Source organism: Cololabis saira, chromosome 15 (genome assembly GCF_033807715.1).
Source record: "Cololabis saira isolate AMF1-May2022 chromosome 15, fColSai1.1, whole genome shotgun sequence".
Taxonomy (NCBI): domain Eukaryota; kingdom Metazoa; phylum Chordata; class Actinopteri; order Beloniformes; family Belonidae; genus Cololabis; species Cololabis saira.
In genome coordinates, this window is record NC_084601.1 from 44803182 (window position 1) to 44864129 (window position 60948).

Here is a 60948-nt window from a genome sequence, read left to right on the forward strand (position 1 = left end):
TCATGTAAAACAACAAAGTTCATTTTTAATTGTTAACATCACAGATTTAAATATGTTACATTTACATGCGCTTAGATTTATTTTTTAAGTGAATGAGCAGCTCCGTTTCCCAGGATGCATCAGTGGAACCAGCCTGACCTCATGTGGACGAAGACGGAACTGCAGCTTCACACACCGATGGAAAGGAATGATGGATTCTGATGGAAGACTTGGTTAGAAAAATATCAAATAAATTGTACTCAGAGGGAATATAATAAGATTTGTAAAACAATTCCTGTGGATTTAACGCAGAACCAGAATCCAGCCTTTAGCAGTAGATAGTGACTGTTAGAAAAAATAAATAAATAAATAATACATAAAAAAACAAAGAAAATTAAAGCTGCAAGCAGCGATGAACGGGCCCTCGCAGTCACGGCCACCGCCCCCCATAAGTATCAGAAATGACACCACCCACGACTTCCTATGTCAAACCATTCAAAAGTTATAGCAGAAAAAAGGGACAACCAATCAGAAGAAGGGGCGGGGCTAATTTTCACCAATTATGGTCAAGGACTCAATACCGAGTCCGATGACACCACCCACGACTCTTTATGTCAAACCTTTCAAAAGTTATGGCAGAGAAAAGTTTTCTAGGGGGCGCTGTTGAGCCGTTAGGCCACGCCCATTAATGCAAACCATGAAATATCAAATTTATCGCCAGGCCTGGCTTGCATGCAAAATTTGGTGACTTTTGGAGAACTATCAAATATGGACCAATCAGATGAAGGGGACGCGCTTTTTGGCGTCTAGCGTCGCCACGGTAACACTTTTGAAAGAGAAAAGTAATGCGTGTAGTCGCAGGATGGAGACGCACATTTTGATGTATAACACATCTGGGTTCATGATACGGTTCGGGCTGAATTAACTCTCGAAGGAATGGCATAAATTGCTCCAAAATTACGCGATTAATTCAGAATCTTCAAAATGGCCGACATTCTGTTCGGTTTGGGCCATGGCGCCAAGAGACTTTTCTTTTAGTTGCGACATGATACAGGTGTGTAGCGATTTTCGTTCATGTACGTCAAACCGTATTGTGGGGCTTGAGTCACAAACTTTTCCGGGGGGCGCTGTTGAGCCGTTAGGCCACGCCCATTAATGTAAACCATTAAATATCACATTTATCGCCAGGCCTGACTTGCATGCAAAATTTGGTGACTTTTTGGGCACGTTTAGGGGGGCAAAAAGGCCCTCCTTTTGTCAGAACAATAAGAAGAAGAAGAAAAAGAATAATTCCTGCAAATACAATAGGGCCTTCGCACTGCAAGTGCTCGGGCCCTAAAAATCAATTAAAAAAAAGGAAAAACAAAGCAAAAAAAATACAAAAAAGAAAAAAAATGTGACAGTTACCAGTAGTTAGCAGGCTGCTAACTACTGGTAACAGTCAAGTTTTTTTGACTGCTAATAGCAGCAGTTAGTGACTGTTATAAAAACATAATAAAAAAATAAAATAAAAAACAAAATAAATTAATTAATTTAAAAAAACAACTAATAACTGTCTATGTTGATAAGAGCTCATTCTAAATATATTAATTAGATGGCCCATTTCCCCAAAGATTAAGAAAACTCACTTTAACATATTGTATAAAGTTTACCCGGTTGCAGAAATCCTTAAAAAAAGATTCAAGTTCAAAGTTGATCAATGTGTTTTCTGTAAAGTAGCAGATGAAACTTTAGAACATGTTTTTCCAGAAACTTCTGGTTAGAATAAAGGACATTCCAGTCTTATATCTCTCATATTTGTTTCTATATAGATAACTTGAAGTTGAAGTATCTGACATAATAATATAGTTATTCTCATGGGTAAATATCATATTAAAGTAGTAAGTGGAGGAATAGCAAACCCTCCTTTGACTGGTTTTTAAATGATTTTAAATTATTCTTCTTATCCTCTAAGAAAAATAGACTCCAACAAAACGGCTAAACAGATTAGTGACGATAAATCTGGTTTTCTTGCTCCTCTTTCTGGATCTTTAGTTTGCCTGATTTTAAATACTGTGATACTTTTATAGTTTGTACTTTATAAAAACCCCTGTTTTGTCTTTTATTTCGATATATAGTAATAGTTTTTCTATCTAGCTCTATATTTGACAGCATGTCTACTAAGTTTACTATCATTATTTCGAGAAGATGTTTAATTACTGTTCTGTTGTTTTATTGTGTTCAATAAAGAAGAAAAAGAAGAAAAGGTTCAGATCAGTTCTCTAACAGTCACTTTTTTCTTTTTTTAATTCTTTAATTATTTTATTTTGTTTTTTATTTTATTTTTTCAGTCACTAACAACTGCTAATAGTCACTTTATTTCTTTTTTTTATTTTGTTTTATTTATTTTTTGATTATTATTCTATGTTAGTTTTTTTTTTCTTTTTCTTTTTTTATTTCTAAAAGTTGCTAACTACTGCCAAAAGTCACTTTTTTCTTCTTTTTTATAATAAATACATTTATTTATTCATTTTGTTTTTTATTCTATTTTTTTTTTGCAGTTTACTGTTTAGTTTACTAAAATATTACATTAAAGTTTACGTTAATTTACAATAATATACAGTTAAGTTTTATTTTTTTAACAGTTTACTGTTTAGTTTACTAAAATATTACTTTCAAGTTTACGTTAATTTACAATAATATACAGTTAAGTTTTATTGTATTAAACTTTACTTTACTAGAGCTTTAAGTTGTTTCCATTCTGCCCCGGTGCACGCCGGGAGCACTGACGTCACGCTCCGTCTCCTCTGCCGGAGGGGGCGGGGCCTGTTGCCATGGAGATGACGTCAGCGTCGGTGTCGAGTTACCAAAGGTCAGAATGAAGCGGAAGGAATAAAGTTTCCTGAGGCGGAGAGAGACAAACATGAGATAAACTGAGATAAACCGGGATAAACCTGACCCGGGAGGACGGGAGGTCCGACCGGGACCCGGTCAGGGGGGAAACCCGGGAACTGGGCCCGGGCAGGCCGGGTTTGGGGAGTTTATTCCGCGGTGAGTCCATTAGCAGCAGGTTTGGGGTCAGACAGGAGCTAACGGAGCTAGCCACGTCCTGCTAACAGCTGCTAACTGCTCCTAACTACTGCTAACAGTCATTAAGAGTCACTAACTGCTGCTAACTACTGCCAACAGTTGCTAACAACTGCTAACAGTCACTAACTGCTGCAAAAAGCTGCTAACAGTCACTTTTTTTCTTTATTTTTATTATTTTTTTCTTTTTTGTTGTTTTGTTTTTATTAAATTTCCAACAGTCACTTTTTTTGTTTGTTTTGGTTTTATTTTTTATTTATTTATTTTTTATATTTTCTTTTAGTTTTTTTAATTTTTTATATTTTCTTTTTTTATTTATTCTTATTTTTTTATTTTTTTCTAACTCAATAACTGCTGCCAACAGTCCCTTTATTTGTTTGTTTAGTTTTTTTATTTCTTTTTTCTTATTTCTTTTTTCTTTTATATTTTTTTCTTTTCTTTCTTTTTGTCTTATTTCTTTCTAACAGTCACGAACAACTGCTAACAGTCACTTTTTTCTTGTTTTTTTTTTAATTTTTAATTTTAATTCTTAGTTTTTTCTTTTACTGTTTTTATGTTTTTTTTCTTATTTTTTTCTTTTATTTCTTTTTTCTTATTTATTTTCTTTTTCTTTATTTTTCTTTTTTCTTTTTATTTATTATTGTTTCTAACAGTCACTTTTTTATTTTATTTTTTTAGCAGCAGGTTTGGGGTCAGACAGGAGCTAACGGAGCTAGCCACGTCCTGCTAACAGCTGCTAACTAACTACTGCTAAACAGTTACCAACAGCTGCTAATTACTGCTATCTACTGCTAAGAGTCAATAACTACTGCTATAAGCTGCTAACAGTCACTTTTTTTTGTTTGTTTTTTTATTTAATTTTTTCTTTTTTTTTCTTTTTCTATTTTTATTTAATTTTTTATATTTTTTTTTTTATTTTTTTTTTCTAACAGTCATTAACTGCTGCTATAAGCTGCTAACAGTCACTTTTTTTCTTTTTTTCTTTTTTGATTATTATTAGTTAGTTTTTTTCGTTTTTTTCTTTATATTTTTTCTTTTCTTTTTTCTAACAGTCACTTTTTTCTTTTTTTAATTCTTTAATTAATTTATTTCGTTTTTTATTTTATTTTTTTATTTTTTTCTAACAGTCACTAACAACTGCTAACAGTCACTTTATTTCTTTTATTTATTTTGTTTTATTAATTTTTGATTATTATTCTATGTTAGTTTTTTTTCTTTTTTTTATTTCTAAAAGTTGCTAACTACTGCCAAAAGTCCCTTTTTTTATTAATTTATTCATTTTGTTTTTTATTTAATTTTTTTATTATTTTTTTTATTTTTTTCTAACAGTCACTAACTGCTGCTACAGTATCTACTGCTAAGAGTCACTAACTACTGCTAACAGCTGCTAACAGTCACTTTTTTTTGTTTTTTTTCTTTAATTTTTTCTTTTTATTTTGCTTTCTTTTTTTGTATTTTTATTTAATTTTTTTTGTTTTGTTTTGTTTTTTTGAAATTTGTTTTATTTTTATTTTTTCTAACAATCATTAACTGCTGCTACAAGCTGCTAACAGTCACTTTTTTGTGATTATTATTTTTTTTCTTTATCTTTTTTCTTTTCTTTTTTCTAACAGTCACTAACAACTGCTGACAGTCACGTTTTTTCTTTTTTTTAATTCTTTAATTAATTTTTGTTTTTTTATTTAATTTTTAATTTTTTTCCTAACAGTCACTTTATTTTGTTTTATTTATTTTGTTTTATTTATTTATTTATTTTTGATTATTATTCTATGTTAGTTTTTTTTTACTTTTTTATTTCTAAAAGTTGCTAACTACTGCCAAAAGTCACTTTTTTTCTTTTTTTAAATTCTTTAATTAATTTATTTTTGTTTTTTTATTTAATTTTAATTTTTTTTTCTAACAGTCACTTTATTTTGTTTTATTTATTTATTTATTTTTGATTATTATTCTATGTTAATTTTTTTTCTTTTTTATTTCTAAAAGTTGCTAACTACTGCCAAAAGTCACTTTTTTTCTTTTTTTAATTAATTAATTTATTCATTTTGTTTTTTATTTTATTTTTTTTTATTATTTTTTAATTGTCAGTCACTAACTGCTGCTAACAGTCACTAACTGCTGCTAACAGTCACTTTATTTTCTTTTTTTGTATTTTTTTGGTTTTATTTTTCCTTTTTTTAATTGATTTTTTCTTAGTTTTTTTTCTTCTCTTTTTTATTTATTTATTTATTTATTTTTTCTAACAGTCACTAACTACCTCTAACGCCTGGATTCTGGTTCTGCGTTAAATCCACGCCAAGCCTGCGCCGCAGGTTGCACCGCGATGAGCTCCCCACGGCGCAGCTACGAAGGTTAGCGGCTACGCTAGGCTCTCCGTAGCTACGCCGTAGCCTGACGCACCTCCCACTAAATGTAACGCAGACCGAGAGGCTGTGATTGGTTTGTTTGGTAGCAACGCATTTCCTGTTCCGGTTCGTGAAGCAGTCGTGAACTTTCAGCCTCTTTTCTTCGTGTGTGTGGGATTTTTTTGTTTAGTTTTTTTGCACAATAGTTGTCCTTATCTCTTTGATTCACTGTGACCGGAAAAAGTCGGATAAACCATTCAGGAAAATATCGCCCCCTAGCGGTCGCGGGGGGAACTGCACTGCGGAAAAATTGAGTGACGTCCGAAGGTTCATGACGGCGTCAGGGCGACGGCGTCAGGGCGATGGCGATGGAGTGACGCCACGACGGCGTCAGGGCCACTGCGTCAGGGCCACTGCGTCAGGGCGACTGCGTCAGGGCGACGGCGTCAGGGCGACGGCGTCAGGGCGACGGCGTCAGGGCGACGGCGTCAGGGCGACGGCGTCAGGGCGACGGCGTCCGTTCTGCGTTTGGTTTAACGCAGAACTATAAACAAGGCTTAACAGTCACTAACTACTGGTAACAGTCGCTAACGGCTGCTAACCATTAATCAGAACTGTCTCTATGAATTGTGGGTAATGTGTTAAGGTGCTAATGAATGTTGCTCTTGTGTCTTGTTGCAGTGGGCGTGTCTGTACCTGTTGGCGTGTCCAGATCAAGGGGCGTGTCCAGGGCGTGTCCGGAGGAGTTTCCAGCCTCCTGATTGGTTGCCTGCAGCTGTAAACATCCCCGACTGGAAGCTGTTTCTCTGCTGAGCTTCCAGTCTGGTGTTTATGCTGCAGATTTCCCCACACTACGAATATGGAAATAAACATCCTTTAGTCCTGAAACTGTAGAAATATAAATGTTTCCTCTGGTCTGGTAATAGATTATATAGAGTTAATTTCTGACCAGATGAAGCTGAAATGATGTCCAGCAGCGTCTCCACCGTCCTTATTGTCCACTCGTCCATGTAAACATCCTACACTCAGCTGGAAGAAGATGATTGGCTGAGAGGAGGCTGTTTACCTGGACAGGTAGAGACATGTTTACCTGGACATGTTTACCTGGACATGTTTACCTGGACATGTTTACCTGGACAGGTAGAGACATGTTTACCTGGTAGAGACATGTTTACCTGGTAGAGACATGTTTACCTGGACATGTTTACCTGGTAGAGACATGTTTACCTGGACATGTTTACCTGGACATGTTTACCTGGACATGTTTACCTGGACAGGTAGAGACATGTTTACCTGGTAGAGACATGTTTACCTGGACATGTTTACCTGGACATGTTTACCTGGTAGAGACATGTAAGGAAAAAAAAAGTTGAAATTTGGATGAAAAAAGTGAAAATGTCGAAAACGCACGAAAGAACGAACGCACACAAAACGCACGCACGCAAAAATGAACGCACGCAAAATGAACGCACGCAAAATGAACGCACGCAAAATGAACGCACGCACGCAAAAACGCACTAAAAAACGTACGCAAAACGCAAGCACGCAAAAATGAACGCCCGCCCGCACGAAAAAACGCACGAAAAAACAAACGCACGCAAAACGCACGCACGCAAAAACGCACGAAAGATTGCATGAAAAAACGCACGCAAAACGCAAGCACGCAAAAATGAACGCCCGCCCGCACGAAAAAACGCACGCGAAACGCACGCACGTAAAAAAACACGAAAAAACAAACGCACGCAAAACGCACGCACGCAAAAATAAACGCCCGCCCGCACGCACGCCCCCTCGAAAAAACGCACGCACGCAAAAACGCTCCGATTCTAACCACCTGTTTCAACTGGTCCATTTCAATAAAAACAACCCGTTTAGAAAACAGCTTTTTTCCCCCACTGCCATCAGGCTACTGAACTCCACTCATCTCCATACTCCATTTGTGTTAGATGTATAGTCTATGTAAATGTCTGCTTTAATGTCGACGTCTGCTCACGTATGTTACATGTATAACTGATGTCTGTTGCCACACAGGACTATGTGCTGGCACTATGCTGTGCCGACTTGTTGTGCAGTCCTTAATAAATGAATGAATGAATGAAGGTCTGGAGAAGTTTTTCGTCCACTAACGTTCCAAACTAACGTACCAAACTAACGTACCAAACTAACGTTCCAAACTAACGTTCCAAACTAACGTTCCAAACTAAGGTTCCAAACTAAGGTTCCAAACTAAGGTTCCAAACTAACGTTCCAAACTAACGTTCCAAACTAACGTACCAAACTAACGTTCCAAACTAACGTTCCAAACTAACGTTCCAAACTAACGTTCCAAACTAACGTTCCAAACTAACGTACCAAACTAACGTTCCAAACTAACGTTCCAAACTAACGTTCCAAACTAAGGTTCCAAACTAAGGTTCCAAACTAAGGTTCCAAACTAAGGTTCCAAACTAAGGTACCAAACTAAGGTACCAAACTAACGTACCAAACTAACGTTCCAAACTAACGTTCCAAACTAAGGTTCCAAACTAAGGTTCCAAACTAACGTACCAAACTAAGGTTCCAAACTAAGGTTCCAAACTAAGGTTCCAAACTAACGTTCCAAACTAACGTTCCAAACTAAGGTTCCAAACTAAGGTTCCAAACTAACGTACCAAACTAACGTTCCAAACTAACGTTCCAAACTAAGGTTCCAAACTAAGGTTCCAAACTAAGGTTCCAAACTAACGTACCAAACTAACGTTCCAAACTAACGTTCCAAACTAACGTTCCAAACTAACGTACCAAACCAGAGACGTTCTATAACCGAGACAGCCCACTAAGGTTCGAGTTTCTGTATCTGTGTCACGTGACTGCCACGCCCCTTTAGGAGACCGGAAGTAGGTCCTGAGTCTATTGAGTCCTATGGGAAAAGTGAACGTGAGCACAGATTATTACCAATTCCTTCGCCCCATAGTAACCTAAGTAAATATGGGACGCATTTTTCAAAAGCCACAAACCTTCTGAACATTCTGACACCAAAATGGCAATTTTCAGACCGACAGATTAGGAGAAAATGAACTTTGTTTGAGACCTGTCTCTGTCTGAGCAACACACTCGCCAGATTTGGCTCTCATCGTTTTCCCATCGGATAAAATGAAGTTTAAAACTAAAATAAAACTTGCTTCTTTGCTTAATAATACTGTTATTTTTATTATTTAAGTCTTTTTGGAAGAAAGTTGTACTGTATCTAGTGTTTTATGTTCCAAAACGATGTGGGGAGAGGGGCGGCCACGCCCACTTAGGAGACAGGAAGTGAGGTCAGAGGGGCGACCACGCCCACTTAGGAGACAGGAAGTGTATTCCATTTCAAACCATTGCCAGTAACGGCAATGCGCTATCTTGTGTATAGAAGATCTTTGACCAAACTAACGTTCCAAACTAACGTTCCAAACTAACGTACCAAACTAACGTTCCAAACTAACGTTCCAAACTAACGTACCAAACTAACGTACCAAACTAACGTTCCAAACTAACGTACCAAACTAACGTACCAAACTAACGTACCAAACTAACGTACCAAACTAACGTTCCAAACTAACGTTCCAAACTAACGTACCAAACTAACGTTCCAAACTAACGTTCCAAACTAACGTACCAAACTAACGTTCCAAACTAACGTACCAAACTAACGTTCCAAACTAACGTACCAAACTAACGTTCCAAACTAACGTTCCAAACTAACGTTCCAAACTAACGTTCCAAACTAACGTACCAAACTAACGTACCAAACTAACGTTCCAAACTAACGTACCAAACTAACGTTCCAAACTAACGTACCAAACTAACGTTCCAAACTAACGTACCAAACTAACGTTCCAAACTAACGTACCAAACTAACGTTCCAAACTAACGTACCAAACTAACGTTCCAAACTAACGTTCCAAACTAACGTACCAAACTAACGTACCAAACTAACGTTCCAAACTAACGTTCCAAACTAACGTACCAAACTAACGTTCCAAACTAACGTTCCAAACTAACGTTCCAAACTAACGTTCCAAACTAACGTTCCAAACTAACGTACCAAACTAACGTACCAAACTAACGTTCCAAACTAACGTACCAAACTAACGTTCCAAACTAACGTACCAAACTAACGTTCCAAACTAACGTACCAAACTAACGTACCAAACTAACGTTCCAAACTAACGTTCCAAACTAACGTACCAAACTAACGTACCAAACTAACGTACCAAACTAACGTACCAAACTAACGTACCAAACTAACGTACCAAACTAACGTACCAAACTAACGTACCAAACTAACGTTCCAAACTAACGTACCAAACTAACGTTCCAAACTAACGTTCCAAACTAACGTTCCAAACTAACGTACCAAACTAACGTTCCAAACTAACGTTCCAAACTAACGTTCCAAACTAACGTTCCAAACTAACGTTCCAAACTAACGTTCCAAACTAACGTTCCAAACTAACGTTCCAAACTAACGTTCCAAACTAACGTTCCAAACTAACGTACCAAACTAACGTACCAAACTAACGTTCCAAACTAACGTTCCAAACTAACGTTCCAAACTAACGTACCAAACTAACGTACCAAACTAACGTTCCAAACTAACGTACCAAACTAACGTTCCAAACTAACGTACCAAACTAACGTTCCAAACTAACGTACCAAACTAACGTTCCAAACTAACGTACCAAACTAACGTTCCAAACTAACGTACCAAACTAACGTACCAAACTAACGTACCAAACTAACGTACCAAACTAACGTTCCAAACTAACGTTCCAAACTAACGTTCCAAACTAACGTTCCAAACTAAGGTTCCAAACTAACGTTCCAAACTAACGTTCCAAACTAACGTTCCAAACTAACGTTCCAAACTAACGTTCCAAACTAACGTTCCAAACTAACGTTCCAAACTAACGTACCAAACTAACGTTCCAAACTAACGTTCCAAACTAACGTTCCAAACTAAGGTTCCAAACTAAGGTTCCAAACTAAGGTTCCAAACTAAGGTTCCAAACTAAGGTTCCAAACTAAGGTTCCAAACTAAGGTACCAAACTAACGTACCAAACTAACGTTCCAAACTAAGGTTCCAAACTAAGGTTCCAAACTAAGGTTCCAAACTAAGGTTCCAAACTAACGTACCAAACTAAGGTTCCAAACTAAGGTTCCAAACTAAGGTTCCAAACTAACGTTCCAAACTAACGTTCCAAACTAAGGTTCCAAACTAAGGTTCCAAACTAAGGTTCCAAACTAAGGTTCCAAACTAAGGTTCCAAACTAAGGTTCCAAACTAAGGTTCCAAACTAACGTACCAAACTAACGTACCAAACTAACGTTCCAAACTAACGTTCCAAACTAACGTACCAAACCAGAGACGTTCTATAACCGAGACAGCCCACTAAGGTTCGAGTTTCTGTATCTGTGTCACGTGACTGCCACGCCCCTTTAGGAGACCGGAAGTAGGTCCTGAGTCTATTGAGTCCTATGGGAAAAGTGAACGTGAGCACAGATTATTACCAATTCCTTCGCCCCATAGTAACCTAAGTAAATATGGGACGCATTTTTCAAAAGCCACAAACCTTCTGAACATTCTGACACCAAAATGGCAATTTTCAGACCGACAGATTAGGAGAAAATGAACTTTGTTTGAGACCTGTCTCTGTCTGAGCAACACACTCGCCAGATTTGGCTCTCATCGTTTTCCCATCGGATAAAATGAAGTTTAAAACTAAAATAAAACTTGCTTCTTTGCTTAATAATACTGTTATTTTTATTATTTAAGTCTTTTTGGAAGAAAGTTGTACTGTATCTAGTGTTTTATGTTCCAAAACGATGTGGGGAGAGGGGCGGCCACGCCCACTTAGGAGACAGGAAGTGAGGTCAGAGGGGCGACCACGCCCACTTAGGAGACAGGAAGTGTATTCCATTTCAAACCATTGCCAGTAACGGCAATGCGCTATCTTGTGTATAGAAGATCTTTGACCAAACTAACGTACCAAACTAACGTTCCAAACTAACGTTCCAAACTAACGTACCAAACTAACGTACCAAACTAACGTTCCAAACTAACGTACCAAACTAACGTACCAAACTAACGTACCAAACTAACGTTCCAAACTAACGTACCAAACTAACGTACCAAACTAACGTTCCAAACTAACGTACCAAACTAACGTACCAAACTAACGTTCCAAACTAACGTACCAAACTAACGTTCCAAACTAACGTTCCAAACTAACGTACCAAACTAACGTACCAAACTAACGTTCCAAACTAACGTACCAAACTAACGTTCCAAACTAACGTTCCAAACTAACGTACCAAACTAACGTTCCAAACTAACGTTCCAAACTAACGTACCAAACTAACGTTCCAAACTAACGTTCCAAACTAACGTACCAAACTAACGTACCAAACTAACGTTCCAAACTAACGTACCAAACTAACGTACCAAACTAACGTTCCAAACTAACGTACCAAACTAACGTACCAAACTAACGTTCCAAACTAACGTTCCAAACTAACGTACCAAACTAACGTACCAAACTAACGTTCCAAACTAACGTTCCAAACTAACGTACCAAACTAACGTTCCAAACTAACGTTCCAAACTAACGTACCAAACTAACGTTCCAAACTAACGTTCCAAACTAACGTACCAAACTAACGTTCCAAACTAACGTTCCAAACTAACGTTCCAAACTAACGTACCAAACTAACGTACCAAACTAACGTTCCAAACTAACGTTCCAAACTAACGTACCAAACTAACGTTCCAAACTAACGTTCCAAACTAACGTACCAAACTAACGTTCCAAACTAACGTACCAAACTAACGTACCAAACTAACGTTCCAAACTAACGTACCAAACTAACGTACCAAACTAACGTACCAAACTAACGTTCCAAACTAACGTACCAAACTAACGTACCAAACTAACGTTCCAAACTAACGTACCAAACTAACGTACCAAACTAACGTACCAAACTAACGTTCCAAACTAACGTACCAAACTAACGTTCCAAACTAACGTTCCAAACTAACGTACCAAACTAACGTTCCAAACTAACGTTCCAAACTAACGTTCCAAACTAACGTACCAAACTAACGTTCCAAACTAACGTTCCAAACTAACGTTCCAAACTAACGTACCAAACTAACGTTCCAAACTAACGTTCCAAACTAACGTACCAAACTAACGTTCCAAACTAACGTTCCAAACTAACGTTCCAAACTAACGTTCCAAACTAACGTTCCAAACTAACGTACCAAACTAACGTACCAAACTAACGTACCAAACTAACGTTCCAAACTAACGTACCAAACTAACGTTCCAAACTAACGTTCCAAACTAACGTACCAAACTAACGTTCCAAACTAACGTACCAAACTAACGTTCCAAACTAACGTACCAAACTAACGTTCCAAACTAACGTTCCAAACTAACGTACCAAACTAACGTTCCAAACTAACGTTCCAAACTAACGTTCCAAACTAACGTTCCAAACTAACGTACCAAACTAACGTACCAAACTAACGTTCCAAACTAACGTACCAAACTAACGTTCCAAACTAACGTACCAAACTAACGTTCCAAACTAACGTACCAAACTAACGTTCCAAACTAACGTACCAAACTAACGTACCAAACTAACGTACCAAACTAACGTTCCAAACTAACGTACCAAACTAACGTACCAAACTAACGTTCCAAACTAACGTACCAAACTAACGTACCAAACTAACGTACCAAACTAACGTTCCAAACTAACGTACCAAACTAACGTTCCAAACTAACGTTCCAAACTAACGTACCAAACTAACGTTCCAAACTAACGTTCCAAACTAACGTTCCAAACTAACGTACCAAACTAACGTTCCAAACTAACGTTCCAAACTAACGTACCAAACTAACGTTCCAAACTAACGTTCCAAACTAACGTACCAAACTAACGTTCCAAACTAACGTTCCAAACTAACGTTCCAAACTAACGTTCCAAACTAACGTACCAAACTAACGTACCAAACTAACGTTCCAAACTAACGTACCAAACTAACGTTCCAAACTAACGTACCAAACTAACGTTCCAAACTAACGTACCAAACTAACGTTCCAAACTAACGTACCAAACTAACGTACCAAACTAACGTACCAAACTAACGTACCAAACTAACGTTCCAAACTAACGTTCCAAACTAACGTTCCAAACTAACGTTCCAAACTAACGTTCCAAACTAACGTACCAAACTAACGTTCCAAACTAACGTTCCAAACTAACGTTCCAAACTAACGCTCCAAACTAACGCTCCAAACTAACGCTCCAAACTAACGCTCCAAACTAACGTTCCAAACTAACGTTCCAAACTAACGTACCAAACTAACGTACCAAACTAACGTTCCAAACTAACGTACCAAACTAACGTACCAAACTAACGTACCAAACTAACGTACCAAACTAACGTACCAAACTAACGTACCAAACTAACGTACCAAACTAACGTACCAAACTAACGTACCAAACTAACGTACCAAACTAACGTTCCAAACTAACGTTCCAAACTAACGTTCCAAACTAACGTACCAAACTAACGTACCAAACTAACGTACCAAACTAACGTTCCAAACTAACGTTCCAAACTAACGTTCCAAACTAACGCTCCAAACTAACGCTCCAAACTAACGTTCCAAACTAACGTACCAAACTAACGTACCAAACTAACGTACCAAACTAACGTTCCAAACTAACGTTCCAAACTAACGTTCCAAACTAACGCTCCAAACTAACGCACCAAACTAACGCACCAAACTAACGTACCAAACTAACGTACCAAACTAACGTACCAAACTAACGTACCAAACTAACGTACCAAACTAACGTACCAAACTAACGTACCAAACTAACGTTCCAAACTAACGTTCCAAACTAACGCTCCAAACTAACGCTCCAAACTAACGCTCCAAACTAACGCTCCAAACTAACGCACCAAACTAACGCACCAAACTAACGCACCAAACTAACGTACCAAACTAACGTTCCAAACTAAAGTTTTTCTCCCCCAGTAATGAGGCGTGTTGGCCACTAGAGGGCAGGATTTAGCAGCAGAGGTTTTTCTCCCCCAGTAATGAGGCGTGTTGGCCACTAGAGGGCAGGATTTAGCAGCAGAGGTTTTTCTCCCCCAGTAATGAGGCTTGTTGGCCACTAGAGGGCAGGATTTAGCAGCTTACACTGCAGAGTCTGGTCTGGTGAAACTGAAGCAGCTCAAGCTGAGAACTTTAAAAAGAAAAACAACAATACAAAGATACAAAAAGTATCTAAAAGTAAGTAAAAGGTCCTTCATCCCCACAGCCGTCAGACTGTATAATAAGCAACTGTAGCCGCCCGTGTGCAATAAACCTGTCTCTTTAAAAGTGCAATAACCACTAATACCTCACGTATTTTTGGAAATATTATCCGTTTACTTGGTGTTTACTACCTTTTTTCTCTCTTGTACATAGTCTTTTTCTACTTTTTATATTGCTCTTTTTTATTATTTAACTATTTATGGTTATTTCTATTTTACATTTTCTGTATAAAGCGTGTGTGTTTGTTTTTGCTGCTGCACGACTGAATTTCTCCTGTGGGAGATCAATAAAGTCTACTATTCTATTCTAAAAGGTACATTCAAGTCACTTGATTGGAAACCTGATGACTTCTGCGTTTAGTTCCTGCGTTTAGTTCCTGCGTTTAGTTCCTGCGTTTAGTTCCTGCGTTTAGTTCCTGCGTTTAGTTCCTGCGTTTATGAGCAGAAATGAATCCTGAACTGGACGATTCTGTTGATGAAAATGTTCTGGTTGGTTTTATCTTTATGTCTGCTATGTTTGTGTGTTTTCTTAGTTTTTTTCTATTTTTGAACAGATTTAACTGTATGGTTGTAATAATTGAAAACATTTTAATAAATATAGTGTAAAAAAAAAAATATATATACTGTATATATATCTAAAATAAATAAAGAAGCTAAGTAGCTTCCAACATGGCGGCTCCGCCAACGACGACGTCACGACGACCAAGTCCAATAATCAATAATCCAATAATCAGGTCCATGTTTGTTTAAAAGGTTTTAATTGATCACATTCATTCATGTGTTTGTTTAAAAGGTTTTAATTGATCACATTCATTCATTTATTTGTTTAAAAGGTTTTAATTGATCACATTCGTCAGAAATGAGACGGACGAGCTCGTAGCTCAACATGAAGGTTTGAAACAATAAAATTAGTCCAGAAACGTCCACGTCCTCGTCAGCGCTGGCAGGTGATCAGGTGATTATTGATCAGGTGATCAGGTGATTATTGATCAGGTGATTATTGATCAGGGGATCATTGATCAGGTGATTATTGATCAGGTGACCAGGTGCACTGCAAAAACTCAAAATCTTAACAAGAATATTCGTCTTATTTCTAGTTAAAATGTCTCATTTTAGTAAATAAATCTCATTCCACTTAAAACAAGACTCATCACTGGAAAAAACAACAATTTTCACCTGTTTCAAGTAGATTTTCACTTAAAATAAGTAGAAAAATCTGCCAGTGGAACAAGATTGTTTTGCTTGTAATGAGAAGATAAATCTTGTTCCACTGGCAGATTTTTCTACTTATTTCAAGTGAAAATTCAAATAAGTTATTTTTCTGGTAATGAGTTGTTTTAAGTGGAATGAGATTTTTTAAAAAGAAGAAAACTCAAAGGCACTCTTCTTCAAATATAAAAAGTCTTTATTTGAAATGGTTATTTCATGTGGAAGATGTTCCAGCTACAGATTACAGTTACAGATTACAGATTACAGTTACAGATTACAGTTACATATTACAGATTACAGTTTCAGCCACAGCTTCCTCAGGTGAAACACTCACCTGGGCAGGTGGAGGACACATGGAAACTAGAGAAATAACAGATCATGACCAATAAAAGGCTCCACCAATTGTTGAACAATTAAATACTGGAAATAGGAGAAGAAAGAACACGATCTGTAATGAAAAACAGTTACAAAAAAGGACTGAAATCAATATCCTCATTTAAACCTGGATGGACAGACAGACAGGGGCTTTCATTGGTAAATGTTAAAGGTTTCTCTCTGCAGAAGTAATTAGCTTTTCTAAAAGCTTAGAGCGGCCGATGGAAAAAATTAGATTTTTTTTACAAAAAATTAGACATTTTAAAGGAGCATGAGGCTCCTCTTAAGAAATGAGACTCTCTAAATCAGCGGTCGGCAACCCAAAATGTTTTAGATCCGTATTGGACCAAAAACACAAAAAACTAATATGTCTGGAGCCGCAAAAAATGAAAAGTCTTGTATCAGAATTAGAATGAAGGCAAATGGCGAAATGTTGAGAAAAAAGTCAAAATGTTGAGATTAAAAAGGAAAGGAAAAAAGAAGAAAAAAGAAGAAAAAAAAAAAGAAAAAAGAAGAAAGAAGAAAAAAGGAAACAAAGAGGAAAAAAAGAGAAAATAAAGAGGAAAAAAAAGAAAAAAAAAAAGGTCAAACATTTTCTAAAAAGCTCCAGGAGCCACTAGGGCGGCGCTAAAGAGCCGCATGCGGCTCCAGAGCCGCGGGTTGCCGACCCCTGGTCTAGCGCCACCCTTCACCACGACGGCCGTCGGGGGTACTGCAGCCAACAGTGAAGCCGGAACGGGAGAACGGGGAGAACGCACAAGATACGCTAGAGGGCTCGTTCTTTTTGGTTTGGAACGCTTCACCTGACATCATTACTAGAAAACTTAAAACATATACGCATTTTTTTCATAAACCCTGCCTCAATCCGGACTCAAGCTCCTTTAACTAGAAATAAGACAAATATTCCTGGTAAGATTTTGAGCTTTTGCAGTGCAGAGGTGAACCCTCTGGCAGGTGATCAGGTGATCATTGATCAGGTGATCATCGATGATTGATCAGGTGATCATTGATTGATCAGCGGTGCACCCTCTGGCAGGTGATCAGGTGATCATTGATTGATCAGCGGTGCACCCGTTGGCAGGTGATCAGGTATTCTGGAAAGGCCTGCGTGTCGTTGAAGATGACGAACATGGAGGGTTTGGTGATGTCGTCGGTCACGCTGTCGTAGCGCAGCGGCACGGCGCCCGTCTCCTTCAGCGGCGCAGTCTTCATGCCGTGGTCGCCCCGCGTGAAGTCGCCCGTCAGAACCTTCGACACCAGCACGAACTTGTACCCGTCCGCGTTCGGGGGCGAGTATTGATCCTGGACCGACAGGGCCGAGTTCACGGCAAAGTACACGCCCCGGCCGTAGACGGTGGCTGAAACAAGAGGTCAGAGGTTAAAGGTCACGCCCCGGCCGTAGACGGTGGCTGGAACGAGAGGTCAGAGGTTAAAGGTCACGCCCTAACGTTCCAAACTAACGTTCCAAACTAACGTACCAAACTAACGTTCCAAACTAACGTTCCAAACTAACGTTCCAAACTAACGTTCCAAACTAACGTACCAAACTAACGTACCAAACTAACGTACCAAACTAACGTTCCAAACTAACGTTCCAAACTAACGTACCAAACTAACGTTCCAAACTAACGTACCAAACTAACGTACCAAACTAACGTACCAAACTAACGTTCCAAACTAACGTTCCAAACTAACGTTCCAAACTAACGTTCCAAACTAACGTACCAAACTAACGTTCCAAACTAACGTTCCAAACTAACGTACCAAACTAACGTACCAAACTAACGGTCCAAACTAACGTACCAAACTAACGTACCAAACTAACGTTCCAAACTAACGTTCCAAACTAACGTACCAAACTAACGTTCCAAACTAACGTTCCAAACTAACGTACCAAACTAACGTACCAAACTAACGTTCCAAACTAACGTTCCAAACTAACGTTCCAAACTAACGTTCCAAACTAACGTTCCAAACTAACGTACCAAACTAACGTACCAAACTAACGTACCAAACTAACGTACCAAACTAACGTTCCAAACTAACGTTCCAAACTAACGTACCAAACTAACGTTCCCAACTAACGTTCCAAACTAACGTTCCAAACTAACGTACCAGACTAACGTACCAAACGTACCAAACTAACGTACCGAACTAACGTACCAAACTAACGTTCCAAACTAACGTTCCAAACTAACGTTCCAAACTAACGTTCCAAACTAACGTTCCAAACTAACGTACCAAACTAACGTACCAAACTAACGTTCCAAACTAACGTACCAAACGTACCAAACTAACGTTCCAAACTAACGTTCCAAACTAACGTACCAAACTAACGTACCAAACTAACGTTCCAAACTAACGTTCCAAACTAACGTAATAAACTAACGTTCCAAACTAACGTAATAAACTAACGTTCCAAACTAACGTAATAAACTAACGTTCCAAACTAACGTTCCAAACTAACGTTCCAAACTAACGTACCAAACTAACGTACCAAACTAACGTACCAAACTAACGTTCCAAACTAACGTTCCAAACTAACGTACCAAACTAACGTTCCAAACTAACGTTCCAAACTAACGTACCAAACTAACGTACCAAACTAACGGTCCAAACTAACGTACCAAACTAACGTACCAAACTAACGTTCCAAACTAACGTTCCAAACTAACGTACCAAACTAACGTTCCAAACTAACGTTCCAAACTAACGTACCAAACTAACGTACCAAACTAACGTTCCAAACTAACGTTCCAAACTAACGTTCCAAACTAACGTTCCAAACTAACGTTCCAAACTAACGTACCAAACTAACGTACCAAACTAACGTACCAAACTAACGTACCAAACTAACGTACCAAACTAACGTTCCAAACTAACGTTCCAAACTAACGTACCAAACTAACGTTCCCAACTAACGTTCCAAACTAACGTTCCAAACTAACGTACCAGACTAACGTACCAAACGTACCAAACTAACGTACCGAACTAACGTACCAAACTAACGTTCCAAACTAACGTTCCAAACTAACGTTCCAAACTAACGTTCCAAACTAACGTTCCAAACTAACGTACCAAACTAACGTACCAAACTAACGTTCCAAACTAACGTACCAAACGTACCAAACTAACGTTCCAAACTAACGTTCCAAACTAACGTACCAAACTAACGTACCAAACTAACGTTCCAAACTAACGTTCCAAACTAACGTAATAAACTAACGTTCCAAACTAACGTAATAAACTAACGTTCCAAACTAACGTAATAAACTAACGTTCCAAACTAACGTTCCAAACTAACGTTCCAAACTAACGTACCAAACTAACGTACCAAACTAACGTTCCAAACTCACGTTCCAAACTCACGTTCCAAACTAACGTACCAAACTAACGTACCAAACTAACGTTCCAAACTAACGTACCAAACGTACCAAACTAACGTACCCAACTAACGTACCAAACTAACGTTCCAAACTAACGTTCCAAACTAACGTTCCAAACTAACGTTCCAAACTAACGTTCCAAACTAACGTACCAAACTAACGTACCAAACTAACGTTCCAAACTAACGTACCAAACGTACCAAACTAACGTTCCAAACTAACGTTCCAAACTAACGTACCAAACTAACGTACCAAACTAACGTTCCAAACTAACGTTCCAAACTAACGTAATAAACTAACGTTCCAAACTAACGTAATAAACTAACGTTCCAAACTAACGTAATAAACTAACGTTCCAAACTAACGTTCCAAACTAACGTTCCAAACTAACGTACCAAACTAACGTACCAAACTAACGTTCCAAACTCACGTTCCAAACTAACGTACCAAACTAACGTACCAAACTAACGTTCCAAACTAACGTTCCAAACTAACGTTCCAAACTAACGTTCCAAACTAACGTTCCAAACTAACGTACCAAACTAACGTACCAAACTAACGTACCAAACTAACGTTTCAAACTAACGCTCCAAACTAACGTTCCAAACTAACATTCCAAACTAACGTACCAAACTAACGTACCAAACTAACGTACCAAACTAACGTTCCAAACTAACGTTCCAAACTAACGTTCCAAACTAACGTTCCAAACTAACGTACCAAACTAACGTTCCAAACTAACGTTCCAAACTAACGTACCAAACTAACGTACCAAACTAACGTTCCAAACTAACGTTCCAAACTAACGTTGCAAACTAACGTACCAAACTAAAGTATCAAACTAACGTACCAAACTAACGTACGACTGAACGTACCAAACTAACGTTCCAAACTAGCGTTCCAAACTAACGTACCAAACTAACGTACCAAACTAACGTTCCAAACTAACGTACCAAACTAACGTACCAAACTAACGTACCAAACTAAAGTATCAAACTAACGTTCCAAACTAACGTACGACTGAACGTACCAAACTAACGTACCAAACTAACGTACGACTGAACGTACCAAACTAACGTACCAAACTAACGTACCAAACTAACGTACGACTGAACGTACCAAACTAACGTACCAAACTAACGTACCAAACTAACGTTCCAAACTAACGTTCCAAACTAACGTACCAAACTAACGTACCAAACTAACGTACGACTGAACGTACCAAACTAAAGTATCAAACTAACGTTCCAAACTAACGTTCCAAACTAACGTTCCAAACTAACGTTCCAAACTAACGTACCAAACTAACGTTCCAAACTAACGTTCCAAACTAACGTTCCAAACTAACGTTCCAAACTAACGTTCCAAACTAACGTTCCAAACTCACGTTCCAAACTAACGTACCAAACTAACGTACCAAACTAACGTACCAAACTAACGTACCAAACTAACGTACCAAACTAACGTACCAAACTAACGTACCAAACTAACGTTCCAAACTAACGTACCAAACTAACGTACCAAACTAACGTACCAAACTAACGTACCAAACTAACGTACCAAACTAACGTACCAAACTAACGTTCCAAACTAACGTTCCAAACTAACGTTCTAAACTAACGTTTCAAACTAACGTTTCAAACTAACGCTCCAAACTAACGTTCCAAACTAACGTTCCAAACTAACGTACCAAACTAACGTTCCAAACTAACGTTCCAAACTAACGTTGCAAACTAACGTTCCAAACTAACATACCAAACTAACGTACCAAACTAACGTTCCAAACTAACGTACGACTGAACGTACCAAACTAACGTTCCAAACTAACGTTGCAAACTAACGTTCCAAACTAACGTTCCAAACTAACGTTGCAAACTAACGTACCAAACTAACGTACCAAACTAACGTACCAAACTAACGTTCCAAACTAACGTTCCAAACTAACGTTCCAAACTAACGTTCCAAACTAACGTACCAAACTAACGTACCAAACTAACGTACCAAACTAACGTTCCAAACTAACGTTCCAAACTAACGTTGCAAACTAACGTTCCAAACTAACATACCAAACTAACGTACCAAACTAACGTTCCAAACTAACGTACGACTGAACGTACCAAACTAACGTTCCAAACTAACGTTCCAAACTAACGTTGCAAACTAACGTTCCAAACTAACGTTCCAAACTAACGTTGCAAACTAACGTACCAAACTAACGTTGCAAACTAACGTACCAAACTAACGTACCAAACTAACGTACCAAACTAACGTTCCAAACTAACGTTCCAAACTAACGTTCCAAACTAACGTTCCAAACTAACGTTGCAAACTAACGTACCAAACTAACGTACGACTGAACGTACCAAACTAACGTTCCAAACTAACGTACCAAACTAACGTACGACTGAACGTACCAAACTAACGTACCAAAGTAACGTTCCAAACTAACGTACCAAACTAACGTTCCAAACTAACGTTCCAAACTAACGTACCAAACTAACGTTCCAAACTAACGTTCCAAACTAACGCTCCAAACTAACGTACCAAACTAACGTACCAAACTAACGTACCAAACTAACGTTCCAAACTAACGTACCAAACTAACGTACCAAACTAACGTTCCAAACTAACGTTCCAAACTAACGTACCAAACTAAAGTATCAAACTAACGTTCCAAACTAACGTACGACTGAACGTACCAAACTAACGTGCCAAACTAACGTACGACTGAACGTACCAAACTAACGTACGACTGAACGTACCAAACTAACGTACCAAACTAACGTACCAAACTAACGTACCAAACTAACGTTCCAAACTAACGTTGCAAACTAACGTTCCAAACTAACGTTCCAAACTAACGTACCAAACTAACGTTCCAAACTAACGTACCAAACTAACGTTCCAAACTAACGTTGCAAACTAACGTTCCAAACTAACGTACCAAACTAACGTACCAAACTAACGTACGACTGAATGTACCAAACTAACGTTCCAAACTAACGTACCAAACTAACGTACCAAACTAACGTTCCAAACTAACGTACCAAACTAACGTTCCAAACTAACGTTCCAAACTAACGTACCAAACTAACGTACCGAACTAACGTTCCGAACTAACGTACCGAACTAATGTTCCAAACTAACGTACCAAACTATCGTACCAAACTAACGTACTGTGGCAGGATGAGGCTCGACTCCAGAGGTTGGTAAAACACGTCTTTATTCCGTGACAGCGGAATCCAACTGACCAAAAGAACTGTCAGTTGACAACTGTAAACTAACACACGTTGCTGAGCAACCAAATAAATGCTTGTGACCACGCCCCCTTCCATACAGTCCTGATGGGTGCGAGGTCCGTTATTGTGTCCGCCACAGTACCAAACTAACGTACCAAACTAACGTACCAAACTAACGTTCCAAACTAACGTTCCAAACTAACGTTCCAAACTAACGTTTCAAACTAACGTTTCAAACTAACGTTCCAAACTAACGTTCCAAACTAACGTTCCAAACTAACGTTTCAAACTAACGTTCCAAACTAACGTTCCAAACTAACGTACCAAACTAACGTTCCAAACTAACGTTCCAAACTAACGTTCCAAACTAACGTTTCAAACTAACGTTTCAAACTAACGTACCAAACTAACGTTCCAAACTAACGTACCAAACTAACGTACCAAACTAACGTTCCAAACTAACGTTCCAAACTAACGTTGCAAACTAACGTACCAAACTAAAGTATCAAACTAACGTTCCAAACTAACGTACGACTGAACGTACCAAACTAACGTACCAAACTAACGTACGACTGAACGTACCAAACTAACGTACCAAACTAACGTACCAAACTAACGTACGACTGAACGTACCAAACTAACGCACCAAACTAACGTTCCAAACTAACGTACCAAACTAACGTACCAAACTAACGTACCAAACTAACGTTCCAAAGTAACGTACCAAACTAACGTTACAAACTAACGTTCCAAACTAACGTTCCAAACTAACGTACCAAACTAACGTTCCAAACTAACGTACCAAACTAACGTACCAAACTAACGTACGACTGAACGTACCAAACTAACGTACCAAACTAACGTACCAAATTAACGTTCCAAACTAACGTACCAAACTAACGTACGACTGAACGTACCAAACTAACGTACCAAACTAACGTTCCAAACTAACGTTCCAAACTAACGTTCCAAACTAACGTACCAAACTAACGTACCAAACTAACGTACCAAACTAACGTTCCAAACTAACGTTCCAAACTAACGTACCAAACTAACGTTCCAAACTAACGCTCCAAACTAACGTAATAAACTAACGTTCCAAACTAACCTTCCAAACTAACGTACCAAACTAACGTTCCAAACTAACGTTCCAAACTAACGTTCCAAACTAACGTACCAAACTAACGTACCAAACTAACGTACCAAACTAACGTTCCAAAATCACGTACCAAACTAACGTACCAAACTAACGTTCCAAACTAACGTACCAAACTAACGTACCAAACTAACGTACCAAACTAACGTACCAAACTAACGTTCCAAACTAACGTTCCAAACTAACGTTCCAAACTAACGTATCAAACTAACGTTCCAAACTAACGTACGACTGAACGTACCAAACTAACGTACGACTGAACGTACCAAACTAACATTCCAAACTAACGTTCCAAACTAACGTTCCAAACTAACGTTCCAAACTAACGTTTCAAACTAACGTTTCAAACTAACGTTTCAAACTAACGTTCCAAACTAACGTTCCAAACTAACGTACCAAACTAACGTTCCAAACTAACGTTCCAAACTAACGTTCCAAACTAACGTTTCAAACTAACGTTTCAAACTAACGTACCAAACTAACGTTCCAAACTAACGTACCAAACTAACGTACCAAACTAACGTTCCAAACTAACGTTCCAAACTAACGTTGCAAACTAACGTACCAAACTAAAGTATCAAACTAACGTACCAAACTAACGTACGACTGAACGTACCAAACTAACGTTCCAAACTAACGTACCAAACTAACGTTCCAAACTAACGTACCAAACTAACGTACCAAACTAACGTACCAAACTAACGTACCAAACTAACGTTCCAAAGTAACGTACCAAACTAACGTTACAAACTAACGTTACAAACTAACGTACCAAACTAACGTACCAAACTAACGTACGACTGAACGTACCAAACTAACGTACCAAACTAACGTACCAAATTAACGTTCCAAACTAACGTACCAAACTAACGTACGACTGAAAGTACCAAACTAACGTACCAAACTAACGTACCAAACTAACGTTCCAAACTAACGTTCCAAACTAACGCTCCAAACTAACGTAATAAACTAACGTTCCAAACTAACGTACCAAACTAACGTACCAAACTAACGTTCCAAACTAACGTTCCAAACTAACGTTCCAAACTAACGTTCCAAACTAACGTACCAAACTAACGTTCCAAACTAAGGTACCAAACTAACGTTCCAAACTAACGTTCCAAAATAACGTTCCAAACTAACGTTCCAAACTAACGTTCCAAACTAACGTATCAAACTAACGTTCCAAACTAACGTACGACTGAACGTACCAAACTAACGTACCAAACTAACGTTCCAAACTAACGTTCCAAACTAACGTTCCAAACTAACGTACCAAACTAACGTTCCAAACTCACGTACCAAACTAACGTACCAAACTAACGTACCAAACTAACGTTCCAAACTAACGTTCCAAACTAACGTTCCAAACTAACGTTCCAAACTAACGTACCAAACTAACGTTCCAAACTCACGTACCAAACTAACGTACCAAACTAACGTTCCAAACTAACGTTCCAAACTAACGTTCCAAACTAACGTTCCAAACTAACGTTGCAAACTAACGTTCCAAACTAACGTTCCAAACTAACGTTCCAAACTAAAGTATCAAACTAACGTTCCAAACTAACGTACCAAACTAACGTTCCAAACTAACGTTCCAAACTAACGTTCCAAACTAACGTTTCAAACTAACGTTTCAAACTAACGTACCAAACTAACGTTCCAAACTAACGTACCAAACTAACGTACCAAACTAACGTTCCAAACTAACGTTCCAAACTAACGTTGCAAACTAACGTACCAAACTAAAGTATCAAACTAACGTACCAAACTAACGTACGACTGAACGTACCAAACTAACGTTCCAAACTAACGTACCAAACTAACGTTCCAAACTAACGTACCAAACTAACGTACCAAACTAACGTACCAAACTAACGTACCAAACTAACGTACCAAACTAACGTTCCAAAGTAACGTACCAAACTAACGTTACAAACTAACGTTACAAACTAACGTACCAAACTAACGTACCAAACTAACGTACGACTGAACGTACCAAACTAACGTACCAAACTAACGTACCAAATTAACGTTCCAAACTAACGTACCAAACTAACGTACGACTGAAAGTACCAAACTAACGTACCAAACTAACGTACCAAACTAACGTTCCAAACTAACGTTCCAAACTAACGCTCCAAACTAACGTAATAAACTAACGTTCCAAACTAACGTACCAAACTAACGTACCAAACTAACGTTCCAAACTAACGTTCCAAACTAACGTTCCAAACTAACGTTCCAAACTAACGTACCAAACTAACGTTCCAAACTAAGGTACCAAACTAACGTTCCAAACTAACGTTCCAAAATAACGTTCCAAACTAACGTTCCAAACTAACGTATCAAACTAACGTTCCAAACTAACGTACGACTGAACGTACCAAACTAACGTACCAAACTAACGTTCCAAACTAACGTTCCAAACTAACGTTCCAAACTAACGTTCCAAACTAACGTACCAAACTAACGTTCCAAACTCACGTACCAAACTAACGTACCAAACTAACGTACCAAACTAACGTTCCAAACTAACGTTCCAAACTAACGTTCCAAACTAACGTTCCAAACTAACGTTCCAAACTAACGTACCAAACTAACGTTCCAAACTCACGTACCAAACTAACGTACCAAACTAACGTTCCAAACTAACGTTCCAAACTAACGTTCCAAACTAACGTTCCAAACTAACGTTGCAAACTAACGTTCCAAACTAACGTTCCAAACTAACGTTCCAAACTAAAGTATCAAACTAACGTTCCAAACTAACGTTCCAAACTAACGTACCAAACTAATGTACCAAACTAACGTTCCAAACTAACGTACCAAACTAATGTATCAAACTAACGTTCCAAACTAACGTTCCAAACTAACGTACCAAACTAACGTACCAAACTAACGTACGACTGAACGTACCAAACTAACGTTCCAAACTAACGTACCAAACTAATGTATCAAACTAACGTTCCAAACTAACGTTCCAAACTAACGTTCCAAACTTACGTACCAAACTAACGTTCCAAACTAACGTTCCAAACTAACGTACCAAACTAACGTTCCAAACTAACGTTCCAAACTAACGTTCCAAACTAACGTATCAAACTCACGTACCAAACTAACGTTCCAAACTAACGTACCAAACTAATGTATCAAACTAACGTTCCAAACTAACGTTCCAAACTAACGTTCCAAACTAACGTACCAAACTAACGTTCCAAACTAACGTTCCAAACTAACGTTCCAAACTAACGTATCAAACTCACGTACCAAACTAACGTTCCAAACTAACGTTCCAAACTAACGTACAAGGTTAGAGGTCAGAGGTCGGGGTTAAAGGTCAGAGGTCAGGGTTAGAGGTCAGGGGTCAGACCTACCGTTTTTCCCACAGAAGCTGCGGTTGAACCCGTGGACACAGATCTCCCTGACGGAGTCCTGGCCCGTCCCGTGGTACAGCGTCCTCTCCACCTGCGGGTGCGACGACTGTTGCAGAACGCTGGCCTTTTTCAGCTTGTACTGGTTGTAGAGAAGACGGTTCATCAGCTTCTCCACCTGAGGACAGGTGAGGACAGGTACAGGTGAGGACAGGTACAGGTGAGAGACAGGTACAGGTGAGGACAGGTACTGGTACAGGTGAGGACAGGTACAGGTGAGGACAGGTACAGGTGAGAGACAAGTACAGGTGAGGGACAAGTACAGGTGAGGGACAAGTACAGGTGAGGGACAAGTACAGGTGAGGGACAAGTACAGGTGAGGACGTACGTTTTTGCGTGCGAGCGTGCGTTTTGCGTGCGTTTTTTCGGGCATTCGTTCTTTTGTGCGTTTTCGACATTTCAACTTTTTTCCCAAAATTTCTACTTTTTTCTCAAAATTTCTACTTTTTTCCGACTTTTTTCATCGAAATTTTAACTTTTTCATAAAAAATTCAACCTTTTTCTCAAAATTTCAACTTTTTTCTCTGAATTCAAATTTTTCATAAAAAATTTGACCAAACCAAACCTGGAGACTCGTGTTCTAAACCATACGGGTACCGGTCCAGAAATTTTGAGAAAAAAGTCGAGAAAAGTGTCGGAATTTTGAGAAAAAAGTCGGAATTTTTGAGAAAAAAGTCGGAATTTTTGAGAAAAAATTTGAAATTTTTATGAAAAAGTTGAAATGTCGAAAACGCAATCTCACCTGTACTGGTTAATCTGTACTGGTTAATCTCACCTGTATTGGTTAATCTCATCTGTACTGGTTAATCTCACCTGTACTGGTTAATCTCACCTGTACTGGTTAATCTCACCTGTACTGGTTAATCTCACCTGTACTGGTTAATCTCACCTGTACTGGTTAATCTCACCTGTACTGGTTAATCTCACCTGTTAATCTCACCTGTACTGGTTAATCTCACCTGTACTGGTTATTCTCACCTGTACTGGTTAATCTCACCTGTACTGGTTAATCTGTACTGGTTAATCTGTACTGGTTAATCTCACCTGTACTGGTTAATCTCACCTGTACTGGTTAATCTCACCTGTACTGGTTAATCTCACCTGTACTGGTTAATCTCACCTGTTAATCTCACCTGTACTGGTTAATCTGTACTGGTTAATCTCACCTTTACTGGTTATTCTCACCTGTCCTGGTTAATCTCACCTGTTAATCTCACCTGTACTGGTTAATCTCACCTGTACTGGTTAATCTCACCTGTACTGGTTAATCTCACCTGTCCTGGTTAATCTCACCTGTTAATCTCACCTGTACTGGTTAATCTCACCTGTACTGGTTAATCTCACCTGTACTGGTTAATCTCACCTGTACTGGTTAATCTCACCTGTTAATCTCGCCTGTACTGGTTAATCTCACCTGTACTGGTTAATCTCACCTGTACTGGTTAATCTGTACTGGTTAATCTCACCTGTACTGGTTAATCTCACCTGTACTGGTTAATCTCACCTGTACTGGTTAATCTCACCTGTACTGGTTAATCTCACCTGGATGATCCGGATCTTGCTGTGATACTCGTTGATCGTCTCGTAGAAAGTCTTGACGACTTCCTGGAACTCGTCAGACTCCTCCCCCACCCTGGTGGCCTCCGGCAGGTGAGACAGCAGAGAGTATTCTTCTTCTGTGGTGAATAAAGAGTTACAGGTGAGACAGCAGGGAGTATTCTTCTTCTGTGGTGAATAAAGAGTTACAGGTGAGACAGCAGGGAGTATTCTTCTTCTGTGGTGAGACGCTAGTTACAATCTGTACATGTGTACGTTAGTTTGGAACGTTAGTTTGGAACGTTAGTTTGGTACGTTAGTTTGGAACGTTAGTTTGGTACGTTAGTTTGGTACGTTAGTTTGGTACGTTAGTTTGGTACGTTAGTTTGGTACGTTAGTTTGGTACGTTAGTTTGGAACGTTAGTTTGGAACGTTAGTTTGGTACGTTGGTTTGGAACGTTAGTTTGGTACGTTAGTTTGGAACGTTAGTTTGGTACGTTAGTTTGGTACGTTAGTTTGGTACGTTAGTTTGGTACGTTAGTTTGGTACGTTCAGTCGTACGTTAGTTTGGTACGTTAGTTTGGAACGTTAGTTTGGTACGTTAGTTTGGAACGTTAGTTTGGAACGTTAGTTTGGTACGTTAGTTTGGTACGTTAGTTTGGTACGTTAGTTTGGAACGTTAGTTTGGTACGTTAGTTTGGTACGTTAGTTTGGTACGTTCAGTCGTACGTTAGTTTGGTATGTTAGTTTGGTACGTTAGTTTGGTACGTTAGTTTGGAACGTTAGTTTGGAACGTTAGTTTGGTACGTTAGTTTGGTACGTTAGTTTGGTACGTTAGTTTGGAACGTTAGTTTGGTACGTTAGTTTGGTACGTTAGTTTGGTACGTTAGTTTGGTACGTTAGTTTGGTACGTTCAGTCGTACGTTAGTTTGGTACGTTAGTTTGGAACGTTAGTTTGGTACGTTAGTTTGGAACGTTAGTTTGGAACGTTAGTTTGGTACGTTAGTTTGGAACGTTAGTTTGGTACGTTAGTTTGGTACGTTAGTTTGGTACGTTAGTTTGGTACGTTAGTTTGGTACGTTCAGTCGTACGTTAGTTTGGTACGTTAGTTTGGAACGTTAGTTTGGTACGTTAGTTTGGAACGTTAGTTTGGAACGTTAGTTTGGTACGTTAGTTTGGTACGTTAGTTTGGTACGTTAGTTTGGAACGTTAGTTTGGTACGTTAGTTTGGTACGTTAGTTTGGTACGTTCAGTCGTACGTTAGTTTGGTATGTTAGTTTGGTACGTTAGTTTGGTACGTTAGTTTGGAACGTTAGTTTGGTACGTTAGTTTGGAACGTTAGTTTGGTACGTTAGTTTGGTACGTTAGTTTGGTACGTTAGTTTGGAACGTTAGTTTGGTACGTTAGTTTGGTACGTTAGTTTGGTACGTTAGTTTGGAACGTTAGTTTGGAACGTTAGTTTGGTACGTTCAGTCGTACGTTAGTTTGGTACGTTAGTTTGGTACGTTAGTTTGGTACGTTAGTTTGGTACGTTAGTTTGGAACGTTAGTTTGGAACGTTAGTTTGGTACGTTAGTTTATTACGTTAGTTTGGAACGTTAGTTTGGTACGTTAGTTTGGTACGTTAGTTTGGTACGTTAGTTTGGAACGTTAGTTTATTACGTTAGTTTGGAACGTTAGTTTGGTACGTTAGTTTGGTACGTTAGTTTGGAACGTTAGTTTGGTACGTTAGTTCGGTACGTTAGTTCGGTACGTTAGTTTGGAACTTTAGTTTGGAACGTTAGTTTGGTACGTTAGTTTGGTACGTTAGTTTGGAACGTGAGTTTGGAACGTTAGTTTGGTACGTTAGTTTGGTACGTTAGTTCGGTACGTTAGTTCGGTACGTTAGTTTGGAACGTTAGTTTGGTACGTTAGTTTGGTACGTTAGTTTGGAACGTTAGTTCGGTACGTTAGTTTGGAACGTTAGTTCGGTACGTTAGTTCGGTACGTTAGTTCGGAACGTTAGTTCGGAACGTTAGTTCGGTACGTTAGTTTGGAACGTTAGTTTGGTACGTTAGTTTGGTACGTTAGTTTGGTACGTTGGTTTGGAACGTTAGTTTGGAACGTTAGTTTGGTACGTTAGTTTGGAACGTTAGTTTGGTACGTTAGTTTGGAACGTTAGTTTGGTAGGTTAGTTTGGAACGTTAGTTTGGTACGTTAGTTTGGAACGTTAGTTTGGAACGTTAGTTTGGAACGTTAGTTTGGAACGTTAGTTTGGTACGTTAGTTTGGAACGTTAGTTTGGAACGTTAGTTCGGTACGTTAGTTTGGAACGTTAGTTTGGAACGTTAGTTTGGAACGTTAGTTTGGTACGTTAGTTCGGTACGTTAGTTCGGAACGTTAGTTCGGAACGTTAGTTTGGAACGTTAGTTTGGTACGTTAGTTTGGTACATTAGTTTGGAACGTTAGTTTGGAACGTTAGTTTGGTACGTTCAGTCGAACATTAGTTTGATACGTTAGCTTGGAACGTTAGTTTGGAACGTTAGTTTCGTACGTTCAGTCGAACGTTAGTTTCATACGTTCAGTCGAACGTTAGTTTGGAACGTTAGTTTGGTACGTTAGTTTGGTACGTTAGTTTGGAACGTTAGTTCGGAACGTTAGTTTGGTACGTTAGTTTGGTACGTTAGTTTGGTACGTTAGTTTGGAACGTTAGTTTGGTACGTTAGTTTGGTACATTAGTTTGGAACGTTAGTTGGTACGTTAGTTTGGAACGTTATTTTGGAACGTTAGTTTGGTACGTTCAGTCGAACATTAGTTTGATACGTTAGCTTGGAACGTTAGTTTGGAACGTTAGTTTCGTACGTTCAGTCGAACGTTAGTTTCATACGTTCAGTCGAACGTTAGTTTGGAACGTTAGTTTGGAACGTTAGTTTCGTACGTTCAGTCGAACGTTAGTTTCATACGTTCAGTCGAACGTTAGTTTGGAACGTTAGTTTGGAACGTTAGTTTGGAACGTTAGTTTGGAACGTTAGTTCGGAACGTTAGTTTGGAACGTTAGTTTGGTACGTTAGTTTGGTACATTAGTTTGGAACGTTAGTTTGGTACGTTAGTTTGGTACATTAGTTTGGAACGTTAGTTGGTACGTTAGTTTGGAACGTTAGTTTGGTACGTTCAGTCGAACATTAGTTTGATACGTTAGCTTGGAACGTTAGTTTGGAACGTTAGTTTCGTACGTTCAGTCGAACGTTAGTTTCATACGTTCAGTCGAACGTTAGTTTGGAACGTTAGTTTGGTACGTTAGTTCGGTACGTTAGTTCGGTACGTTAGTTTGGAACTTTAGTTTGGAACGTTAGTTTGGTACGTTAGTTTGGTACGTTAGTTTGGAACGTGAGTTTGGAACGTTAGTTTGGTACGTTAGTTTGGTACGTTAGTTTGGTACGTTAGTTTGGTACGTTAGTTTGGAACGTTAGTTTGGTACGTTAGTTTGGTACGTTAGTTTGGAACGTTAGTTCGGTACGTTAGTTTGGAACGTTAGTTCGGTACGTTAGTTCGGTACGTTAGTTCGGAACGTTAGTTCGGAACGTTAGTTCGGTACGTTAGTTTGGAACGTTAGTTTGGTACGTTAGTTTGGTACGTTAGTTTGGTACGTTGGTTTGGAACGTTAGTTTGGAACGTTAGTTTGGTACGTTAGTTTGGAACGTTAGTTTGGTACGTTAGTTTGGAACGTTAGTTTGGTAGGTTAGTTTGGAACGTTAGTTTGGTACGTTAGTTTGGAACGTTAGTTTGGAACGTTAGTTTGGAACGTTAGTTTGGAACGTTAGTTTGGTACGTTAGTTTGGAACGTTAGTTTGGAACGTTAGTTCGGTACGTTAGTTTGGAACGTTAGTTTGGTACGTTAGTTTGGTACATTAGTTTGGAACGTTAGTTGGTACGTTAGTTTGGAACGTTATTTTGGAACGTTAGTTTGGTACGTTCAGTCGAACATTAGTTTGATACGTTAGCTTGGAACGTTAGTTTGGAACGTTAGTTTCGTACGTTCAGTCGAACGTTAGTTTCATACGTTCAGTCGAACGTTAGTTTGGAACGTTAGTTTGGAACGTTAGTTTCGTACGTTCAGTCGAACGTTAGTTTCATACGTTCAGTCGAACGTTAGTTTGGAACGTTAGTTTGGAACGTTAGTTTGGAACGTTAGTTTGGAACGTTAGTTCGGAACGTTAGTTTGGAACGTTAGTTTGGTACGTTAGTTTGGTACATTAGTTTGGAACGTTAGTTTGGTACGTTAGTTTGGTACATTAGTTTGGAACGTTAGTTGGTACGTTAGTTTGGAACGTTAGTTTGGTACGTTCAGTCGAACATTAGTTTGATACGTTAGCTTGGAACGTTAGTTTGGAACGTTAGTTTCGTACGTTCAGTCGAACGTTAGTTTCATACGTTCAGTCGAACGTTAGTTTGGAACGTTAGTTTGGTACGTTAGTTCGGTACGTTAGTTCGGTACGTTAGTTTGGAACTTTAGTTTGGAACGTTAGTTTGGTACGTTAGTTTGGTACGTTAGTTTGGAACGTGAGTTTGGAACGTTAGTTTGGTACGTTAGTTTGGTACGTTAGTTCGGTACGTTAGTTCGGTACGTTAGTTTGGAACGTTAGTTTGGTACGTTAGTTTGGTACGTTAGTTTGGAACGTTAGTTCGGTACGTTAGTTTGGAACGTTAGTTCGGTACGTTAGTTCGGTACGTTAGTTCGGAACGTTAGTTCGGAACGTTAGTTCGGAACGTTAGTTTGGAACGTTAGTTTGGTACGTTAGTTTGGTACGTTAGTTTGGTACGTTGGTTTGGAACGTTAGTTTGGAACGTTAGTTTGGTACGTTAGTTTGGAACGTTAGTTTGGTACGTTAGTTTGGAACGTTAGTTTGGTAGGTTAGTTTGGAACGTTAGTTTCGTACGTTCAGTCGAACGTTAGTTTGGAACGTTAGTTTGGAACGTTAGTTTGGAACGTTAGTTTGGAACGTTAGTTTAGTACGTTAGTTTGGAACGTTAGTTTGGAACGTTAGTTTGGAACGTTAGTTTGGAACGTTAGTTTGGTACGTTAGTTTGGAACGTTAGTTTGGAACGTTAGTTCGGTACGTTAGTTTGGAACGTTAGTTTGGAACGTTAGTTTGGAACGTTAGTTTGGTACGTTAGTTCGGTACGTTAGTTCGGAACGTTAGTTCGGAACGTTAGTTTGGAACGTTAGTTTGGTACGTTAGTTTGGTACATTAGTTTGGAACGTTAGTTTGGAACGTTAGTTTGGTACGTTCAGTCGAACATTAGTTTGATACGTTAGCTTGGAACGTTAGTTTGGAACGTTAGTTTCGTACGTTCAGTCGAACGTTAGTTTCATACGTTCAGTCGAACGTTAGTTTGGAACGTTAGTTTGGTACGTTAGTTTGGTACGTTAGTTTGGAACGTTAGTTCGGAACGTTAGTTTGGTACGTTAGTTTGGTACGTTAGTTTGGTACGTTAGTTTGGAACGTTAGTTTGGTACGTTAGTTTGGTACATTAGTTTGGAACGTTAGTTGGTACGTTAGTTTGGAACGTTATTTTGGAACGTTAGTTTGGTACGTTCAGTCGAACATTAGTTTGATACGTTAGCTTGGAACGTTAGTTTGGAACGTTAGTTTCGTACGTTCAGTCGAACGTTAGTTTCATACGTTCAGTCGAACGTTAGTTTGGAACGTTAGTTTGGAACGTTAGTTTCGTACGTTCAGTCGAACGTTAGTTTCATACGTTCAGTCGAACGTTAGTTTGGAACGTTAGTTTGGAACGTTAGTTTGGAACGTTAGTTTGGAACGTTAGTTCGGAACGTTAGTTTGGAACGTTAGTTTGGTACGTTAGTTTGGTACATTAGTTTGGAACGTTAGTTTGGTACGTTAGTTTGGTACATTAGTTTGGAACGTTAGTTGGTACGTTAGTTTGGAACGTTAGTTTGGTACGTTCAGTCGAACATTAGTTTGATACGTTAGCTTGGAACGTTAGTTTGGAACGTTAGTTTCGTACGTTCAGTCGAACGTTAGTTTCATACGTTCAGTCGAACGTTAGTTTGGTACGTTAGTTTGGTACGTTAGTTTGGTACGTTAGTTTGGTACGTTAGTTTGGAACGTTAGTTCGGTACGTTAGTTTGGTACGTTAGTTGGTACGTTACTTTGGAACGTTAGTTTGGAACGTTAGTTCGGAACGTTAGTTTGGAACGTTAGTTGGTACCTTACTTTGGAACGTTAGTTTGGAACGTTAGTTCAGAACGTTAGTTTGGAACGTTAGTTTGGTACGTTAGTTTGGAACGTTAGTTTGGTACGTTAGTTTGGAACGTTAGTTTGGAACGTTAGTTTGGAACGTTAGTTTCGTACGTTCAGTCGAACGTTAGTTTCGTACGTTCAGTCGAACGTTAGTTTGGAACGTTAGTTTGGAACGTTAGTTTGGAACGTTCAATCGTACGTTAGTTTGGGTTAGTGTTAGTGTTCGTTCCTCCTCACCTGGAATATCCTGCGTTAGTGTTTGTTCCTCCTCACCTGGGATATCCTGCGTGACGTCCCCCAGCTCCGGTAGCCTCCTGGAGATCTTCACCGTCTTCCCCGTGGTGATGTTGTGTTCCTCCATCTTCTCAAAGCTGACGGTGTGAGGTTGGTGGTCGAAGGTGACGTCCATCCTGGCCAGCTTGGTCCTCCAGGCGTTCTCCAGAAGCAGCGTGGCCTCGGGCGGGTAGGGAACCCCTGCGGTGGCCCCGGGGGCCCCAGCGGTGGCCCCGGGAACCCCCGCGGTGGTCCCGGGGCCCCCCCCGGAGGACGGGGGGTCGTGGTGCAGCCACTGCACCGACTTCAGCACCTCCCGGTCCGGGACCGCCCCGGAGATTCTCTCCAGCAGCAGCTTCACGTCGCTAACCGCTCCGCTAACGTAGTCCTTGAAGCCGGAGACGGCGATGATGGTTCCCTGGATCTCCAGCTCCACGCCGTGCTTCCTCCGGATCGCCTCCAGAACCTTGTGGTGGTAGCGGCTCATGTGTCTGACGCCGCGCTGCTCCAGCTTCTCCTCCACCTGCCGCTGCTTCACCTTCTTGGTGAAGGCGATGTCGGAGCGCAGCAGGTCGGAGCTGTAGCCGGCAAACACCTCCAGCTGGAGGAGGCCGGCGGCCCGGACCTGCTCCTGGACGGACCGGTGTCCGTCCTCCTTCACCTGGTGGTCCTGCTGGTCCCGGGGGGCCTGCTGGACCTGGACCAGGCTCTTGGACAGTTCCAGGGCCTTCTGCAGCTGCTGCTCCTCGTCCTCCAGGGACCGCGGGTTCATGTCCAGGGAGTACTGGATGGCCAGAGAGAGCTGGGCCTCCTCCTCGTCCAGGAGACCCAGACCTCCGTTGGTCTGACCCGGGGCGGGCCCGGAGGCTCCGGCCTGACCCGGGGGGGGCCCGGAGGCCCCGGCCGGGGCCTCTGGTTCCTGGAGGACCTGCAGGCTGCCGGGCTCCTCGGCGCTGTATAGGTCCAGGTGATCCAGGTCCTCCAGGGGAACCTCAGAGACCGGTTTCTGGTCCGAATCCACCGCTGAGACGAGTCTCTGGCCCTCCTGAAGGAGACCTGAAGAGAAGAGAAGGAGAAATATGATAATGATATGATACGTTAGTTTGGTACATTTAGTCGTACGTAAAAATTACTAGAATCTGCCTGCTTTTCTCAATACAATTGTTGATTCTATAATCTGACTTTGGCAGAGCAGCTTGGCCCGCTGCTCCAGTCACAATCTCCCTGGTGGAATAAAAACAAGACGCTCTGCCCCCACTAGCCCTCCCCTTCCCAGGACACCTGTGGAGCTGGATCAGAACTGTACCGGGTCCGTGGACTTGTATCAGAACTAGAGGTGGGTGCAATTCACCGATGTGTCGATGCATCGCGATGTGTCGATGCATCGCGATGCGTCACGTGACGATTTGGAATCGATTCATTATTTTTTTTTTTTTTTTTTTTTAGTTATCCTATCCAGATTCCAGACTGAATAATCTGCTGAATCATTTCATTTCTTATTGTTCACTGTAAATATGTCAGATATGTTCACACTAAATACATATCTTGTTTACTTGAATTAATGAACTCATTAAATCCAGGGCTTGAGCGTTTTCAGTGTTTTCCACCAATAGAGGGCGCTCTCATGCAAGTGCAGCTTTCCCTGGTCAAAGTTAAGGAAGTCAAAGAGACAATGTTTACATAGTCATACAATACATTATTTTGTGTCTTTGAAAAATACAAATGTTCAAAAAACCTTGTTTTTTACTTAATGAGTGTTGTTAGAGGAACTGAGTTCATTGATTGGCTATTTATTTACAAATGTAGCCACAGATGAAGACAAAATCAATCTTGTATGGAAAAAAGCATTAAAAATCACAATAATCCAAGAATCGTGGCACCAATAATCGAATCGACAATCGTTATAATCGAAGAATCGAAGAATCGAAGCTCCAATAATCGAAATCGAATCGAATCGTGAGGTTCCCTTGTTTGCACACCCCGAATCCGAACTGTACCAGACCTGATAACATCAAGGACATTGGCTGAGGAGCAGCTCTGAGCGAAGTTCACAAACTTACCGCTACACACATTTACTGATAACCACCTGCCTCATTCTCAACGCCTTCCCGGCCCCCCCTCTTATCAGCCCCCCCAACAGTCTCCGCTGTTTGAGGACCAGGATGATGAGGAAACGATGGTTAGTGAAGCTACTGAGGAGCATCAGCTTCACAGCTCCGTCTCCGTGGTAACGGTAGTGAAGCTACTGAGGAGCATCAGCTTCACAGCTCCGTCTCCGTGGTAACGGTAGTGAAGCTACTGAGGAGCATCACCTACACAGCTCCGTCTCCGTGGTAACGGTAGTGAAGCTACTGAGGAGCATCAGCTTCACAGCTCCGTCTCCGTGGTAACGGTAGTGAAGCTACTGAGGAGCATCAGCTTCACAGCTCCGTCTCCGTGGTAACGGTAGTGAAACTACTGAGGAGCATCACCTACACAGCTCCGTCTCCGTGGTAACGGTAGTGAAGCTACTGAGGAGCATCAGCTTCACAGCTCCGTCTCCGTGGTAACGGTAGTGAAGCTACTGAGGAGCATCAGCTCCTTCTCCGTCTCCGTGGTAACGGTAGTGAAGCTACTGAGGAGCATCACCTTCACAGCTCCGTCTCCGTGGTAACGGTAGTGAAGCTACTGAGGAGCATCAGCTTCACAGCTCCGTCTCCGTGGTAACGGTAGTGAAGCTACTGAGGAGCATCAGCTTCACAGCTCCGTCTCCGTGGTAACGGTAGTGAAGCTACTGAGGAGCATCACCTTCACAGCTCCGTCTCCGTGGTAACGGTAGTGAAGCTACTGAGGAGCATCACCTTACAGCTCCGTCTCCGTGGTAACGGTAGTGAAACTACTGAGGAGCATCACCTACACAGCTCCGTCTCCGTGGTAACGGTAGTGAAGCTACTGAGGAGCATCAGCTTCACAGCTCCGTCTCCGTGGTAACGGTAGTGAAGCTACTGAGGAGCATCAGCTTCACAGCTCCGTCTCCGTGGTAACGGTAGTGAAGCTACTGAGGAGCATTAGCTTCACAGCTCCGTCTCCGTGGTAACGGTAGTGAAGCTACTGAGGAGCATCAGCTTCACAGCTCCGTCTCCGTGGTAACGGTAGTGAAGCTACTGAGGAGCATCAGCTTCACAGCTCTGTCTCCGTGGTAACGGTAGTGAAGCTACTGAGGAGCATCACCTTCACAGCTCCGTCTCCGTGGTAACGGTAGTGAAGCTACTGAGGAGCATCACCTTCACAGCTCCGTCTCCGTGGTAACGGTAGTGAAGCTACTGAGGAGCATCAGCTTCACAGCTCCGTCTCCGTGGTAACGGGCCGGTGGGGAGATGTTACCTTTGTTCTGATGGAGATATTACCTTTGTTCTGATCCACCGGGGCTGAGTCTGCAGAACCGTCCGTGACGACCTTCTGGAAGTTCTCCTGGGACATGAGCTGCCAGGCCACGGTGAACACGTCCTGCAACAACAAACACCAACAAACATGGGACTGTAAACACCAACAACAAACACGCTGTAAACCAGGCCAAGGTGAACACGTCCTGCAACAACAAACATGGGACTGCTATTAGGGGTTGCTCTGATAAGTTTTCTTATATTTGGGAACCAATCCTTTCTTTTGTTAATTCTTTGGCATACTTGGAAGATTAATTTAATCTGATTTAATTTAATTTAATTACAGGGAAGTATGATATTGCTAACCATGTCTAATTTTTTTTAGGGTTCCTCTTATGTCAGTTTATTTTAAATTTTTATTTATTAATTTTATTTCTTTTTTTAAATGTATTTTATTATAATATTATTATTTTATTTTTTGTTGTTGTTTTGAGTGTCCTGTATTTTATTTTATTACTTTATTTTTCCTAATATTATTGTCTTCAGTCAGAGTTTGATGGTAATTGGTACTAACTTTGGGACCTGTTTATAATTACGTATTTTGCAGTGTGTGTGTTTTGGGCTGTTTATGTTAAGTTTTGTGTCCTTATTTATTTCATTAGTTTTTTTTTTTTGTTGTGTGTGTGGCAAAATATAAAACGGGGTATTCTGTCGAACCCTTTAAAAAAAATGTTTATTGTGTAATATAATCTACATGGACTTCCCAATAAAGAAACGTGTTAAAAAAAACTAAAACATGGGACTGCTGTAAAACTGGGACATGGAGCAGTGGATCACGGAACCGTTTCTCTCTTCATGTAGAGTCAGAACCAGAACACAGATGTTTGTACTGATGGACCACAGACAGAACCAGAACACAGATGTTTGTACTGATGGACCACAGACAGAACCAGAACACAGATGTTTGTACTGATGGACCACAGACAGAACCAGAACACAGATGTTTGTACTGATGGACCACAGACAGACAGACAGTCAGACAGACAGACAGACAGACAGGGGCGTCAGTCGGGTCTGAAGGTCCGGCAGCTCCACCTCTCGGCTTCAGGGGAAATGTAAATGTTTGATTTTTAAATACAGTTATGGAAATACTCTGTCTCTTTGTATTTATTATTCTATTACTTAATACAGCCTTTCTCAAACTGTGGTACGCGTACCACTAGTGGTACGCGGGCTCCCTCTAGTGGTACGGCACGCAAAATAATCACTTATACTAAAAAAAAAAAATGAATAGCCTAATTTAAAAGGTGAAAGCTGAATTTTCACAAATGGAAACTTTATTGTTAAAAAAATAAAATATGAGTTGTTTATAAATAACATTTATGCACTATTTAAGCCGGATCTACCCGGCGGATGCTGAACGCTGGCCCGGAGCCACACCGGGCGCCCGGGAGCAGCGCTGCTGGAGCAGCGTGCATCACCGCGGCTTTAACGGGGGAATCTGACCGGTTCCGACCGGCCGGGACCGCAGGAACCGGCCTGGACTGGTAGCAGGGACTCCCGGGGACCGACCAGCGGAATTTCAGCCGGATCTGCCCGGCGGATGCTGCGCGACGGGCGCCGCAACTCCACGGCAGGCGCACAGATCGGCTCCGGAGCGCATCCGCGGCGCATCGCCCGTTACCGGGGATCAAACCGACAGATTTGCCTGAAAATCTCGGAGGATGAAGCTGGTCCAGCCTGGGACAGACCCCCGAGGACCCAGCTCCCAAACCACCCGGGAACCTGGATGATTTAACCCGGATCCGCTCCGCCGCGGCGCCGTGTCCGACTGGCTGAAGGAAGGACCGCTCCAGCAGCGGAGAGAGCTGGTAGTGGGCGTGGTTTCAGCAGCGGAGGAGACCGAGGGCGTGGTTTGCATTTTGGTGACGTAAAGAAAATGCACCAATCCAAACGGCCCGTAGAAACCACATGACACTGGGGGATTCATTGGGCGGGGGAGAGAAGACCTTCCAGCAATATTCCCGCCGCTGCAGACGATAACAAGGATTTTAAAAATGAAGCGTTCAACAAAACTATTGTCGTGGCTTAAATCAACAAAAACAGATGTGCAACAGGAGACAACAAGAACCGAAGAGGAGGACATGTGTGAGCCTAGCACAAGCGCGAACAGTGACGCCAGTACCAGCCGCCCCACAACACCTGCTACTGTTAGGCCTACCAAAAAACGACAAAAAACAGTAAGGAGATATGACGAGAACTACATCAAATTTGGATTTATTTGTAGCGGAACAGAGGAAGAGCCCAGACCGCAGTGTGTGCTGTGTGGTGACCTGCTGTCCAATGAATCAATGAAACCCTCGCATCTCACCCGGCATCTATTAACCAAACACCCGGCACTTGCGGACAAACCAGTGAGTTTTTTTTTACGAAAACATGAAGGACTGAAGCAGTCAAAGTCCGCGATTCAGTCCTATGGTACACCCACAAGCAAAGCACAGGAAGCATCATATCGTGCCAGCCTCTGGATCGCCAGAGCCGGTAAGCCTCACACAATTGGAGAAGAGCTGTGTTTACCATTAGCCAAAGAGATTACAAAGATCATGTGTGGAGAAGATGCTGCCAAGAAGTTAAACTTCGTGCCGCTTTCAAACGACACAGTATCAAGAAGAATAACAGACATGGCCAACGATGTTAAAAACACACTGATTGAACGCGTTAAAAAAAGCCGATATTTTTCCATACAGCTTGATGAGACAACAGACGTCGCAGATTTAGCACAATTATTGGTTTACGTGCGATATGAAAATGACGGTGCAGCTACGGAGGATTTGTTGTTTTGTCAACCACTTCAGACCAGAACTACAGCAGACCAAATATTCCAACTACTAAATGAGTTTATGCAAGAGAACGGACTGGACTGGAAAAGGTGTGTGGGTGTGTGTACGGATGGAGCAAGAGCAATGACTGGCCGTAATAGCGGGGTAGTGGCTCGCATCCGAGAGGTGGCGCCCGAGATGCGCTGGACTCACTGCAGCATCCATCGTGAGGCGCTGGCAGTGAAGAGGATGCCTGAAGAGCTTAAGTCTGTGCTGGATTCAGCTGTAAAAACGGTGAACTTCATCAAGGCCAGACCAATGAATGCTCGGTTATTTCACGTGCTCTGTGAGGAGATGGGAAGTGAGCATGTCCAGCTTTTACTTCATACTGAAGTAAGATGGCTCTCAAGGGGGAAGGTGCTTTCGAGGCTGTTTGAACTACACAGAGAGGTGCATCTGTTCTTGCAAGGAACAACCTCCCCCTTCGCAGACCTTTTTGAGGAACCAGTGTGGCTCTGCCAGTTGGCCTACCTGTCAGACATATTCTCTCGTTTAAATGAACTCAACTTGGGACTACAGGGACTCTCTGTAAATGTTTTGGGTGTGCAGGACAAAATCAATGCACTGATAAAAAAACTTGAGTTATTTGAAATCAAAGTCAGAGCAGGTGATGTCTCAGCTTTCCCTGCGTTGGAGAGTTTTTTGTCAGAAAATGACCTGATGCTTGAAGATGGAGTGAGGGAGAACATCGCTGCACACCTTGCCTCACTCGGAGAACAGTTCTGCAAGTATTTCCCAGGGCTGCACAAAGATGGAGCTGGCAGCTGGATGAGAAATCCCTTCACCATTGACATTACCCACATGGTCTCAGGAGACTTAAATGCTGTTGAGCAGGAGAGTTTGATAGAACTATCTTGTGATGAAACACTGAAGGCTTCTTTCAAAGAGCAAACGTTGTTGGACTTTTGGATAAAGCAGTACAGTGAGTACCCTGTGCTTTCTGACAAAGCAGTGCGCACTCTCCTTCCCTTTGCAACCACCTACCTGTGTGAGAAAGGCTTCTCTTCACTTGTTGTCATAAAAACAAAGTACAGAAGCAGAGTGGAGGCTGAGCCCAACCTGAGACTGAAGCTGACCTCCATTGACCCAGACATTCCCCGACTGTGTTCACAGAGGCAAGCACACCCATCACATTAAGCTAATGTAAGTGGTCATCATATCTGTGGACGTTTAATTGGAACTCTTATTCTGAATGCTTTTCCACACTTTTTATTCTTAAATCTTATTGTTCTGTCTCTGTGTTTGTGTTTGTCTCTGTTTCAGAAAGGAGTCACTAAAGCTGAGAAACAGCAAGAACTGTAGTCAGGCATAGCCTGTTTTTATTTTTTTGTCTTTTTTTAAGTGAAGTCAGTAAAGTTATAACATTTCAGCACAGCACAGTTTTATTTACATTTTTAAGTACAGTTTCAAATAACATTGAAGATTTGTTTTATATTTATTTTATTACAATGTTTATTTCATTTTCATATGCAGTGCATTTTGATAGATTTTGTACAATAGTTTATAATTTTCCAATTTTAAACACAGTGTTCCATCTGTGTATGATTGTTACAGTTGTCAACAATATTAAATAAACTTGTTAAATAAAACTTTCAAAATGTTTTTCATGAAAACTTTGACTTACTCCGCTACTGTACTTTAATGTTGGTCATTAGGTGGTACTTGGAGAGCAAATTATTTTCTCAGGTGGTACCAAGTGTAAAAAGTTTGAGAACCACTGACTTAATACATATAGAATAAATACAAATGCAAATCAGAACAACATGATCGATTTCACTAGTTATTTTACACTGCAAAAACTCACAATCTCAAGAATATTTGTCTTATTTCTAGTTAAAATGTCACATTTTTAGTTAAAAAAAATCTCATTACATTTAAGACAAGACTCAAAAACAACAATTTTCACCTGTTTCAAGTAGATTTTCACTTGAAATAAGTAGAAAAATCTGCCAGTGGAACAAGATTTATTTGCTTGTAATGAGAAGATAAATCTTGTTCCACTGGCAGATTTTTCTACTTATAATTTACTTGAAACAGGTGAAAATTGTCAAATAAAACGATAAAACAAAGTTTTGTCGACATTTCAACTTTTTTCACAAAATTTTGACTTTTTCTCTCGACACTTCGACTTTTCTTCTGGACATTTCAACTTTTCACAAAATTGTTACTTTTTTTCTTGACATTTCGACTTTTTTCATAAAAATTTTTGACTTTTTTTCTCGAAATTTTGACTTTTCTCTCGACAAATTTGTTTTTTTTCTCAACATTTTTCTCAAAATTTCAAGAAAAAAAGTTGAAATATCAAGAACAAAGTCAAATTGTCGTTGGAAAAAAACAACAATTTTCACCTGTTTCAGGTAGATTTTCACTTAAAATAAGTAGAAAAATCTGCCAGTGGAACAAGATTTTTTTGCTTGTAATGAAGATAAATCTTGTTCCACTGGCAGATTTTTCTACTTATTTCAAGTGAAAATTTACTTGAAACAGGTGAAAATTGTCAAATAACAAGTTATTTTTCTGGTGATGACTCTTGTTTTAAGTGTAATGAGATTTTTTGACTAAAAAAGAGACATTTTAACTAGAAACAAGACAAATATTCCTGGTAAGATGTAGAGTTTTTGCAGTGAGTGAGACTGCATTTGAATAAGTTCCAGTTTTCTTGACCACACAGATCAGCTACATAAACTTCTGTGATGAGTATTTGCTGGACGTGTTGGTTGATACTTTAGTTCAGTTCTGGGACTCGTAACCTTGCCATACCTTAGTAAGACTGAACTGACGCCACTGACCACAGAAGCTGTGGTTTCCTGCTGGAGCAGCGGCTCTTAAGCCCCAGATAAACTTGTAGTTTGAGCTTGCGTTCACGTCCGTTCTCCTACACCACCAACCACAACGTGGCTGGCGTCGTACGTGAGGAGAGCGTCGTACGTGAGGAGAGCGTGGTACGTGAGGAGAGCGTCGTACGTGAGGAGAGCGTGGTACCGGCGGTGACCGGTAGGGGGCAGTAAGCAGAGCAACAGTTGGAAAAGTGATTCAATCACCTGCTGCTCCAGCGGCTCCCAGGCCTCACACTTGGCGTGGATGTAGACGGTGAAGCGTTTCTCCATCTCCTTCAGGACGTTCCTGCAGTCCTCGTCCTCCTGCAGGAACCGGGTCACGCCCGGGGCCCGGATCGTGATGGTCTTGGTGCAGACGCCAGAGACCAGGTCCTGCAGGAACTCCTCGGCCGTCTGGACCGCCACGGCGTGGCCCTGGACCTGGAAACAGGAAACAAGTCAGGAACTAGAACCTGGAGGTCCTGGACCAGGGACGCCTGGACCGCCACGGCGTGGCCCTGGACCTGGGACAGGGACAGGAAACAGGTCAAGAACTGACGAGCACGAGTCGGGCGACGGGCACGAGTCGGGTGAGGACGGGCACGAGCATGAGCGACGAGCACGAGCCGGGCGAGAGGCACGAGCGACAAGCACGAGCTGGGCGAGGAGCACGAGCACGAGCCGTGTAATAAATGTGAGGTTAATTAACCTTTAAACTTGTTTTTGTCCTTATGAAACTGTCACATGCTTTATTAACAGATGTCACCATGTCACTTCCTGATCTACTCAGGTTTTAGACTGTCCTGGTGACATCTGTCTACTTTAATGTCAGTATTAATTTCGACATTTGGACTTTTTTCTCGAAATTGTACTTCAACATTAATCTCAACATTTAAACTTTTTTCTCGAAATTTTTACTTTTTTCTCGACATTTCGACTTTTTTCTCGACATTTCGACTTTTTTCACGGAATTTTGACTTTTTTCTCAACATTTCGACTTTTTTCTCGACATTTCGACTTTTTTCACGGAATTTTGACTTTTTTCTCAACATTTCGACTTTTTTCTCGACATTTCAACTTTTTTCTCGACATTTCGACTTTTTTCTCGACATTTCGACTTTTTTCTCGAAATTTTGACTTTTTTCTCAACATTTCGACTTTTTTCTGGAGATTTTACTTCAACATTAATCTCAACATTTCGACTTTTTTCTCGAAATTTTGACTTTTTTCTCAACATTTCAACTTTTTTCACGGAATTTTGACTATTTCCTCGACATTTCGACTTTTTTCTTGACATTTCGACTTTTTTCTCAACATTTGGACTTTTTTCTTGACATTTGGACTTTTTACTCAACATTTGGACTTTTTTCCTCGACATTTCTACTTCTCGACACTTCGCCTCTCGCCATTTGCCTTCATTCTAAGGCTTATGCCGCGTTCCATTTGTACAAGACTCATTTTTTGCGGCTCCAGACATATTATTTTTTTGTGTTTTTGGTCCAATATGGATCTAAAACATTTTGGGTTGACGATTCCTGTATTAGACCTAACAATAAACATAAACCCCCGGGGGGGGGGGGGTCCTCACCTTGAGCCCCGTGACTCCGCCCCCCTCCAGGGGGAACATGGTCACCTGGTCCATGTCCAGGTTATAAACATAAAGAGGAGTCTTGGGGGACAAACCTTCTCCCCCGCCCAAAAGGGGCCGTTACCCTGCCCCCCTCACTCCCACACTGCAGGATCCGGTGTTTTGCATTCAGAGATGCTCTTCGCCACCGGCAGAGGATGCTCGACATTTCGACCTTTTCCTCGACATTTCGACTTTTTCCTCAACATTTCGACTTTTTTCTGGAGATTGTACTCCAACATTAATCTCGACATTTAGACCTTTTTCTCGGCATTTCAACTTTTTTCTCGACATTTCGACTTTTTTCTCAACATTTCAACTTTTTTCTCGACTCTTCGCCTCTCGCCATTTGCCTTCATTCTAAGGCTTATGCCGCGTTCCATTTGTACAAGACTTTCAACAAGACTGGTCACCTGGTCCATGTCTGCCATGTCTGCCCCACGAGCTGGGCGACGAGCACGGGCCGTGTAATAAATGTGAGGTTAATTAACCTTTAAACTTGTTTTTGTCCTTATGAAACTGTCACATGCTTTATTAACAGATGTCACAACAGCCACTTCCTGATCTACTCAGGTTTTGGACTGTCCTGGTGACATCTGTCTACTGTAGTGTCAGTATTCAATCACTCGTTATCACTTCCACCCATTGTCTACTGTTCACTGTCCTTATTTGGTCAGTTCCTGTCAAGTTTCTTAATAAAAGCATCATGCAGGAGAAGGAACTTTGGGAAGCGTTTTGCTGTCGGGGGCTCTGCTCCTGTTGCTTTTGCTCCCCCCTTCTGCAGAAGTGTTAAAAGACCAAAGGCCAGTCTGTTTTTCCTCGTTACGAACTTATGTAATGTTGATTTAGACCAGGGATCGGCAACCCGCAGCTCTAGAGCTGCATGCGGCTTTAGAGCTGCATGCGGCTCTTTAGCGCCGCCCTAGTGGCTCCTGGAGCTTTTTCAAAAATGTTTGACCTTTTTTTCTTGTTTTTTTTCTTTTTTTTCCTTTGTTTCTCTTGTTTTCTCTTTTTTCTTCTTTTCTTTCTTTTTTCCTTTTTTAATCTTTTTTCTTCCTTTTTCCTTTCCTTTTTAATCTCGACATTTCGACTTTTTTCTCGACATTTCGACTTTTTTCTCAACATTTCGACTTTTTTCTCGAGATTGTACTTCTATTCAACATTAATCTTGACATTTCAACTTTTTTCTCGAAATTTCAACTTTTTTCTCGACATTTCAACTTTTGTCTCGAAGTGCATAATGAAAAAGATAAATCTTCCCCCAGTTCTAACTAATATATTCATTCTAATTCTGATACAAGACTCTTCATTTTTTGCGGCTCCAGACTTATTAGTTTTTTGTGTTTTTGGTCCAATATGGATCTAAACATGTTGGGTTGACGATTCCTGTATTAGACCTAACAATAAACATAAACCCCCGGGGGGGGGTCCTCACCTTGAGCCCCGAGACTCCGCCCCCCTCCAGGGGGTCCATGGTCACCTGGTCCATGTCCAGGTTATAAACATAAACCCCCGGGGGGAACATGGTCCTCACCTTGAGCCCCGAGACTCCGCCCCCCTCCAGGGGGTCCATGGTCACCTGGTCCATGTCCGCCAGCAGCTGGTGCTGGTGGATCTGCAGGTACTTGAGGACTCCCGGCGCCATGGCGACCACCGTCTCCCGCTGCAGGGGCGTGGCTAGGAACTTCAGGATGGAGGCCCGCCGGTCCTGCTCCAGCCCCTTCAGGGTCAGGACCTGGACCTGGACCTGGACCTGGACCTGGACCTCCACCCGGTCCCCCACCTCCACCCGGGTCAGGGGCAGCGCCTGGTGGAACCGGGTCCACTCCCTGCAGTGCAGCATGCAGGGTTCCCCCCCGTCCACCAGGACCTGGAACCCGCTCACCTGGAACACAGTTTACACACTTTTAACACAGTTTACACACTTTACACACACTTTACACACAGTTTACTTTACACTTTACACACTTTACACACTTTTAACACTTTAAAACACAAGCTCGGCTCAAAACAGTAATTTGTTTAGGTTTATTCTATAGGGCTCGGTCGCCAAGGTGCAATCTGGGACGCGGCGGCCATGTTGGCACCCTCGTGAGTGTAAATCATAGACATATATAAAGGCTAGATGACTCAAGGCGGAGTGTCCAGCGTCGTTCACCGGCGGCCATCTTGCCACAGGACACTCTCTGGTGCGCTATAGTTGTTGCTGTTGGAGGGTGAGTGGTCTGTACAGACAAAAATACTCATAACTTACTGAAATCTTGACGGATTTACAAACGGTTTGGTTTATTATAAACGGCATTAACATGGGTATGATTCGAGATGCTTGGACATGTTGAAATTGTATCTTTTCTTTTCGAAAAACGACTTAATCATGCAGCACATAGACGATAGTCCAAAAAAAAAGTCCACCTAATTCACCATGCTCATTCATTATTATCATTATTATCATTATTATTATTATTATTATTAACCAATCTACCTCTAATTTCAGGATTTGTTGTGACGGATTTTAAAGAAGCTGTAATATAATATATATATATATATATATATATATATATATATATATATATATATACACATACACACGTTATAAGGTAATAATATATATGTATATATGTTATCATGTAAATATAAATATTACTAAGAATACTATAGAAATATTGATTTAATATAAATACCATGTCATATCTATCTGTTTCTTGTTATTTTCATATAAAAGTACGTTTTTCAATGTTTATAATTATTCACAAGTATGCAGTGTCATAACTACATCTCTGACGTTCATAACAAACCAAACTGTTAGAAAATCTGTTGAGAATTGAGCAAGTTAAGGTTGTTTAAGCAGAACAGGCTCCATTAAACACAATGTTATGAGTGAGCGAGTCTCCTGTGGTAAGATGGCCGCCGTGTGACGACGTCGCTCTGCATTGGCAGCAGCGCGGACGAGTCATCTAGCCTTTATATATGTCTATGGTGTAAACAAACCGCAGTGTGGTAGCACCAAGTGAACTGAAGTCCAATAAAGACAAAGTGACAATAAAAAGCAGCCGCTCACCTGGTCCTGCAGAACCGCCCAGGCCCGGTCGGCCGAGTCCCGGGTCAGAGCCGTCACCACCACGTCTCCGTCGGAGACGGTGAACACGGCCGGGTCCGGGGCGGCCCCCCCCACGGCCTCCAGCAGCCGGGCCCTCACGTCCTCCCGCAGCAGGAAGTGGGCCCGGTCCGGCTCCACGGGGAACCGGGCCTCCACGGCGGCCCCGAGCAGGTCCAGGACCTTCTGTTCCAGCTGCTCCACCTCCCGTCTGTCCGGCCCGGTGACCGACACGCCGTCCTCGCTGGCCCGGACGCTGCAGCCCGGCCGGCCCGCCAGGACCAGGCTCTGGAAGGATCCGGACTGGACCAGGGCCCGCGGGCCCGGGTCTGGGACGGGGACCAGGATCTGTGGGGGTTCTGGAGTCTCTGGGGGGTCCGGGGACGTCTGTGGGGGGTCTGGCTCCAGGACCGGCCCCGCCCCCCCAGGAAGTGGATCTGAGGCTGGCTGGGGGCCCAGGGCTGAGGGAGGCCCCGCCTGCAGGCCCGCCGGGCCTGCGTCTGGGGCTGAGGGAGGCCCCGCCGGGCCTGCGTCTGGGGCTGGAGGAGGCCCCGCCTGCAGGCCCGCCGGGCCTGCGTCTGGGGCTGGGGGAGGCCCCGGCTCGGTCTGAGGGTCCAAGGTTTCTGCCAGAACCTCCCGGGTCTCAGAGTCCGGGGAGGTCTGTTGGGGGGACGTCTCTGTCTCTGGGGGGTCCGGTTGGTCCGGGGACGTTTCTGGGGGGGACGTCTCTGTCTCTGGGGGGAGCAGGAAGGGGAAGTACGCCGTCACCTCCAGGTCGGCGCCGCTCAGCCGGTGCAGGCGGTCCAGGACGGCGTCCACGGCTGGGAGGAAGAGGACGGTTGGGTTTAAAGGAGCCGTATGTAAGACCAATAATAAAACGAATCCTAAAATGACCCCGATATGTCAACAGACATTTAAAAATCATGTTCATTTCAAATACTTATGTCACTGACAACAGCACTCAAGCCAGGATATTCCAGTTTAAAAAGAGGAGTTGGGGCGCCGACCCTAAAAGAGCCGTCTACACACACACGCGCCGCAGAACACACACACAAGCACACAAGTGTGCGTATTTAAAAATAGAGCGGGAGCAAAACTTTGTTTGATTGTAGGCTACTTTATTTCAGTTTTTACATTAATCAAACCCATGGAAGTCTCATCCTCTGTTTCTGCATTAAAGAGCTCCGCTAAATCAGCTGTGCCAGTCCGAAATTCCTCGCTGTCAGAGTCTCTTTCCGTGCCGTGCGGCGCCTCGGAAATGCACGCTTTTGCAAAAGCCAGCAGTCCCCAGCAGACACGTTAGCCCACGCATCAACAATCCATCTACAAACTGTGGCATAACTTCCCCGGCGCTGCTTTCCACTCTTGGTGAAACTGTGTTCTCCCTCAGTCATCCATCGCTCCCACGCCGCTGCAGCCTTAAGGCTGATTTATGGTTCCCCCCCTCCCCCTCCTCCCCCCGCGAAGGACCTCCCCGGCCTTTCGCGGGGGGAGGAGGGGGAGGGTACACGCCGCTCAACAGTATTTTGAAAGTGACTGCAGTACCAGTTTTGGCCATTTCTTACACACGGCTCCTTTAAGTGTCAGATTGGTTTAATTCACCGTACGAATTGTTACAGATTACTTCAGTAATCCTGTATTTGAGCCGGTCTTTGTACGTTTTGACCGTATGGACACGTGATTCTTGCCGTTGTAAGAATGAGATGTACCGTATTTTCACGACCATAAGGAGCATATAAAAGTCTTATATTTTTTTCAAAATGTGCGCCCAATTTGTTATTGTAAGGTGGACGTAGTTGAGGCCTCAATGAGAACGTTAAAGGGGGAAGTATGGGCGCGTAATTGCAGATGTAGTTGAGAACGATGAGAACCATGAGAACGACCAGGCAACACCGGGCAAGTTAAGGCAACACCGGGCAAGTTAAGGCAACACCGGGCAAGTTAAGGCAGAGCCGGGCAAGTTAAGGCAACGCCGGGCAAGTTAAGGCAACGCCGGGCAAGTTAAGGCAGCGCCGGGCAAGTTAAGGCAGAGCCGGACAAGTTAAGGCAACGCCGGGCAAGTTAAGGCAGCGCCGGGCAAGTTAAGGCAGAGCCGGGCAAGTTAAGGCAGAGCCGGGCAAGTTAAGGCAGAGCCGGGCAAGTTAAGGCAGAGCCGGGCAAGTTAAGGCAGAGCCGGGCAAGTTAAGGCAGAGCCGGGCAAGTTAAGGCAACGCCGGGCAAGTTAAGGCAACGCCGGGCAAGTTAAGGCAACGCCGGGCAAGTTAAGGCAGCGCCGGGCAAGTAAAGGCAGCGCCGGGCAAGTTAAGACAGTGCCGGGCAAGTTAAGGCAACGCCGGGCAAGTTAAGGCAACGCCGCGCAAGTTAAGGCAACGCCGGGCAAGTTAAGGCAACGCCGCACAAGTTAAGGCAGTGCCGGGCAAGTTAAGGCAGTGCCGGGCAAGTTAAGGCAGTGCCGGGCAAGTTAAGGCAACGCCGGGCAAGTTAAGGCAGAGCCGGGCAAGTTAAGGCAGAGCCGGGCAAGTTAAGGCAGAGCCGGGCAAGTTAAGGCAGAGCCGGGCAAGTTAAGGCAACGCCGGGCAAGTTAAGGCAGTGCCGGGCAAGTTAAGGCAACGCTGGGCAAGTTAAGGCAACGCCGGGCAAGTTAAGGCAACGCCGGGCAAGTTAAGGCAACGCCGGGCAAGTTAAGGCAACGCCGGGCAAGTTAAGGCAGTGCCGGGCAAGTTAAGGCAGCGCCGGGCAAGTTAAGGCAACGCCGGGCAAGTTAAGGCAACGCCGGGCAAGTTAAGGCAACACCGGGCAAGTTAAGGCAACGCCGGGCAAGTTAAGGCAGTGCCGGGCAAGTTAAGGCAACACCGGGCAAGCTAAGACAGTGCCGGGCAAGTTAAGGCAGAGCCGGGCAAGTTAAGGCAACGCCGGGCAAGTTAAGGCAACGCCGGGCAAGTTAAGGCAACGCCGGGCAAGTTAAGGCAACGCCGGGCAAGTTAAGGCAGCGCCGGGCAAGTTAAGGCAGAGCCGGACAAGTTAAGGCAACGCCGGGCAAGTTAAGGCAGCGCCGGGCAAGTTAAGGCAGAGCCGGACAAGTTAAGGCAGAGCCGGGCAAGTTAAGGCAGAGCCGGGCAAGTTAAGAAAGAGCCGGGCAAGTTAAGGCAGAGCCGGGCAAGTTAAGGCAGAGCCGGGCAAGTTAAGGCAACGCCGGGCAAGTTAAGGCAACGCCGGGCAAGTTAAGGCAACGCCGGGCAAGTTAAGGCAGCGCCGGGCAAGTAAAGGCAGCGCCGGGCAAGTTAAGACAGTGCCGGGCAAGTTAAGGCAACGCCGGGCAAGTTAAGGCAACGCCGCGCAAGTTAAGGCAACGCCGGGCAAGTTAAGGCAACGCCGCACAAGTTAAGGCAGTGCCGGGCAAGTTAAGGCAGTGCCGGGCAAGTTAAGGCAGCGCCGGGCAAGTAAAGGCAGTGCCGGGCAAGTTAAGACAGTGCCGGGCAAGTTAAGGCAACGCCGGGCAAGTTAAGGCAACGCCGCGCAAGTTAAGGCAACGCCGGGCAAGTTAAGGCAACGCCGCGCAAGTTAAGGCAGTGCCGGGCAAGTTAAGGCAGTGCCGGGCAAGTTAAGGCAACGCCGGGCAAGTTAAGGCAACGCCGGGCAAGTTAAGGCAACGCCGGGCAAGTTAAGGCAGAGCCGGGCAAGTTAAGGCAGAGCCGGGCAAGTTAAGGCAGAGCCGGGCAAGTTAAGGCAGAGCCGGGCAAGTTAAGGCAGAGCCGGGCAAGTTAAGGCAGTGCCGGGCAAGTTAAGGCAACGCTGGGCAAGTTAAGGCAACGCCGGGCAAGTTAAGGCAACGCCGGGCAAGTTAAGGCAACGCCGGGCAAGTTAAGGCAACGCCGGGCAAGTTAAGGCAGTGCCGGGCAAGTTAAGGCAGCGCCGGGCAAGTTAAGGCAACGCCGGGCAAGTTAAGGCAACGCCGGGCAAGTTAAGGCAACGCCGGGCAAGTTAAGGCAATTCCGGGCAAGTTAAGGCAATTCCGGGCAAGTTAAGGCAATTCCGGGCAAGTTAAGGCAGTGCCGGGCAAGTTAAGGCAGCGCCGGGCAAGTTAAGGCAACGCCGGGCAAGTTAAGGCAACACCGGGCAAGTTAAGGCAACGCCGGGCAAGTTAAGGCAGTGCCGGGCAAGTTAAGGCAACACCGGGCAAGCTAAGACAGTGCCGGGCAAGTTAAGGCAGAGCCGGGCAAGTTAAGGCAACGCCGGGCAAGTTAAGGCAGCGTCGGGCAAGTTAAGGCAGAGCCGGGCAAGTTAAGGCAGTGCCGGGCAAGTTAAGGCAACACCTGGCAAGTTAAGGCAACGCCGGGCAAGTTACGACAACGCCGGGCAAGTTAAGGCAACGCCGGGCAAGTTAAGGCAGTGCCGGGCAAGTTACGACAAAGCCAGGCAAGTTAAGGCAGTGCCGGGCAAGTTAAGGCAGTGCCGGGCAAGTTAAGGCAGTGCCGGGCAAGTTAAGGCAGTGCCGGGCAAGTTAAGGCAGTGCCGGGCAAGTTAAGGCAGTGTCGGGCAAGTTAAGGCAACGCCGGGCAAGTTAAGGCAGCGCCGGGCAAGTTAAGGCAGAGCCGGGCAAGTTAAGGCAGTGCCGGGCAAGTTAAGGCAACACCTGGCAAGTTAAGGCAACGCCGGGCAAGTTACGACAACGCCGGGCAAGTTAAGGCAACGCCGGGCAAGTTAAGGCAGTGCCGGGCAAGTTACGACAAAGCCAGGCAAGTTAAGGCAGTGCCGGGCAAGTTAAGGCAACGCCGGGCAAGTTACGACACAGTTTGCAGATGGATTGTAGATGCTAACGTGGGCTAACGTCTGCTGGGACAGTTTTTCCAGCTCTCGTAAAAGCCGGCATCATTTCCGAGGGGAAAGAGACTCTGACAGCGAGGAAAGTGGAACTGGCATATTTGATTTAGCGCAGCTTTTTTAATGCAGATACGGAGACGAGGACTTTGATGGGTTTGATTAATGCAATAACGGTACAATTAAACTCCTTTTTGCTCCCGCTCTATTTTTAAATACTTGTATGCCTGTGTGTGTTGTTGTAAGGCAGCGCTCCATGTGTGTACACGGAGCCTTTTCGTACGGTGCGCCGTATGGTCTTGAAAATATGGTACCTGTTGGACTCTGCTGCCCTTACTTTTTAACAACTTGTGCTTTTTATTATTTTACCTCTTTTATCATTTTATTTCATTTTTTATTTACTGTTTAATTAGGGCCCGAGCACTTACAGTGCGAAGGCCCTATTGTATCTGTAGGAATTTTTATTCTTCTTCTTTATTCTTTCTTTCTTCTGACAAAATGAGGTCCTTTTTTCCCCCTAAACGTTCCCCAAAAGTCACCAAATTTTGCACCAAGCCAGGCCTGGTGATAAATGTGATATTTAATGGTTTGCATTAATGGGCGTGGCCTAACGGCTCAACAGCGCCCCCTAGAAAACTTTGTGCCTCAAGCCCCACAATACGGTTTGACGTACATGCACGAAAATCGCTACACACCTGTATCATGGCGCAACTTAAAGAAAAGTCTCTTGGAGCCATGGCCGAAACCAAACAGGAAGTCGGCCATTTTTAAAATTTTGAATTAATCGTGTAATTTTGGCGCAATTTATGCCATTCCTTCGGCCGTTAATACGGCCCGAACCGTAACGTACACCCAGGTGTGTTATACATCAAAATGTGCGTCTACATCCTGCGACTACACGCATTACTTTTCTCTTTCAAAAGCGTTACCGTGGCGACGCTAGACGCCAAAAAGCGCACTCCCCTTCATCTGATTGGTCCATATTTGATAGTTCCCCAAAAGGCACCAAATTTGGCACGCAAGCCAGGCCTGGCGATAAATTTGATATTTCATGGTTTGCATTAATGGGCGTTGCCTAACGGCTCAACAGCGCCCCCTAGAAAACTATTCTCTGCTATAACTTTTGAATGGTTTGACATAGAGAGTCGTGGGTGGTGTCATCGGACTCGGTTTTGAGTACTTGACCTTCATTGGTGCAAATTGCACACGCGAGGGCCTGTTCATCGCTGCTTGCAGCTTTAATTGTGTCTTGTCACTTTTAATGTTGATGTAAAGCACTTTGAATGACCTTGTGTTGAATTGTGCTCCACAGATAAACTTGCTTTGCCTAAGTTAACGGTAAAACGGTGAAACATTGAGTCCCAGATGGAGAAACTGAACCTACCGTCAGCGCTGGCGAAGGTCACCTTGGCTGCTCCCTGCGTGAGCTCCGTCACCTCCGTCACCCCCGTCACCCCCGTCACCTCCGTCACCACGTTTCCGCCCCCTCGCTCGCTCTCAAAGTACAGCGCTAGCAGGTCGTACGACGTTCTGGGGGTAAGGTTCCGCACCAGGACGGAACTGGGCCGGTCCAGACGCTCCAGACGGACCTGGACCCCGTCCAGGGGTCTCCGGGAGATCCTGGAGCTGAGAGACTGGAAATCTGGGGGGTGGAAGAGAAAAACCTGGAACTGAGAGACGGGAAATCTGGGGGATGGAAGAGAAAAACCTGGAGCTGAGAGACAGGAAATCTCAGAAACTCTACAATCATGGAATTGATTAACTGGTCTCTCAGCACAATTGACCAAATTTTTGCGACAAGAAGTCAGGGGGTAAGGGAGCCCTCCTGCCCCGATGGGACATTTTTTGTTGGATACACAATGGATTCCTGGAAACATTGGAAACCGTTGTGTTTGGTGATTCTGTCTGTCGAGGACGTTGAAGATGCTTCATAATTGGATTTATGATAGCAGGATTTCTCTTGATTATCCTCTTGATAGGAGGAGGGGGATTCCTGGTCTACCGACAAACGACAACGCGTAAGTCGTCGACAGCTGTTCTGGCTCTTTCAGAGCTGCCGGACGTGGCTGAAGGGTCAAGCAAGGTGATCAACACTCAGACTTAAGGCTGAATTATGCTTCTGCGTCAAAATGACGCCGTGCCTACGGCGTGCCTACGGCGTGCTCGGCCGAAATTTATCGTCGAGACATCGTTCACATTTTCCCAGACTCGGTTCACTTCGTACAAAAAGATCTTTCATCTTTTCAACCTCATTAAGCCAATTATTACAGTTTTTGAGATATTACAAATTAAATTTGACTTTGGACGCTTGTTGCTAGGCAATGGTTTATTGTACAAACATCATTACAACGGGACGCTTTTGTACTACAACACATGTTAATCTCATCATGCTAATTATTAGGGTTTTCAGAGTCTCCTCACCTTGCGAGAGCGGCTGGCGGAGCTGCACCAGGACGACATCACTTCCTGCGGGGCGGTGCAGCGTGTAGTCCTCCCCGTCCACCACCACGTTCTCCACGTACAGCTCCACCATCTCCAGGCTGGTGGAGGGTTTGATTCCCCGCAGCAGCAGCCGCCGCCGGTCCTTGCTGGGCGGTCGTCTGACCGTCAGCTCCGAGCCGTGGAGGACGTGCCGTCTGGAGAGAACTCTGGAGGCCGCTGGAAACAGAATTATTATTATTATTATTATCATTATTAAGAAGTAGAACCCTAGTGACGTCTGGAGAGAACTCTGGAGGCCGCTGGAAACAGAATTATTATTATTATTATTATTAAGAAGTAGAACCCTGGTGACGTCTGGAGAGAACTCTGGAGGCCGCTGGAGACACAATTATAATTATGGGCATGCCAAGTAGTGGCATGAACATATTGCAATCGTCCAGAATGGCCCAAAGGGCAATGTTGCTAGCATTTTGCTAAAAAGCTAAAGTTGCAAAAGTCCCACGTCACACCAGCGGGTGTACAGCATGACCCCGCTCTGATATGGAAAAGAAAAATCCCCAAAAAATGAAACACGCCCGAAAAAACGAGAAAAAACATGAAAATGAAGGCGATATATTAGTATACAGGAAGGTTTCCCTTTTCTTATTATTTTTATTCCGCACTCTTTTTCGTCCGTTAATACGGTCTGAACCGGAACATGCACTCATGCATGGCATACATCGTTAGATGCGTCTCCATCGTGCCTCGATGGGCATTACTATTCTCAGTCAAAAGTGTTACCGTGGCAACGCTAGATGCCAAAAAGCGCGCCCCATTAATAACTATTGGGAGCACAGGAATGAATGAAATACAAGCGTAAAAACACCTCAAACTGACATAGAACCACCCTAAACACAACCACTACAGCCCAAAACCAAAGCAGTAAGAGGGGTCGAATGGGCAGTAGGGCATGCCCATATCAAAATTTCCAGAAATTTTCTAGTTCTTCTTATTATTATTATTATTATTATTAACTCCTTCGTCTGGACAGAACTCTGGAGGCCGCTGAAACCATAATAATTATTATTATTATTAAGAAGTAGAACCCTGGCAGCGGCTGGGAGACGGAATAATTATTATTATCAGTGTAGTCCCGATCGGCCGATCACGGCATCGGTATCGGTAAAACATCGGTAAAACATCGGTATCGGCCAGAAAAGTATGGGGACATACCTAGTTATTAATGTTTTTAATATATATTAAATGGTTTTATATATCGTTGCATTTAACGTCACTTCCAGCCACCAGGAAGTGACGAAGTAAGTGAAACTAACATGGTTTTAATTGTGAAATGTTCTATCTGTTCATGTTGCATTAAGCTGCTGCTATTCATTCATTCATTCATTCATTCATTCATTCATTCATTCATTCATTCATTCATTCATTCATTCATTATGTTGCACTAAGGTTAAGCCAAAAAGTATTTTAATTTTCTTGTTTGGGAGTTTGACTGGATGTTATTGCTACCTCTTTTAGCTTTAGTCCTTTTTTTTTATTTTTTTTTTTAATTCATTGCCAAAATGTATCTGATCAGGAAAAAGTATCGGAAAAGTATCGGGAGCCAAAAAAAGTGATCGGATCGGGAAAAATCGGGATCGGCAGGAACTCAAACTCAAGTGATCGGGAGCTAAAAAACCGTGATCGGGACCAGGGGTGGATTGGCCATAGGGAGTACCGGGGGTTTTCCCGGTGGGCCGTTCAATAATGGCATGGCAATGGCTGCCCGTTTATCTCTCACACATCACTCATACAGAGACCCAGTGACTTCCCTGTGTAAAGAATACCTGGCCGGCCCAACGACAGGCTACAGACACACTTTCTACTGCGTTAAACTTGTACCATTAAAGTCCGAAGCGCCGGATGTTTACAATTTCTCGGCGAGACGCCTTTAAAATAAAAGCACTAAATATGGGTCTCCTTAATTAGTATCAACATGCACCTTTCTTCTGCCCACAGTCCTATTTGTTCATGAAGGACATTGATCTAACAACATACCAAATATGCTTTACATATTTATCTCAGTCAGTGTTTATGGTTTAATGACTGTTTCACATTATGCAGTTAAATCTAATAAAACACTGATTATACTGTTACAATAAAACATCTGCATTTATATTTAGGGGGGTCTCCAGAAGTCCTACAATACAATAATATCATATAATATACATAGGTCTTTACACAATATTTTTGAGATATTACCGTATTGGCCCGAATATAAGACGACCCTGATTATAAGACGACTCCCTCTTTTTCAAGACTCAAGTTCGAAAAAAGACTTTTTGAACACCAAATTCAATATTTATACAGAAAATAATGACAGTACTTCTGAAACAAATATTTATAACAAAATATCTGAGAGAAAAAGCCTGTTATTTTGCCTCATTCAAATCATGATCTTGAAATTTGCATCATAACTTCTTCACCCACTTTTCTCCAGATTGTCGCTACGTTTCTCCGTTTTCTGTTATCTCTTCTTTTATTTTCTTCTCTTTTTCTTTCTTACTGCTATTTTTTCTTTTTCTTTTTCGTGCTACCACTATTTTTATTTTTCTTCTTCGTGACAGGGGTTCCTTTGTCCTGGGGAGTTCAGTTCAGCATTTGCTTTAAAGATATCTGGCGCCATCTAGTGGTGTAAATGGGTATAACGTCTAGACCCCGGATGTAAGACGACGCCCACTTTTTCAGTCTCATTTCAATGCAAAAAACCCGTCTTATATTCGGGCCAATATGGTAAATAGATTGCAATATGCTGCAAATTATCTGCAAATTATTTATCCAAATGAAAACCAGAGACCCCAAGCCCCGTCCCAACCCAGACACCCCTCAGCTGTTTTTAAACCATCACCCTCAACAAACTATAAGGGACCCCAAATGGCACCAAAGGTTTGGTGACCCAATAACAATTTGATGATCCAAATGATTAAGTATAGTAGCGTTACTAAGGGCTTGTGTGTTTACGAGGCGAGTTGGCTCAGTATCTGCGCGCGAAATGTAGTGGCCCAGTCTGGACCAAAACGTCCAGGGCCGAATCTTTGTCCCAGTCCAGGCCTGATCGGGACAAACCTACGTTCAGCATCCTCAAACAGCAGCGCGGTGTAATCACCTTCAGCATCCTCAAACAGCAGCGCGGTGTAATCACCTTCAGCATCCCCAAACAGCAGCGCGGTGTAATCACCTTCAGCATCCTCAAACAGCAGCGCGGTGTAATCACCTTCAGCATCCTCAAACAGCAGCGCGGTGTAATCACCTTCAGCATCCTCAAACAGCAGCGCGGTGTAATCACCTTCAGCATCCTCAAACAGCAGCGCGGTGTAATCACCTTCAGCATCCTCAAACAGCAGCGCGGTGTAATCACCTTCAGCATCCTCAAACAGCAGCGCGGTGTAATCACCTTCAGCATCCTCAAACAGCAGCGCGGTGTAATCACCTTCAGCATCCTCAAACAGCAGCGCGGTGTAATCACCTTCAGCATCCTCAAACAGCAGCGCGGTGTAATCACCTTCAGCATCCTCAAACAGCAGCGCGGTGTAATCACCTTCAGCATCCTCAAACAGCAGCGCGGTGTAATCACCTTCAGCATCCTCAAACAGCAGCGCGGTGTAATCACCTTCAGCATCCTCAAACAGCAGCGCGGTGTAATCACCTTCAGCATCCTCAAACAGCAGCGCGGTGTAATCACCTTCAGCATCCTCAAACAGCAGCGCGGTGTAATCACCTTCAGCATCCTCAAACAGCAGCGCGGTGTAATCACCTTCAGCATCCTCAAACAGCAGCGCGGTGTAATCACCTTCAGCATCCTCAAACAGCAGCGCGGTGTAATCACCTTCAGCATCCTCAAACAGCAGCGCGGTGTAATCACCTTCAGCATCCTCAAACAGCAGCGCGGTGTAATCACCTTCAGCATCCTCAAACAGCAGCGCGGTGCGTCCGTCCTCCGTCCTCAGAGACTCCAACGGTCCTCCTCCTGAACGCCGACGGTTCTCAAAGTAGAGACTCAGCAGCTCCTCGTCCACGCCGGCAGGAACCTGCAGCACCTGCAGCGTCCGGTTCTCCCTCTCCTCCTCCTTCTCCTCCTCCGTCCTGCCCTCCACCTCCTCCAGGTTTCCTCCAGGCATCCTGGAGATACAGCCGGTGTTAAAGGAGAGAACAGAATAAAAACCATGGTCTTAAACTACCGTATTTTCTGGACTATAAGCTGCACCTGCATACAAGCCGCTGTATTTAAAAAAATAGATATTTCAGCCGCAGATATTTCTGTTGTTAGATCAGATATTT

General features: G+C 42.6%; 1 protein-coding gene across 1 annotated transcript; it reads right to left on the minus strand.

Moving 5' to 3' along the window:
• Positions 1 to 17370: 17370 nt before the first annotated feature.
• Positions 17371 to 60743, minus strand: LOC133460972 (protein mono-ADP-ribosyltransferase PARP10-like; the record flags this gene model as incomplete). Its single annotated transcript, XM_061741681.1, has 11 exons — positions 17371 to 17684; positions 27488 to 27662; positions 29087 to 29220; positions 35597 to 36652; positions 38983 to 39082; positions 44879 to 45094; positions 47815 to 48165; positions 49339 to 50195; positions 55577 to 55834; positions 56614 to 56850; positions 60569 to 60743. Coding segments are annotated over 11 exons (3858 nt in total), but the record flags the coding sequence as incomplete, so codon positions are not given.
• Between the last annotated feature and the right edge of the window lie 205 nt (positions 60744 to 60948).